At 32.2% G+C, this 70,971-nt stretch overlaps 4 protein-coding genes and 2 non-coding genes across 6 annotated transcripts in view; 3 read left to right on the top strand and 3 right to left on the bottom strand.

Moving 5' to 3' along the window:
* Positions 1-1,980, bottom strand: part of LOC116013063 (cycloartenol synthase 2-like) — a gene marked incomplete at its 5' end in the record, with an annotated part of 11,834 nt that extends 9,854 nt beyond the window's left edge. Inside the window, 2 exons of the mRNA XM_031252724.1 lie at positions 340-525; positions 1,753-1,980. Coding sequence (XP_031108584.1) covers positions 340-525; positions 1,753-1,980 — 414 coding nt within the window. The remainder of the gene's footprint in view (positions 1-339; positions 526-1,752) is intronic.
* Positions 1,981-10,549: 8,569 nt separating this feature from the next.
* LOC116013829 (cycloartenol synthase 2-like) lies at positions 10,550-24,985 on the bottom strand. Its single transcript, XM_031253774.1, has 19 exons — positions 24,928-24,985; positions 21,778-22,036; positions 20,753-20,938; positions 20,218-20,307; positions 19,872-20,066; positions 18,990-19,074; positions 18,578-18,744; positions 17,974-18,162; positions 17,280-17,393; positions 16,946-17,068; positions 16,160-16,282; positions 15,616-15,714; positions 15,456-15,512; positions 14,736-14,782; positions 13,906-14,049; positions 13,163-13,340; positions 12,146-12,226; positions 10,910-10,993; positions 10,550-10,803 (listed from the first exon to the last, which is right to left on the bottom strand). Exons 2-19 carry the CDS (start codon positions 21,976-21,978, stop codon positions 10,684-10,686), a joined length of 2,283 nt encoding a protein of 760 aa, XP_031109634.1. The 5' UTR covers positions 21,979-22,036; positions 24,928-24,985; the 3' UTR covers positions 10,550-10,683.
* Positions 24,986-28,131: 3,146 nt separating this feature from the next.
* LOC116012083 (prefoldin subunit 1) lies at positions 28,132-32,312 on the bottom strand. Its single transcript, XM_031251550.1, has 6 exons — positions 32,209-32,312; positions 32,042-32,095; positions 31,614-31,719; positions 30,984-30,990; positions 30,736-30,820; positions 28,132-28,437 (listed from the first exon to the last, which is right to left on the bottom strand). Exons 1-6 carry the CDS (start codon positions 32,230-32,232, stop codon positions 28,324-28,326), a joined length of 390 nt encoding a protein of 129 aa, XP_031107410.1. The 5' UTR covers positions 32,233-32,312; the 3' UTR covers positions 28,132-28,323.
* Positions 32,313-37,619: 5,307 nt separating this feature from the next.
* On the top strand, positions 37,620-40,233 carry LOC116011951 (ER membrane protein complex subunit 8/9 homolog). Its single transcript, XM_031251392.1, has 5 exons — positions 37,620-38,031; positions 38,138-38,284; positions 38,369-38,428; positions 39,619-39,785; positions 39,894-40,233. Exons 1-5 carry the CDS (start codon positions 37,825-37,827, stop codon positions 39,922-39,924), a joined length of 612 nt encoding a protein of 203 aa, XP_031107252.1. The 5' UTR covers positions 37,620-37,824; the 3' UTR covers positions 39,925-40,233.
* A 26,375-nt stretch (positions 40,234-66,608) lies between these two features.
* TRNAI-UAU lies at positions 66,609-66,682 on the top strand. The gene has a single exon. It is a non-coding gene; the product is annotated as a tRNA-Ile (tRNA).
* Positions 66,683-66,820: 138 nt separating this feature from the next.
* On the top strand, positions 66,821-66,898 carry TRNAI-UAU. Its single transcript has one exon. It is a non-coding gene; the product is annotated as a tRNA-Ile (tRNA).
* The last annotated feature ends 4,073 nt before the right edge of the window (positions 66,899-70,971 follow it).

The following is a 70,971-nucleotide window of genomic DNA, read 5'->3' as shown; positions in this document are numbered from 1 at the left end:
ATTTTTTTTTTTTTTTTTTTTTTTTTTGTCAAGGACCTTGTGGTCTAGTGGCAGCAAGTAGCTTCCTTATAGGAGAGGTTGTGGGTTCTGAGGCGATATTGATTCTTTGTGCTTCAATAGGTTGAGAAAAAATAGTTATGAACAAATAATGCATTGTAATAGAGTCAATATTGACTCTTTGTGCTTCAATAGATTGAAAAAGTAGTTATGAACCGATACTGCATTGTAATAGAGAGTAATATTCAAAAAAATATAACAGGTTTTTTTTTACATAAAAAAATTTATAAAATTCTTAATTTGTTAAAGAGAGATGAGGAGGAAGCTAATAAGGGGTGTTACCAAAAAAGGCAAAAGAAATAAAGGCCCAGAATAGTCAGCAGGCCAATGGCCATCATGAGCTTGGATGGTAGAGTAAAACCTCAATCCTCTCCTCAATGTCCTCACCACTGCTTCCTCACTTATTTCTTCCTCACTTCCAACTTTCACTTGTTGCAATCCCATTTCTTGTGCCTTCTCCTTCTCAAACTATATGCATATGGAAAAAGTCCCCAAAAAAATAAAATAAAATAAAATAAAGAACAATAACATTATATATACACACAAGCTTTAGGTGCGTGGTTTTACTTCTTAATGTGCATTGTTTTCCTTCCTAATGTGTGTGATTTGTATGCTTAAGGTGTGTCAGTTGTTGAAACTTAATGTGCGCCATTTTAAAACTTTAGGTGAGTGGTTTGTGTTCTTAAGGTGCTTTGTGTGTGTGCTTAAAGTGCGTGATTTGTATACTTAAGGTGCGTCATTTTAAAACTTTAGGTGAGTAGTTTGTATTCTTAAGGTGCTTTGTTTGTGTGCTTAAGGTGTATGCTTTGTATACTTAAGGTGCGTCATTTTAATGCTTAAGCTGCGTAACTGTACAACCGCATGAGAAGCTATACCCGCACCCAAACCCTTCCATATATATATATATATATATATCAAATAATAACGCGTTCCTAGAGATCAGAGAACTAAGAATCAATCAGAGTCGTTCATTTGGAAAGATTTAACAACGATGCTTTAAAACATGGAGATAGAGTAAAAACACATGGTGACACTATAGAATGCATATTCACTTAACAACATGCATCCCGTGATAAGTAAAGGTGTAGTGAAATTCACCACCTTTTACAATTTATGGTTTTTTTTTTTGGTTTATGGTTTTGCTTTTTAAATATTGTTTAGAAATAGTTCACGTTAGAGTTAGTCATTATTTGCCTTTAGGGTGAACCTAGTAACAATATAAAGTACATCGATCAATAATATTACGTGCACCACGTGACATTATCATTAATTGATGTGAAAGTTAATTGCACTTAGATTTAGTTAATTATACCGAATGTGAAAGTTATTATTTATGGTTTAGCTTTAGATTAGTTTTATTTGGATTTATCAACATATATATTTCTAGTTTTACTTGCAGTCTATAGTGCTGAATGTTGCACTTTATAGTATTGTTACTTGTACTTTAAAGTTTGAGTTATTTATAAAATATCACCGCATTTTTTCTATAATTACTTATAGATATTTCTAGATGTACGACTCTGATTGTTCATAGTTTTCACGAGTGCGCCCATAATGGGTGGTAAAGGGATCTAACCCTAGTGGTGGATGCATTGACTCTTTGAACTGAAAAAGTTTGAGAAAATATAAAACATATACTATTTAATTTGTAAAGAATCATAAGTGTTTCATATATATATAGAAAAAAAGTGTTACCTGCATTCTCATTAGGAGATCGGAACTAGGTTTGATCTCGAAACGATTTTTGTGAAAGTTTGTACGAAGTTTTTCGACTTGCTCTCGTTCTTCCGGTGTTCCGAGGTTTGGATCGAACTCCCAATACTGACGACCAATGTGATTGTTTACACTTCTAAGCCACGGATCATCTTTCCCCTCATAGAGTTTAAGCTTCCACAATTTCTTTTCTTTTAAAAACTTTCTCCTTTAGTAGTTTTTTGACGTATTATAATTTATAAAAGTTCTGTACACCAATAATTAATAAATTATTGTACAAAATAATGAAGAGTAAAAAAATATTAAATACACAATATATAATAAGAGGATGTAGTTAATTAGCAAGCATAGGCATAGGCATATATATATATATAATATTTGATGCACCACCGTTGTATAATATGCTATACAACGGCGGTGAACAACAAGATGACACCTCGTCAAAAAATAAATTAAAAATTGACTAGGCCCTTTAATTGCAAAATAGATTTCTTTCTAAATTATTATATTAATAATTACATAATTTAATTACAACTAAATTATTTGAAGTATTTAAAAAATTATTGTTTATTCATAATATCTTTCTAAACTCCTAAACTTAAAAATTTTAGAATACAATTATATATACAGCAAAACTTCAATGAAATTTGATTGTGTTTTTAGGACTGGTTTTTAAGAATGTTTTGCTAAATTTCTGGATATGGTGGCTTCCTTGAACAACTGGCTAGGATCCTCTTTTTCTCCCGACCATGACCCTCAGACGTCTCGGCCGCCGGAGACAATTGTCCAGTGCTGCTGATTATTGCTTTATGTAGTTCAGAGGAAAACGAGTTCAATAATAAATGGAACCTATTCTCATAAACTTCAATAGTAAGTTCACTCAACATACACAGCTGTATGTGTGCTCAGAAATTTGTATCAACTAAATCAATTATACATGTAACCTTCAAATCATTTTCCAGAATTTGGCTCAAAGAGATAATTTACACTACAGAAATTAGAACAAATCATAAAAACAAATACTCCCTAAAGAATGAAGAAGAAGATGGACGAATATCACCTGATCGTAAACAATGTTGGTTGGAATTTCCTTGTTTATAATCTTGTCAAATCTTTAAAAATATTTATTTATTTTTTTTTAAAACAATAATTAGAATAATTTTTTTTTATATAATTTGATGTTATGACATCATAATTAAGAGAAATTTGGAAGTAATCTATAAAAAATGCTATTTGCACAATTTTTAAGTTTTTACTTTTTAGTGGCTCAATTGCACACTTTTTTGTTTGATGGTTCAATTGCACAATGTGTAAAAGTTCAGTGACCTATTTGACACTTTTTCCATAAAAATTTTGTCAAATTTGTAAGATTTAAGACTCATAATTATGAGCCAAAGACCTTGTGGGTTAGTGGCACCCGATTTACACTTCCATGTGGAAGCTGAGGGAGTGAGTTCGAGTCTCAGTAGACCTTGTGGTTTAGTGGCACCCAATTTTATAAAAAAAAAAAAAAAAAAAAAAAAAAAAAAAAAAAAAAAAAAAAAAAAAAAAAAAAAGGACTCATGAACATAATATTGCTTGCAATATCGTGTTAATCAGTCTCAAATATATATATATATATACTCATTAATATTAATAGTACGTACTTGGTACAACTCGTCACACTTGTGTATTTGTACCATTTATAAACAAGACAAGACATACTTTCCAGCACCATAAAGTTTCTCCCTATACACATATGTGGTGAGCGCGACAGAAATAAATGAGGATAAATATTTTCTTCCATTGTTATACCATAGAACAAGGTTCATATTATACTGTGAATTCTGGTCTAAAAATTATGTGTTTGTCGTTATCACATTATGTACTTACAGTTAACACTTTCTGTATATGCAAACAAATTGAAGGCACATATACCATAGAACAAGGTTCATATTATACTGTGAATTCTGGTCTAAAAATTATGTGTTTGTCGTTATCACATTATGTACTTGCAGTTAACACTTTCTGTATATGCAAACAAATTGAAGGCACATAACATGAGTTGTTTGAAGGCACATAACATGGTAAAACAAATACATAACATATTAACTACAGACGCATAAATTGTTAACTACATGCACAAAATATGTTATGTTATGTGCATGCAGTTAACATATTTTGTGCATGTAGTTAACAATTTATGTGTTTATAGTTTATCATGTTATGTATTTGTTTTACCATGTTATGTGCATTCAATTTGTTTATAGATACCGAAAGTTAACTGCAGGTACATAATATGTCAATTGCAAGTACAAAATTTGAATGTTATTTTTAGATCATAATCCACAATGCAAGGTAGATCCTAGTCCATATATGGCATAATTTGCTAATTTTATTGGAATCTAATTGCCTAAACCTTAGCTTATTGCAAAAAGGAATGAAAAATTACCTTGTGTTGCTGTAAACTATTGTGCAAGCCAAGAAATTCTTCCGTTTAATTTCCTGCAAATATTTATTTAAACAAATTCATAGATGGTGAATCACAGATATTCATATCTATTCATTGTAACATAATTTTACGCACTATTTTTTTCAATGTACATGTAGATTTAGCAGGAAATTAAAAAAAATAGAATATATAGTCATGTATATATGCAACAATGAAATTAATAAAGAAAATTAAATAGAAAAGCAAAGTTTATATAATCTCAACTTCATTTTCTCTCTTAACAAGGATTAAAAAAAAAGGAAAAAAAAAAAAGAAGGAAAAGTAGTTTCTGATCTCCAAAAATAAAGTTAGAATTTCTTTAAAAAAATAATATAAACTTCTCTACTATTAACTATGTAAATATGACTAAAAAAAATTGAATTAAGTATGAATGGCTTGAGCTAAGTTCCAAGATTTATCCCTATGATCGAGGACCTTAATCCAAATTAGATATATTTAATAGTCACAAATATATATTATAATATACCTTCAATTAAAAAATTGAAATTCATCACTACAAAGTATATACGAACTAAACTAACAATCTACAATCGTTATACCCTGCACCACGGTGCACATAACGACGTCGTTTTGGTGTTAGTGGACGCGGATGCGAATGACTCCATGGAATTCATTATCTATAATACACATAATCATTATCTAGAATACAAAGAACGTTTGCCTAGAATACACAGAATGTTTGCCCAGAATACACATAATATTGACACACAATACACAGAACTCATCCTCCTAACATTCGAATGCATAAACACATCATAACCTGTGTTAATAACATGAATACACAGAATATTGACACAAAATACACAGAACTCATCCTCCTAAACATTTGAATGCACAAACACATCACAACATGTGTTACTAACATGAATACACATAACGGATGCCTAGAATACACAGAACGGTTGCCTAGAAGACACAGAATATTAACATAAATACAGAGACCGGCCGAAACGGGAAACGTGATTTCTAAAAAAAACGGACGATTAGTTTACAATGCTCAAAACGACGTCGTTTAGGTACGTGGTGCACATTGCTATGTGCACCGTGGTGCACGGTATAATTTGCCAACAATCTATGCTTAGACAGACATATGGACCCCGTGGAGATTATATTTATTTTGGTGCTTTGCTAGTCGAAACTAAGTACCATATCAATAGTATTTAGCTGACAGCGTGAGCAATTTCCTTGAAAGCTTTTGCCAAAGTTTTGCCTTTATATATACTTCTTAGGAATCTATTTTTATAACAAAAAAATATCTAAAAAAAAATAAGGGGCAAGTGCAGAATGCAAACAAGTTGCAATTGTAGTTCTAACTTGGCTTTCATTACAATTAATGAAACATTATTTCTTTATATATATGTGTAAATTTAATTGATTGGATGTGGAGTACAATTATTTGTATTATATTAGTAAGCCTTGAATCAACTTGGATTTGCAATATATCCTTTAAGCATATTTCATTTATTGTGATCGAGATAAGCAAGTGTTTTGTTTGGTTGGAAATTTTACAATTAATAAAACATTATTGCTTTAAATGTGTATATTTAACTTATTGGATGTTGGAATACAATTATTTATATTATATTAGTAAGCCTTGAATCAACTTGGATTTGCAATATATCCTTTAAGCATGTTTCATTTATTGTGATTGAGATAAGCAATTGCTTTGTTACGTTGGAAATTTTATAATTAATGAAACATTATTGCTTTATATGTGTATATTTAACTGATTGGATGTTGATGTACAATTATTTATATTATATTAGTAAGCCTTGAATCAACTTGGATTTGCTATATATCATTTAACCATGTTTCATTTATTGTGATCGAGATAAGCAATTCCATGCTTTGATTCGTTGAAAATTTTACAATTAATAAAAAATTATTGCTTTATATTTGTTTGCTTTGCCATTTTCGCTTCATACTGAAAGTATGTGTTGCTACCTTTATCCATCTGAGATTTACTGATTTTATCACAAGGAGAAGCTTCAGAGTTCAGAATTCTCATTGCCATTATTCAAAAAATGATTCAACAAACCGAGTCACATATCCTGCATTGAGCTTTAATTTTGATTGGATTACTATTCGCTATGTAGTAACTACTTTGATGTTGAAGGTAAATTATTGTGTGGGTTGAAAACGATGTCATTTTTATGTTTAAAAGAATTCATTGTTTCATACATGTGTTAGAATAATAAATATTCTGGAGGTAAGATAATATATCTTATGAGTAAGAATAATGTACTTTATATGTGTTAAATAATCAAATTTTTAGGGGAAGAAAAAATATTTTATGAGTTAGAATAATGTATTTTATGTGTTACAATAATGTATAATGTACTTTATGTGTTAGAATAATAAAAATTTTGAGATAAGATAATGTATTTTATGAGTTAGAATAATGTACTTTATGTGTTAGAATTATGCATGTATTTTATCAGTTAAAATAATGTACTTTATGTGTTTTGGACCGTAGACACAATAATAATTGGATGTTGAACATATAGATTAAGCGATGTTTTAAATTGAGTTAATTACCGATTTGGTGCCTTGACTATTGGGATCTCACCACTTTGGTCCTCGACAATTTTTCTTGCTCAATTAAGTCCTCGACTTTGAAAAAATTAACCAATTTGGTCCTCCGTTTATTTTACTGTTTGATATCCGTTAAATAGGGTCCAGATTAGTAATTTTATTATAGTCAAGGGACCATTTCAGTCAAAAATTAATTACCGAAATGGTCCCTTGACTATAGCAAAATTACCAATTTGGTCCGATTTAACGGTTGTTTAACACCAAAATAAACGGAGGACCAAATTGGTTAATTTTTTCAAAGTCGAGAACCAAAGTGGTAAAATTCCAATAGTCGAAGGACCAAATCGGTAATTAACTTTTTTAAATTCATTGACGACTTCAAAGGACATTGATCCATATAGAAAATAAACGCTCCACGGCCCCCACAATAATAATTGGATGTTGAACATGCAGATTAAGAGATGTTTTAAATTCATTGACGACTTCAAATTAAAGTTCAGCGGTCCGATCCATATCGAAGTCAATGCTTACAAAGTTAATTAGTTGCAGACTCAATTGGTAGTGCTTCATTGAATTATTGTCTTGGTAGGATGATTCAATTAATGAGTAGGACAAATATATAAGTTGCCTCTATTGACTATTGTTATAAAAACATATATAATAAAAAATTATTAACATAGATATGAATTAAGGGGGACTTTTATAGATTTTTAAAATTTTTTATCAATTTTAAAAGTTTAGCGGTATTCAATTTAAACTTTTAAAGACTCTTTAAAAGTCTACCGGTATTGGAAAAATTAGTCTGAAGAACTTGATTGGCAGGAACAAAAGAGATTCTTCTGCCCTTGTATATAGATGTTCCGTTAAAGATACGGGCAATGAAGAATGAAGATCGCAAAGAGCACACAGAAACATGCTCAGAAGTTTGGAAAAATTGATATTACATATAGAGTATGCTATTCTTGAAAAATACTTGCTACTTTTCAGTACAAATCAGGCATTTAGAATTCTAAAACATCCTGCTGGTCATCGTCTTTTATTGCAACTCTTCTGTGCACCAAATGTACTCTTCCCACCCCCATACCCAATGTTTTATAAATTTTGTTGACATCATTTAACAGCAAATGTTTTGCTTGCGATCGCAGCAAAAATCTGATGAATATTTTAATTCGCACTTTTTCATTTTAGACATTTTGATAATTATATTTAGTGAAAATTGATTATATTTTCTTTATGTATAATATACCATATTTTTTGTGACAATCAATATTTATTTTTTATTTATTTTTACAATACATTAATTTATTTATGATTTATAAAAATATATTTTTGTAAGAAAATTATAAATAATATATTAATAGAAGTTTTTTTTTTTTTTGGAAAAATATATTAATAGAAGTTATGGAATGTTTGTAAGGGTGTATTCAATTTAGAGTTGTAATGACTTTTGTAGACTTTTTAATATGAAAATGTTTTTAAAAGTCTATAAATGTTTGTCCTACGGATATTTATAGACTCTTACAAAGTTGATGAAAATTTAAAAGATTCTAGGAAAGTCTACAAGAACTACTCTACAAAAGTTAATTAAAATCCATTACTTTGAAAGTCTTTAAAAGTCTTGATTGAATACACCCCCCTAAAGTCTTTTTAATACGAATTAAAATCTTGTTGGGATTTTTAAACCGAATCAAAATCCAAACCGAACTACAATATCCAACTGAATGGTTTAATTTTTTCAAAGCTAAACAAGTCATAATAAAAAAAAATTGAAACGAAGACCGATATGCCCACCCTACCCCTCTCCCTAATAATTATAAAGCTATGATCTATCTAATATTATTCTCATTTTATATATATATATATATATATATATATATGGAAAATTATAATTTATGTCCCTCCATAATATGTCAATTATCAATGTCACCCCAGAATTATTAGTGGTATAAATGTTGCCCCTCAATTTTTAAAACGATACATATATTGACCTTCAACTCTTCAAGTGCACATTTTTGTGCCTTTAAATTGAGTGCACAATTTTGGACCAATGCACAATTTTGGCCTTTGATTGCATATCTTTGTGCCTTCAATTGCACAATTTTGGCATTCGAGTGCACATTTTTGTGCCTTCGAGTGCACAATTCTAGGCCAATGCACAATTTTGGCCTTCGAATCCACATCTTTGTGCCTTCGAGTGCACAATTTTGGTTTTTCAAGTGCACATTTTTGTATCTTCAAGTGCGATTAGAAGTGTAAATTTTTTTAAGGGGTGTTGATCTGCCCAGATTAACGACTTAGATTTATCCGCATTTTTTACCTAAGGCTCTATTCTCACTTGATCCTAGACCTGCTAAATGCCAATTTGGCAGAGACTGTCTACATGCGTTAATTGTCTGGCTATACTGATAAATAGTTTTCTAATCATGTTTCCCTCTTGCAACAATCTCTGTATGGCCTTAAGCATGCCCCTAGGGCTTAGTTCCATTGCTTGCATGCGTTTTTATTATCAGTTGGCTTCTAGGCTTCAATAACGGATGTGTCCCTTTTTATTTACTCATAGGATTCTTCTTATTTCTACTTTTTGGTGTATGTAGATGACATCCTTATCATGGGGGGTGACTCTGCATTGGTGGCTGCATTGTTAGTCAAGTTGTCTGCTATATTTAAGATTCGAGATCTAGGAGATCCTAGTTTCTTTCTTGGAATCGAGACTGTGTGTTTGTTTGATGGTATGTCTCTCTCATAGTGTCGCTACATGACTGATATATTGAAGTGTGCTAGCATGACAGACTGCAAGTCGCTACCTACTCCAATTCATGTCTCTCTTTCGGTGATTGACTCTGTAGAACTATTTGATGATCCCACTAAGTACTGAAGCTTGGTTGAGGCTCTGCAATATCTGACTGTCACGGTTCTGGACCTGTCTTATGCTGTCAATCAACTCTGTCAACACATGTACGCTCCAACGGTGTCTCATTGGGCTCAAATGAGATATGTTGGGCACTTTAGAATTTGGCTTGCATTTGCGTAAATCTGTAACCAATGATCTCCATGCCTTCTTAGACTCTGACTTGGTTGGCTGTCCAAAAGATTGCAAATCTACAAAGTGGGTTTGTTGTATTCCTGGGCTCCAATCTCATCTCTTGGGTTTGCAAGAAGCAAAGGACTATAACACCATCTTCTACGGAAGCTGAATATAAAGCATTGGCAGATGCGTGTGTTGAGGTAACATGGATTATCTCATTGCTTCGTGAGCATGGCGTTGGCCGGGTTTCTGTGCCAAATTAAAGTTGTGGTGTGAAAATCTTGGGGCTACTTACATGTGTGATAATCTAGTCTTTCAGGCTCGCACCAAACATGTGGAGATCGACTATCACTTTGTTCGTGACAAGGTGGCGGCAGGAGAGATACAAGTGGATATTATTTCTACTAAGGACCAACTTGTAGATATCTTCATGAAAACTCTTCTGGGACCACGGTTTTCATTCTTTCGTGAAAAGCTTCAGGTTGCTTGCTCACCCTGCGCTTGAGGGAGAGTATTAATTAGGACTCTATCAGTCCAAGTTCTATTGTAACTCTTCCCTATGTATATAACATTTATATCCTGTGACTTTTGTGATTATTCCAGAAAATACAGTTCTCATCCTCTTATAAGTCTATTCATCCTTCTAGAGTTATTCTAAATGGACACCATCATATGAGTTCCATACTACTAATATTAGTAAAGAATAACGTTACACAATCCCAGCAAAATACAAAGTCAAATTTCACATTATTTTATCTATTTACATTATGTGGATAAGGCATCCAAAGCACAAACATTATAGTTATTACACATTGCACACAAATTTTAGACATTTAATGGGTACTAAATAATAAATACATAATTATGTTTTTGGTGGCAATAATACTTGATTTAGATATGCTCCAAGGGCCCATATGGGGAAAATGTTTCTGTAGGCAGAATAGCTTATCATGCAGTTCTTGTTAAATACTCCCATAATACCCTGTCATATACAAGCTCCATCATAATATACGCATCATACTCAACTCCAAGAAAGATCAAGAATTATTAAGAAAGATACAGAAAATATATGCAAAAAAAAAAATCACCTGTTGTGGAAAATCTCCATTTTCCATTTGGGAATTGGTTAACACTTTAGCTGCTTGGTGGAGTGGGGTGGGATCTCTCTTTGCCTTACATCAATAAACAAAAGTGGTAAAAAAAAAAATATGCACATTGTATACCAATCACAATTGATTTTTTTTGGGTGCTTTAATTAATCTCATACATGGATTTTGTGTCAATTATTTTAATGTTTTGTCCCACAATTATTACATCTTTATAGCATGTGATCCCTAAGTATTATTTTTAGCACATTTAATGCACAATTTTTAAATTCTTGCCACATTTAATCCTTCAATTTTAACCAAACTTATGGTAGAAAATAGTTAGAATGCATTATATTTCCATTTAAGCCAATTTGAAAACCTTGACACTTTTGGAGAGAAACATTATGATTGCAAATGGTAAATGTTATGAATTTTAATTATTTTTGGGAAAATGACACTTTTTCTTCCGGAATTATAATACTATAGTTTATTTCTCCCCTCAATTATAGCCGCATCCACTTTTCCCCCTTAGTTATCCTCAAAGTGAATTTTTTACCGAAATTCAATAGCTATTTACGGTTGGCATCCAAAACTCTAAAAAATGATAGGTTATTTTTTTAAATAGAAATATTAGCTAAATCATTCAATTTCATTGTTTGTATTTAACCCAAACATACAAAATAAATAAGATAAGTTATCATAATTCCCGTTTTCAAATCCTGATTACATTTCCAAAAACTAGAATTGAAAAAAAATTATCTTGTCTATTTTGTATACTGAAGTTAAAAGAATGATGACATTATGAGATTTAACTGATATTTAAAAAAAAAACAAACAAACAAATTAAACAAACCCTCATTTTTAAAGATTTTGAATGTCTACCATGAATAGTTAATGAGTTTAAATAAAAATATCCACTTAGGGATAATTGATGGAGAAAAGTGTCATGTGTAGGGGTTTAGTTACAATTAAAGAACCAAATCCAACAAACAATATACCAAATGTGGAAAGAAAATCTTGGGATCAATGAAAAAATGACCTAATAGTTGTGGGACAAAATATGAAAATAATTTATTCTGTAATCAGTATATTTTTATAAAAAATTTTGTAACAACTAAAAGATATCATGTCTAATAATCTACTATTATAAATAGAAAGAGACATTGACATATTTGTAAATAAAACATAGTGATTATTTATAAAAATCTTATCTCCCACTTTTATTTACAAAATTACCTGACCAGCTTCAATAAGAGCCAGCATAGCCCATGCAGTGTTCACAATGTGCCATTTGTTTCCTTCAATATTTGTATATACCTATTCTCCAATGGCATATTTATTTAAAATAATTAAGAAAGAAACAAATTAAATAAGACTCTTGTAAAAATTTATATTATAAGAATAATAAAGGAAAAAAAAAAGAGATGTATTAACAATACAAAAGAAAAAAAATCAGAATATAAAATCAGTAGGTTGTAGAATCAATTTTATATAAAGAGATCAAAATACTCGTGTAAAATTACTTCAAAAGGCCCCCAAACCCCTATCAAAGTTACCTTAACTCTACTAATTATTAGATCAATGGTTATTTGAGGTGAAATTGTTAATTATTGTAATGTGTTGGCTGAGTGATTAATATTATAATTGAATTTTATATGTTATACTTATGCTTAGAACATTACAAATATCCCAGGTTTTTGTCAGTTTTTTTTTTCTTTTTTTGCCACATAGGAAGGGGATGGGGAGAGAAAAAGAGGGGAAGGGGGAGGAAGCAAAGGCAAACAAAAAAAAAGTATTAAAAAAAGAGTATTAACTCTCCCAGAGGGTTGAAAAAAGCCTGGTCTGCAAAACGCGTTTCAGGAAAAGTTATGTTTTTAATTTCTTTTTTTAATTATGGGACTCACAGAAAAATTGTAGGAAAAAAACTTGTATATTCATGCAATTTTTTTTCTTTCCTCTATTCTCTCCTCTCCAACTTAGCCTCCTTCTCTCCCAAATGTGTAAAAACTCTACAAATTAAAAAACCTCTAATGAGGTTGTTATCAATCGTTTAAAGAAATAACTATAGTGAGAAAACTTTTTAAATATCTTATTCTTGTGCCTTCTAAAAATAAAATGGAAAAAAAAATCTTTTAAAATTGTTCTTCCTATTTTTTTTTTGACTATGATGGAACCGAAATGGAAGGCACCAAATCCTTTTTAATCATAAAATAGTAGTATAAATAAATATTTAAAGAAAAAAAAAGGCATTACCTTGTCTTGGCATGAAAGATAGCTTTCTCCCCATCCACCAGAAGGGAGTTGCTTAGAAAGTAGGAAATCACAAGCTTTCCTAATGCCATGGCAAGTCTCATATGTGTTTCCCCCAACAACCAAACCTCTTATGCCAAACCATGTCCCGTAAGTGTAGCACACTCCCCAAGATCCATACCTTCCATTAAAATAAGTTATTACAAATTTCACTTTTATTTTTATGGAAAAGTGAGTTATAATAATAATAATAATAATAATAATAATCACTAAGTAATACATTTTACACAGCATTTGGTTGGAAGGAAAGAATTAGGGGGGGAGGAATTATAATTCCGAGAATTGAAAGAATTGGATGAGAATAAAGTAGGAATGCAAGTTATATTCTTTGGTAGACAGGAATAAAATTTTTAGGAATTGAAATGAAAATACTAAAATGCTATTCGTAATAATAATAATAATAATCATGACCAAGAGTAATATTGTAATTTCATCTTTTCTTTTTCGCCTTTCCATCCACCACCGAATTCATAGGGGAGCCCTATGAATTTCAATTCCACAAATAGAGGGAATTACAATTTCCTCCAACCAAACAATATAATTGTGCTCCACTAAAAATTAAAATGTAGGTGTACAATTACAGCCTACCAAACAGCTCGTTAATCCTTTTATAAGTATGTAATAACTAATCATTTATTTAGAAATTCAAAATTTTATCAGATATATATTTGTATACAATTACAAACCAGGAGCCATCAGGGAGTTGGTTGGTTTGTATGAAAGTGAGAGCCTTGTTAATGCATGCTTCTATTTCTTTCCTTCGGTAGTCAGGATGCAATTTTGTGAAATATTTTAGACCTAAGATTGCTGCAGAGGTGCACTCCACATACCTGCACATATATATTTGTTTTCAATGTGTATAACTAAGAAACCATAACATCCCTATTGTGTAATATAATTTTCTTTTGCTCCAAAAATTAAATTAAATAGTTAAATGGATTTTGTTCAAGTTGTTCAATTAATTAATTTTCTAATTTTCCAACATAAACATGCAAGACACCAACGGTACATTAAAAAAAAAAAAAAAAAAAAAAAAAAGAGTCCAATGACAATACAATTAGCGGTGGCCAGAGGTGGGGCTAGACTTGACCAATGTTAATTAAGTCTTGAACTAGATTAGTTCTATGCTAATTAAGTCGAGTTTGAACTGACTAAGTAACCACGTTTAAATATTATTGACACAACTTTTTATGTATGATTGACTTGAATTCTTTACTTGAAAGTTGATTTTAAAATCCAAGAACATCGATCACATATTAATGAATTGAATTAGATGAAACAAGAGGTGGTTATTAGAGTTCAATAATTTATATCCTTAATATTCCATTTGCAACAGTTGAATGCTAAACTGTGTAGTTGAGGCAACTGAAATAATGTATTATGTATGTTCACAAAAATTCAATGAAGTCATTTTTGGACTTGCATCTTTAATTATATTAATTAATATATGTGTGCAAACACACTATAGTTCGTCTATTCTACTGTAAATACTATACGGTGAATGATTTGATCTTACTGGTAATCAATGATGATTTCTCCAAAAGTTTCGGATGGATTAAGCATCTGCAATTAGGAGGAACATGCATGCATAAGCTAATTAAGAAATACTTACGTACGTTAACTTAATTGATAAAATAATTAAGGGAAAATAGTCAAATAAGCCCCGAAACAATACCTGAAAAGTCAATTAGGTCCCTAAACATTTAAAAAGTGCAATTAGGTCATTTAACACGTTAAATTAAGACAAAGAAGCCCAAAAATCGATAAATGACCTGCAATAGCAGCTCATTTACTATTCAGAGGAAAATTCGGTGTCGGTCACCAGACTCCGGTGAAAGGCAACCAAATGGTTTACTATTCAGAGGAAAATTCAGTGCCGGTCGCCGGACTCCACCAGAGGAAGGCGACTAGATTTGGTCGTCTTCCATGGAGAAGGCGAACAGTTTCGCCTTCTCCATTGAAGGCGACCAGTTTTGTGGCTTTTGCCAGAGTCCGGCGACCGGCGACGGTTCTGTCGTCGCCGGTCGCCGGATTTTCCTCTGAATAGTAAATGACCTGCAATAGCAGGTCATTTACCTGTTTTTTAGCTTCTTTGCCCCAATTTAATGTGTTAAAGGGTCTAATTGTACTTCTTAAATGTTTAGGGGCCTAATTGACTTTTCAGGTATTGTTTAGGAGCTTATTTGACCATTTTTTCAATAATTAAATGCATTTAAGATTCTGTTGTCTTATTTACTTCTAGCCATGGATAAGATCTCGTGAGCTCATATGTTGCAAAACCTCCACTGTTATTCTGCACGATAAAAAAGAAAAGAAAAAAAAAACAAACCATATATATAATGAGGTATTAATCAATCCATTAATTTTAGATCAATATAGTTAAACTCAATGTATACCTGTAGGGAGAGAATCAAATCGACAGCAGCATATAACCTACTAGGTTCTATTGCTTCTCCAACAACATCATTTGGCATTCTTGACAACATTAATGCTGCCTGAACTCAATCCAAGTTAATTAATCACTCTCAATAAATCATTGCTACAAGATGAATGGTATGCATTATTGTATGTAAAAATATCATACTTTTAAAGTAAAAAAGCAATGGATCATCGGAGCTGAGATATATTTGTAATTTTTAATGAGTTGTGTAAGTGGTTGGATAATTTTGTGTACGGTATTGTAACATTTTCCAATTGATTGAAGATTAAACAAAAGTAAGGTTACAATAATCAAGGTAATGTGTTTAAAATTTGCATGCAAATTTCAAAAATAAGGCAGAAACCTCTCTTATTAAACAAAGGTAAGATTACAAACAAGTTGGTATAAATTACAAAAATTAAAAATTTGACTAAATTTGCAATGGTTGGGGTGGTTTTACTCTTTTTTTTCTTTTTTCTTTTTTTCAAGTTCTGAGGGGAATTTAGAAACTGATGACCTACCTTTAAGGCTTCTGCAGTGCAATCGGAAACAGGCCAGCCATTGTCTGGTGTGGAGAAGGGCCATCCACCTTTAGTACTATGCCTATACCAGGACCTCAGCTTCATACCACTATCTTCCTTAATCTACAAATCAAAATTTGAATAGCCATTATGTTTAGTGAGTCCTATAAATTATTTATAGAGAAAAGAAGAAAACATTTCTTACTCAAGACTGTACTTTTAAATTGTAGTAAATTTTTGTCTAAATTAAAACATATTTATAGAGAATAGTTAAAATTAGATTTATTTTGAGTACTGCTGATTCTTACAATGTAATATCTGACCATACATACTTTTTCAATCTATTGAAGCATAAAGCTAAGAGTCAATGCCCCCATTTTAATTAGGTATCTTTTGGTGGTCAGACGAATTACAAAAATTAATTAATTAATTAATTAACTTCCCTTTTAATCCATTTAATATAAGAAAAATTTTACTTTTTTGTTATGCAAATAAAGAAATAACATACAACTAGAGATAGTAATTGTGCAAATAAAATTAGGGAAAAAATGACCAATTAGTCTCTCTAATTCGATCAAATAGTGTAATCGAACATCTTAACATTTTTTTTTAAAATCTCATCTAAGACCCCTTAAATCAGTTAAAAAGTGCAATTGAATCATATAATGACATATTCAACTAGTTATCATTGATTTGATGCTAATTAGGTTTTCACGTAAATATTTTTCAATGTGGATATGATGGATATATATGATGAAACAAATGGAAAAAAATGAAATATAGAACCTGTGAAGCATTGATGAAGAAGTGTGCTTTTCTAAGCATTGAGGCATATTCATCACAAAGATTGGTTGCTACAATTGCTTGAACGGCGAAACCAACATCCCACAATTGCGATCCGTTATATCCCTATTTTTATATCATTGTTTTTTTCAATAACAATAAGTACCACTAATTCAAATTAATAACAAATGTTGTACTTAAATCTAACACACACACACAAAAAACAAATAGAAAAAAAAAAAAAAAAAACAGCGTGACCTAATAGATTGTATTGAGTACTGTCAACACTGATGTCAATATCACCAAATAAAATGTGCTACATATATATAATAATTACCGTCATTTTCATCCCATCTTCAGCTAGCCAAAGATAATCCTTAATTCTTGAGAGGTGATGTTTGATTGCAAATGAGTCTGGCTCCTCTATCCAACGACAAATCATGTTTAAGACCTGCATTTTTAGTTAATGTGAGATGAACACATGTTTAAAAACTTATTATAATAACATATATATAATTATAAGCTTTATGCAATGGGACAAAACTATATTATGATTCTGATAATTCAATTACTAATTCTTTTTTTTTTTTTGAAACATTTTTTTTTTACTAATTCTAAGTTAGTTAATTATTAATTATTATTGAGTTAAAGAAAGGAAAATAGATACAAGCCATGTTTGGTAAATGGTTGTTAGCTGATTGGGTTAGAAGGTATGATTAGCTGATAACATTAGCTGATTGTAGAAATATGTTTGGTAAGTTAGCTGTTAGTTGATATCTGTTTGATATAACTTCTTTTCTCAAAAAGCTAATTGAAAATGTTGTTTTACATAATCTTTTTAATTTTAGTATTTTGGAGTTACAAAAAACTTATTAACAAAACATTTATATTAATTTTTTAACCAAGTCAGACAATTAATAGTGGTCAAATAAGTCAAAATTGACTGATAGGCTAATTATTTACCAAAGAGGACCACAATCTATAATTTACTTTGCAATGTTTAATAAGAAGCAATATATATAATGGATTACCTTGTTGACAGGCCCAATGCAAATATAGTTAGTGGTTTCATCTTCTTGCTGAATGTGGTCCATTGCAAGGGTGAGTGCCTTTTTCCTTAGCTTATTGAATGGCCATTTATTTAGAAGAGGCTCAACTATGTTGTGCAGACCATCCCACAAAATGTCTTGTATTGCTGGGTGAGGATAGTATAAATCTTCCTGCAAAACATTGCAGATATATATGTCATTTAATTTGTAACTCTCAATTGCTTTATGTGGTGTGGTATGGTGGATTGATTTCGTCAAGACGGTCACTCTTATTAGTAGTCACAGAGTAAGAATAGTTTATGATGGCCTTATTGGTGAAAAATGATTCATATATTCTCCATAATAATAGTTATTCTACCTAACACAATGTATTATGATTAAATGACAATTAAATTATAAAACGATCTCACTTAATTACACAATGCGCTCCATCGAGGATTTTTATTACTCAATTAAATCTGTACATTTTTCTTGCATATTTGTGCGAAAAAATAAAAACAATCAAATCCAATACCATCCTATCAAAGATGAAATTCAAGTAAGTTTATGCTACAAAACAATCAAGGATTTAAACAATAAAACAAACCTTAGCACATTGGTTTCTTGCCAAGTCCCAATCAATTTGGTGGTAATCATGATTGTAAAGCTCCCTCCTCAGTGATGAAATGGTGGAATTAATTGGGCCCACATATCTCTTTCCATATAAATATGACATTGGTAAATATACCATCCGACAGTGACACCACATGCGACCTGCATCTTCTGTTCTTTAGTACGTATATATGCATGGATTACATATTAATTATTGTTTTTTCAAATCCTAAAGACCAAAATTACGTATGCAATTTGTCTAATTCCTAATTAATTTTTGACAGAGTGTTAGGTAATAATGTCAAATGTAGTACATTATTTAATTAATATTTTGTGAATTTTGATTTTAGAGTTTTGCACTAGCCTGAGATAAAAAAAAAAAAAAAATGTGTGAGGGTATATAGAACCTGGATGTATGGGAACAATGTATGGAAGAAGCCATAGTTCTGGTGGAAGAGGATTGTTGCCTTTCCAATCATATACGCCAAGTACCTAACAATTGCATTATTGCTCATTATATATATAAACTCATTATATATTTAAAAATTAAAGAATAGATATTCCATAATTCTCCATTAACATATAAAAATAACTATTTAATAGTAAATGATTAAATAATAGAATTACTAACTTATTTAACTATTCAATTTTCAAAACATGACATATATTGTCCATCCCCTAATATGAATTGAAGGAGAAACATTATTGACAGTGGAAGGAGAACAAATGAAGAAAGAAAAATGGAGGAAAAAAGCGTGGTCTTCAAATAGGGAAAACGGCGGGTAACCACATTTACACCACTAAAACTTCAGGGGAGGGACAATGGTAATTGACATATTTATGAGATGCATAAATTACTATTTTCCCTTAATATAGATATCAATTTATTTAGGAAAAAGCATACATTTGGTTTCTAAACTATTTTCCTTTTTGAAATTTTAGTCCTTATTTGTCAATTTAAACAAATGCAGTCTTTGAATTGTTCACCATATTGTACATTCAGTACTTTAACATTGTATAATGGACAACTAAAGGGGTGGATTTGCTCAAATTGAGAAATATGTACTAAATTTTTTAAAGTGAAACAATTCAGGGGCTAAAGTGCGATTGTCCTAATTAATTATTGATATAAAAATCTTTATTTTTCAACCATTTTTTTCTTTAAGAGTTGGATGAGGTTAAAAATCGGAATTAAAATCTTAGCTAAACTTGGTTTTGTAAGGTGAAGTCAAATTTAAAAAATGTTTACGTATCAATAATGATAAAGATAAAAGTTAAAGAAGAGGTACCGAGAGCCATAGTTTTCCCCATGAGGGAATAAAAGTAGCACCACCATGATCAAGTATCCATTTTCTTGCTTCCTTTATGGCACCATTTCCACCATCACTTTCTTCTCCAAGAATTCTCAAGCTCACATAATTAAGGGCAGTACAGAACATGGTGCTGTGTCCTTCTATATGTAATCCCCACCCTCCATCTACATTCTGCATGTAATTATTAAATTTTACTGAATTAATTATAACCCAAAATCAATATACTTATTTCCTAATTAATTATTGGTAATTTTATCCCAAAAATGTATGTTTTTTTCTTATAAAAGAAAATACTGAGATATTAATTAGTTTTATTATTTACCTGATGATTATATATGTAGCGGAGGATCTCCTTTTGGTGCTCCTCATGCAAAATTGCATTTATCGCCCCCATCACTGATAAGCCTATAACCTACAAATTAAATGTTAGGAATATGATCTTTTTGGTTCTCCTCTTATTATATATAAACTTTTTTTAAAAAAAAATTGTGTTTATTATATTATATTTTTTTATAACTTGAGTATAGTGACATGTTTACTTTTTGTTTTGTTCTCTATTTTGATTTATTTCAATTTTACTTGTGAATTATTTATACTTTATTACTAATTAAAAATTAAAAGTTTTTCATAATTCAAGTAAGTGTATGCATAATTGAAGAATATAATTTTATCTAAAATTAGGATTTGTAGATAAATAAATTCATGTAAAATTAGGAATTATGGATAGAATATTGATGTGGATCCATATAACAGGTGTGTGTGTGTGTTTTCTTTTTTAAATAAAATTACTGATGTATTTTTAAATTACTGATTTATTAAAGAGAGGTGATGAAGAGGAAGCTATTAAGGGGTGTTACCAAAAAAGGCAAAAGAAATAAAGGACCAGCATAGTCAGCAGGCCAATGGCCATCATCAGCTTGGATGGTAGAGTAAAACCTCAATCCTCTCCTCAACGTCCTCACCACTGCTTCCTCACTTATTTCTTCCTCACTTCCAACTTTCACTTGTTGCAATCCCATTTCTTGTGCCTTCTCCTTCTCAAACTATATGTATATGGAAAAAGTCCCAAAAAAATAAAAATAAAAAAGAACAATAACATTATTTATATATAAATGATTAGTTTCAAATTTGAATCAATGCGTGCCCAAGAAAGAACTCATAATCAATTAGAGTCGTTCATATGGAAAGATTTAACGACTTTAAAACATGGAGGGAGGGTAAAAATATAGTGACATTTTCGTCAATAGTTTGAACTTTAAGTGCAAGTATGAACACTATGGAGTACACTTAGCAACATCATAGAGTGTATCCCGTGATAAGTAAGTGCAATGAAATTCTCCACCTTTTACAATTTATGGTTTTTTTTTATTTGGGTTTATGGTTTTGCTTTTTAAATTTTGTTTAGGAGTAGTTCACTTTAGAGTTAGTTATTATTTGCCTTTAGAGGGCACCTAGCAACAATATAAAGTACATTATTGAACAATAATATTAATAAGTACACCTAACATTATCATTAATTATACCAATGTAAAAGTTAATTGCACTTAGATTTAGATAATTATACTGAATGTGAAAGTTATTATTATATTTATGGTTTAGCTTTAGATTTAGTTTTTTTTTTATCAATAAATATATATTTGTAGTTTTACTTATTTGCACTCTATAGTGTTGAATTTTGCACTTTATAATATTGTTACTTGCACTTTAAAGTTAAGTTATTTATAAAATGTCACCGCATTTTTATTCTATAATTATTTCTGATCTGTTAGATATGTCTAGATGTACGACCCTGATTGTTCTTAGTTTTCATGAGTGTTTCAAATATATATATATATATATATATATATATATATATATATATAAAGAAAAAAAAAAGTGTTACCTGCATTCTCATTAGGAGATCTGAACTATGTTTGATCTCGAAACGATTTTTATGAAATTTTGCACGAAGTTTTTCGACTTGCTCTCGTTCTTCTGGTGTTCCGAGGTTTGGATCAAACTCCCAATACTGGCGACCAATGTGATTGTTTACACTTCTAAGCCACGGATCATCTTTTCCCTCGGAGAATTTAAGCTTCCACATTTTCTTTTCTTTTAAAAACTTTCTCCTTTATTAGTTTTCTTGACGTATAATAAAAGTTCTGTACACCAATATTTAATGCATTATGGTACAAAATAATGAAAAGTAAAAAAAAAAATAATAAAAATTGAAGACACAATATATAATAAGAGGATTCAGTTAATTAGAAAGCTAATGCATATATATAATAATTCTTCAAACTCCATTTATCGATATTATGGTGCACCAAATACATATTCTGATAACCAGCTTGGTTGGTGTGAGTGGTTGTGCACTTTTATTTCTTAAGAGAGATCGGGAGTTTGAACTTCCTCTCATATTTTAAAACTAATATGAACAACACTTTGCCACTGTGTTATTTTTGGACCATAATCCACAATGCAAGGTATATCCTGGTCTATTGGGCCGACAGGTGTGAATGAGGATTAGTCTGAGTATGGTCAGTCGTTATACTGTGGACCATGGTCCACAATGCATTGTGGACCATGGGTCATGGTTGATACTGCAGTTGTGCTGAACTGAAACTGCAGTTGCGTTGAAAGGATACTGCAGTTGTGTTGAAAAGGAACTGCAGTTGCGCGAAACAGAGGCTGTGTCATTCATCTGGAACTGTAGTTGTGTTGGACGGATACTACAGTTGTGTTGAAAAGATATTGCAGTTGTTTTGAACGGATACCGCAGGTGTGTTGAACGGATGAATGGCCTCTGTTTCGTGCAACTGCAGTTTCCTTTCAACACAACTACAGTATCTTTTCAACACAACTGCAGTATCAACTATGATCATGGTCCACAATGCATTGTGGACCATGGTCCACCATATAATTTGCGGAGTATGGTACGGGACTTAAAGATGCATGTCTATCTGAATGTTATTTTTGGACCATAATCCACAATGCAAGGTAGACCCTGGTCCATGGCTTAATTTGTCAATTTTCTTGGAATCTAATTGCCTAAAGATGGCCAACGTTTTATTGCAATCTGCAAAAAGGAATGAAAAATTACCTTGTGTTGCTCTAAACTATTGTGTAGCCAAGAAATTCTTCCGTTTAATTTGCTACAAATATTTATTTAAACAAATTCGTAGATGGTGAATCACAGATATTCATATCTATTCATTGAAACATAATTTTACGCAGGAAATTTAAAAAAAAAAAAAAATTGGAATATATATTCATGTATGCAACAATGAAATTAATAAAGAAAATTGAATAGAAAAAACAAAGTTGATATAATCTCAACTTCATTTTATCTTAACAAGGATTTTTTTTAAAGAAGGTAAATTAGTTTCCGATCTCCAAACATCAAGTTAGAGTTTCTTAAAAAAAATATATATATCATGGTAAACATCTCTATTATGTGATTATGTAAATATGACTCAAAACAACGCTGAAAACAACACATGAATATGAGAAGGACTAAACTATTTTAAGCGATATTCACGGAATACTTTGGCACTTTTAAAAGTGAATCTTATTACTAATTCAGACGGTCGTCATATTTGCAATTCATTATTATTTTTTCTGCATCCTCACTTGTCATGATTAAAAAATTACAAATTCAAATGATTTAAGAAAAAAAAAAAACAAACAAAAATTGATTTCGCAAAAGCCAATTCAAGGGTGCAGCCTTATATCCTTGTTAAGAAATTTTGATAGACAAAAATACAAAACAAATTTCTAGTTTGATTTTTGTCATCACATTCTTGTGAACTTTCCGATTAGATGCTGTTTGCTTGAAAACTTCATGCAAGCTTTAAATCAGAGACATCAAATTATATAAAATTTCATGGAATAAAACAAAAGTTGTAAAAATCAATAATGATTACATATACATGAAAGCAACATATATATATATATATATTACATATTAATTCACTTCAATTATTGCTACATGATAAAGTTTACAAATATCAAATGAACTAATATTATATTGACCCATAACTCCTATGCGAATGGTTAATAAAATTGAAGGATGTGTACTATCTCAACTAAAACATTAATTTTTATAGTAACGTTGCATATTTATTATTTTTATATATTATGCTCAACAAGCCCCTCCAAGTGAGGTGGTTAAATACTTTTGATTGGCCGAGCAAGACGTGGGCATAGTCACTTTATTGGCCTGGGCGATAAATCTTTTCTTTGGATTAAGTTTGACTTTAATACCAAATTGAAAAATAGATTCTACTTCAATTAAAATTTTAATTGATAGTGAGACTACACATTTATATACATTTAAAACGACATTACAATTATTTTAAACATAAAAAGTCAAATTTTAGATTTATAAAAATTTGTTTAAAAAAAAAAAAAAAAAAAAAAACAGAATGAGTTTGACTGATAAAGATTACATAAGATGTATGTTGGAATAGAGAGAATATTATTTTGTAAATGTGAGGGTTGGAGGGATCAAATATGAGCCAAGCTAATAACAAATGTTTGAATAAGAATTTAATATATGGACAAAAACTATATATCAACTCCAAATTAGCATATAATAATAAGCTATATGTAATAAGAAACAATCATGCTCAACAACTTCAATGATACGGTATATATATAAGCATAATCAAATGAGAATAGGGTCATCATATAAAAAGTGATGACTGGTCTCAATCGTCTATGAGAGTTGAAACCCATATATATATAAATAATAGTAAAAAATATTATACCTTCAATAATTAAAAAATTGAAATTCATCACTACAAAATATATATAAACTAAACTAACAATCTACTATATTCTTACTTCTTAGACATCGTAGGGTTAAGAAATAGGACATATGGACTCCTACCGGCCGTAGGGTTCAGAAATTTCTATCTTAATTATTAAATTAAGAGAAAATTAAAGTGGATGCGGCATTTCGAAACAATAGGAAATGAGAAAAATATTAGATAAATCATAGCTTGATATATAATTATTAGGGAGATGGGGATGGACAGAAACTACGTACCATATCAATTGTGTGTAGCTGACAGCATGAGCAATTTCCTTGAAAGCTTTTGCCAAAGTTTTGCCTTTATATATACTTCTTAGGAATCTATTTTTCTAATAATAATAATAAGGGACAAGGGCAGAATGCAAACAAGTTGCAATTGTGGTTCTAACTTGGCTTCATTACAATTAATGCAGCAAAGTTGATTCTTTTCTCCATATAATAATATACTTTGAAACATTGCTTTATATGTGTTGCTACGCTCTTTCTTTTTTTCTTTTTGAAAATAGTGTGTTGCTACCTTTATGTGTTACTAAATGTTCACAATTTACATACCGAATATTTAGTATATAAATTATGAACATTCAGTACGTATATTGTGATGGGTCCACCTTACAAAGTGGACCCGAGTCCATGGTATAACTATTGTGCAATAATGATTGTTGTGGGGACGGACAAGCCAAAGATGCCATTCCAAAACTTTCAAGATAAAGACGAAAATGGAAACTCACAAGTTTACAAAAAAATTATTATTCTTATTTTGGGGTGGAGAGAAGTGGGGAAGGACAACTTGATCGCATGATACACGAGCGATATCTATGTTTTAGGTCAAGAATTTACTAAATATACCCTTATTTCCTAAATCATATTGGTTAAGAATTTACTTATTTTAGGTTCATTACTCTTATATAAATATATACCCTTATGGGGTCGCATTCTAAACATCATCTTTTTTCCTCTCAAGAGAGAATACTAGTTCATTATTCTTCAAGAGTTCAAATATTATTCTCTAAAAGTTCTACGGTAGTGTTGGCCAGCTGAAATGGTTGTCTCATACCCGTAAAACCAACAATATAGATTAATGTCTTTTCTATATGGTATTATGTTATTGCGTGAACACGTAAATATAAAAACAATATTACTCATTAATAGATATTAATTAATTTCCATTTTACATTTTCTTACCAAATAAGTTTTATTAATTATTTGACCAATAAAATATTTAATTAATTGACTACAAAAGTTTGGCTGAAAAAATTAAATTGGAGGATTTTACATTTATATATAATAATATAGATTAGTAAGCCTTGAATCAACTTGGATTTGCAATATGTCCTTTAAACATGTTACATTTATTGTGATCGAGATAAGCAACTACTTTGTTTGGTTGGAAATTTTACAATTAATGAAACATTATTGCCTATATGTGTATATTTAACTGATTGGATGCTAGTGTATAATTATTTATATTATATTAGCAAGCCTTGAATCAACTTGGATTTGCAATATATCTTTTAAGAATGTTTCATTTATTGTGATCGAGATAAGCAATTCTATGCTTTGATTCGTTGGAAATTTTACAATTAATGAAACATTATTACTTATGCTGATGTACAAAGTACAATTAATGAAACATTATATTAGTATGCTTTATATTTGTTTGCTTTGACATTTTAGCTTCATACTGAAAGTATGTGTTGCTACTTTTATCACAAGGAGAAGCTTCAGAGTTGAGAATGCTCATTGACATTATTCAAAAAATGATTCAACAAACCGAGTCACATATCCTGCACTCAATTTTAATTTTGATTGGACTACTATTCGCTATGTACTAACTACTTTGACGTTGAAGGCAAATTATTGTGATAAAGGTTTAAAACGACGTCATTTTATGTTTTAAAAAAATTCATTATTCCACGCATGTGTTAGAATAATGAATATTGTGGGGGTAAGATAATATATTTTATGAGTTAGAATAATGAAATTTCTAGCGTAAGAAAAAGTATTTTATGAGTTAGAATAATGTACTTTATGTGTTAGAATAATGGATAATGTACTTTATGTGTTTGAATAATAAAATTTCTAAGGTAAGATACTGTAGTTTATGAGTTAAGAATAATATATTTTATGTGTTAGAATAATGTATTTTATCAGTTAAAATAATGTACTTTATGTGTTTTTGAACCGTGAACGCAATAATGATTTGATGTTGAACATACAGATTAAGCGATGTTTTAAATTCATTGACGACTTCAAAGGACATCGATCCATATAGAAAATCAACGCTCCACGGTCCATACAATAATAATTGGAAGTTGAACATGCAGATTAAGAGATAGATGTTTTAAATTCTTTGACGACTTCAAAGGACATCGATCCATATAGAAAATCAACGCTCCACGGTCCATACAATAATAATTGGACGTTGAACATGCAGATTAAGATATAGATGTTTTAAATTCATCGACGACTTCAAATTAAAGTACAGCGGTCCTATCCATATCGAAAGTCAATGCTTACAAAGTTAATTAGTTGCAGACTCAATAGGTAGTGCTTCATTGAATTATTGTCCTGGTAGGATGATTCAATTAATGAGTAGGACAAATAAGCTGCGTCGATTGACTATTGTTATAAAAACATATATAATAAAAAATTATTGACTTTTTTTTAATACGAATTAAAATCTTGTTGGGATTTTTAAACCGAATCAAAATTCAAACCGAACTACAATATCCAACCGAATGATTTAATTTTTTCAAAGCTAAACAAGTCATAATAAAAAAAAATCAAAACGAATATCGAAATGCCCACCCTATCCCTCTCCCTAATAATTATAAAGCTATGATCTATCTAATATTTTTAGGTATAGTTTTTGTAGGATTGTGTACTTCTAATTCCATACATGTGCATCACTTCATATTCCGTCAGTGTGCGTTCTATTATTAATTCGTGTGCATCTGTAAATATCCGCATCTAGGGGCTAAGGTATGCAACATGTGTGCACTGCATTGTACTGTTCTGTGCATCCATGTGCATCCATGATTGTGTGTGTACTTCTATTTCTCTGTGCACATTTAATCCAAGTATGTTGGAATAAAGAGAAAAATGCAGGTCATGTGACAAAATAAAAAAATTGCACAACCCATGTCGCACAATTAGCAGAGCCGACGGGGTGATTTTGGACCGTGATCCACATAACTGTGAGGATCATAGTCCACGCAATAATGATTGTTGTGGGGACCCATAAGCCAAAGATGCCATTCCAAAACTTTCAAGATAAAGACGAGAATGGAAACTCACAAGTTTACCAAAAAATTCTTATTCTTATTTTGGGGTGGAGAGAACTGGGGAAGGACAACGTGATCGCATGATGCTCGAGCGATATCTATGTTTACCATACAATGGATTTAGACATATAGAATATGGTTATGCAACTTGTTGGAAGTACCATGAAAATCCACACACATTTCATAGTATAAAAATTGTTGAAATAACAGTTTGACACAGACATTATGAGTTTCTGAGCATAATTGACGAATCCATGATACAAACAAAAGAGGAAGGAGACCGGGAAATTAAACTTGCAATTTCATATGCCCCTGTGGTGACTGTTAGAATTTAAGTACAGGAAAACTACATTACCGACATGGACATTATCTGACGGGCAAGACCAGGATCTTGTTGTAATAGCTCTCTGAGGTTATTCTCCACCTCAGCCATCTGCTTTTCCAAGTACTCCTTTGAGGTCTGTCCATGTCCAAATAACAATAATTTCATAACTGTTACATAACTTTTACAATATTCAATCAGGTTGTTATTCGGAGAGGTAAAAATGCATATTTTATAAGATTGAAAAAATAGACATGGTTCTATAGCTTGATAAAAGACGGGGTCATCCTCTTGAGCCACATTACACAGAATAAGCAATGTGAAACTACTTCCTGCTTAGTTCAACTGGAGTTCGAAAGAGACAAGAATAGCCATGGTTACAATCTATTGCTTCATTTAGAACATAACCCAAAGTGGCATATAGACAATTTTAAAAATCCTTTGCCATAATTGTATAAAGCATGAGTCCAGTCATTTCCAGATCATGACAAAAAGTCCTGGATTTCTTTACTCTATAACATACAAAACACGTAAAAAGATGGATAAATTTCCATTTTCACTTGAGCTTATATCAGTCTCACATTTTCACTTACCTCATTTTTCTAGTTTTTCAATGGTGACTTATCCACCAATTATCTCAACTTGTAAGCTAGCTAAGAAGAATGTTTCTAGCATCAGCCCAAAAGCTTACATAAGAAAGTAGATTGGCTCATGAAATGAAGCCACAATCTCTAGAGTTAAATCAGTTGGGCATGGCCTATTTTATATGCCAAATGCCAGCATATTCATGAGGACAGCAGAAAAACCTGCAGTCATTCCTTTATTACCTTTGGCTCTTGGAAGTCCATTTGTAATTTCATATTATGAAATTGTTATATTTCAGATCTATGGGCTATAAATTAGTTATGGTCCATTCCAGAATTTAGTTAACATTTGGTTAGCGCTAACACAGTAATGTCTTGCCACCAATAAAATGTACATGATAGTGGAAGAATTTAGATGCACTGCTATAAATTACTTCTCCAATAATACAACACTTCATATCCATTGCTAAAACTTTTTGAAGAGAAAAAGATATCAAATTTTGTGATCAGCACAAGAGTTTGACATCAGATCTAATGGACAGTCTACTGAAATAGTTGGAAGAAGAGAGAGATGGTGTCAGCAGTACTCCTAACTGGAGAGGACCTTTTCCAAGTTTCATCACTCAAGTGAAAACTGATATACAACTAGGGTTGCTATGTCAAGGACTTTTGTACCCTACCATCGGATTTGATACCCATTACAATGTTTGTTTGCCTACTTTTGCTATCCTACTATTGGATTCAAATCCTTTAGTAATCATAAAACTCATTACCCTTCTTCTCCCCTACTTTTGAGCAATGGAATCAAAAATGAGGAAGAAAAAAAGAAAAAATAAATAAAAAGGCCATTGTTCATGCATTTAATATGAAACTTTAATATACATACTCATATATGTGTATATATATGTTTTATATATTTGTATATATCTATTTATTTTTATTTTAATTAATTAATTAGTTATTTATTTTGATTCCAATTCCTATTTACTACAAAACAAAGAGACGTCTCCTACTAAAACTCATTATCATTACCAAATATTTGATTCCGATTCCAATATTTGAACCAAACACACCCTAAGTTCCTTTTCAATTTCCAATATTATCATTTAGGTGAAAATATGTCTTGAATTTACTTAAAATGTCATTTAAGGAATTTCAATTGTTAATAGTTTCAAGTGGGAAATCCCCCAAATATGTACATACTTTTCCAAAATAATACATGAAACAAAAAATCATATACTAGTACTGAACACATTTGTTTCTACCTGTTTATGGCCAAAATCAACTACTGCAACTATTCATTGAAACTTTCTAATCATATAACACCATATCCAATGATTCCTTTGTGATTTGTTAAAATTCTCAACAATATGCCAATGTACGATACAAAAGCTCAAATCTGATTTATTTGGTATGACAAAAGAAAACATAAATCATAACTACCTAATTTTCATTTTCTTTTTGGACAAATCAGAAATATTACTATTCAGTTTGGGAATTTAACATTTATAACATGATTTGGTTCTCCAATTAGTTTAGTTTTATTATCAAATGTGTATGGAGTTTACTATGCTGGGGCATGTCCATCAATCTATTCCCAAATTATTTGTTATTGCTGGCATCTTCTTGAAACATTTATTTTATAAACCAAGCACAAGGTAAGGAAGCTCAAATCCTAATACTGTTTTTAAAGACCTTGCTATAGATCACAAAATACAACTGACATATTTGTCAAGCCATATTTATAACACAATAGCAAATAAAATATCAATAATTAAATTATGCATACGTCACAGAAGTAGATGGGAAACAAAACAAAAACAAAAACAAAAAATAAGAGAAGAAATTAGACCTGCAAAGCTGTAATTGCAGCTTCACTATCTTTTAACTTCTTCTCTTGCTCATCCATTAACACTGACACGGGCTCTAAGACAAACCTGAAGATCGCACCACAAGAGAAATAAGTAATAGGCCTTAGAGCAGGGGGAATAGCAAAAGCACTAGGATAGTAAGGCATATATAAATATCCTTAGAACTTCATGCCTAAAAGTTCTAAGGATTTAGATAATTGTAGGCAGGACTTCAGAGTTCAGAATTTACGTTCTTCCTGCAAACGAGAAACAAAAAGGAAAGAGAACAGTTAGACATTGATTAAATACTGAAAATAATTAGGTGTTACGTTATATGACAGAGTACTGAATATTACTCCATACCAAAACAGTCTATTGATTTCTACTATCAGAAGGACAAAAACTGAAAATGGAAATACTACAACTTGAAGTATACATTAATTACAAGACATGCTCTAAGAGTTGACTTAAAATGTCAATGGAAACACCAAGCCTACTCATTTAATTTTTAAAATAAGGTGTCTTTTAAAATGAAAAAAAAAAAATCATTCAATCATCCAATTTAAACCTAACAAGGTCAGAAACCCAGAAAGAGAGCTATATGTTAAATTCCAATCCCCTTTAGGCTTCATTCATAAGGGATCCATTTATCTACAACATTTGACATATTATTTTCCTCTTTTTTAACCATCTATGGAAACCGTTTGCTTTTGCTAGTAACAAGCTATGTATGAAACAAAAGATAATCAAAACAAGCAAACCTCCTCATTCCCGCTTTACAAAGAAACAAAATCTTTTCAGAACCAAAGTCTACCAACTTAATGAAAAATGGGATCATAGAGAATGAACTGCAAAGCTAATCCACATATAATTTCTCTACCTATAGATTTGTAGGTAACAGTATCATCAGATAGTTGTCTCAGTTCCTCCAACGTCAAATATGCCCGCTTCTTTTCTCCTTCCTTATTTCGCATTTGGGTCTGGACCTACAGCCCCAGCAATTCATTAGTAAAAACAATTCAGAGTTAATTATTAGTTTATGAATGCTTGGTACCCATTTGCCTAATGATTTCTTCAACCAAAATACCCTTCTTCACAGCAATAAAATAGCATACAGAAAAGAACTAAGCAAGATTTATGTTTTTTTATCACTTTGATCTCACTAAAGTTAGACTTTTTTTTTCAAACACAAATTAAATAGTACACTGTACACTAGAAGGACAACCATAGTCATGTTCAACCACAAACATTATACACACGCGAAAACATGTATACAGTGGATCCATACATTTTGTGCATAAGACTAACCTGCTTCACTTTTCCGGTGAGTTCGATCATGCGACCCTGTATTTCAATAAAAGCCTGTTTCGAAAAAAAATTAAAAAAAAATTAAAGGCGTTAATGAAAAATCGGTAGGAAATTACTGCTGAAAATGAAACAAAATTAAAATAGAAAGGGAAATTCCATGAACTTACTGCTCTGTTTGCTTCATCAGCCATTTTCAACTTCAAAGCCCTAGTTTGTCAGGAAGAACGAACGGGGACGAGGAGGAGTTAAGACTTATGAGTGATTATTAAACGGTTGGGTTGAAGTATTTAATTAAGCCCAATAAAACTAAGTTGGGCCTTTAGCGAAGAGAAAATGCTAAAACGAATTTAATTTTTAGCTTATAACATTTCAGCATTAAGCTAGGTTTGCTAAGAATAGTTGAAATCTGAAAAATTGTTAAGCTTGTTGATATGCTTAAAAGTGTTTGGTAAAATTAATTTTTTGATAAGTTGATAAATGTAAAAAGCCTAAAAAGGACACCAAATTAAATTTTAGATAATTTTAAATTTAAATAAATTTATTTACATATTAAAATATAAAATAATGAAACTAATATATTTTAATTAAATATACAGTAAGAACATATGTTTGAAAATATATAAAGTAAAACAAGTTGTTTATAGTTTATACAAAAATTAATGTTCAAACACACAAATGTCAAATTAAAATTAAAACTAAACATATTGAAGAGAAAATACTAAAAGGATTTTAATTTGGATAGATAAAGGTTGTTATTTATTTAAAATAATAAAAATAAAGATGGAAAACAATTAAAAAGTTGCTAGCTTATTTTTGAAACATTACCAAAAAGAGCTTATAATTTATTATTTGTTTAAAATAAGTTATAAACTCCTAAATAATCTCTGGCAAATAGACCCTGTAAAATATAATAAATAGACTAATATACCCTTAACAATAATAATAATAATAAATTATCTAATTAATTAAGAAACTTTAATGAGAAAAAAATAAAAATGCTATGTTATTTTTTCTTATTACCAAGTGCTGCAAAATATATTTTTTTCTTCCCAAACTAGTATTTTCACCCGTGCGTTGCACGGAATGAATTTGTTATAATATTTTAAGAAATATTTGAATCGATATACAATTATATAAATTATAACATCGAATATGAGTATGAATAAGTGTATAAATGCAATTATAGTATGAGTCTTCCTTGCATGCAACAAATATCACAAAAATTCAGTGTTCTAAAATAAGTGTATAAATGCAATAGGTAGATAATTTACATTATTGCATCATATTCATTAATTTAATTACTTGTCGGTTAGTTATTGCAAGATCTTGAGGTACACTTATATTTTGATATTCAGTAAGTATAACTATATTAGAGAAAAATTTACATGGGAGTAATGAGATAATCAGTTGAGTAATTGTTGGTTGACCGTAGAGCGTTGTGTTGGAGGAAGAAGATGATATATAGTGAAGATGATATTGCCCTTCACTATATATCATCTTCTTCCTTCAACACGTTGATATTCTCTAGACAAATAACTGTTGGAAAAAAATTAGCATAAAATGGCATTTTACTGGCAATATTGTGGTACAAATATATGTGGGGTCCACTTTCGATTTCGGTCGGGTCAAAGTGGATTCGTGTTCTTCGTAGTTAGACGAAAAGATTGATATATTGTATGCTCAAAACTGATAATGGGTGAATGAGAAATTGGTTCTCAAAGTTGACCCATTTGAGTTAGAAAAATATAGAGAAAAACCTTTCAAGTAACTTTTGTCCACATTGGTTTGAGAAGTGGTTTGCACCACTACTTATACAAGAGTTTTTCTAAGGCTTATTGAATTGTATAGCATAGAGGCTCTCTCTCGCGCGCAGGGGGGGTGCAAATGAAATCCCAAAATGAACTTAAAAGTCTTGACGCCTGCATGCACGAATGTCGTTCAGAAAATTGGTTAGCCTTGCGGGTTGAATTATGCCAAATTTTCATATTTTTTACAATATCACGCAAACCATACCATAATACTATCGGTCTGTTTTGGGCGGGAAGTTAAAACTGAGGATATTGTTTTTATTAATAGTATAGATTGCATTGCAGAGAAATATATATACTGAATTACTACCATTAGTAATTCTAGTCTATAATTGTATTACGAATATGAGCGTAGTGAAGAATATATATTTTATTAGGAATTCTATTTTAATTTACAATTGTATTAGGGATAGGAATTATATTACCATATTTTACAAAATTACGTAAACCATAATATTATAGGTCTATTTTGTGCGGAAAGTTAAAACTGAGGATATTGTTTTTATTAATAGTATAGATTAATAGTATAGATTGCGTTGCAGTGAAATATATATACTGAATTATTACCATTAGTAATTCTAGTCTAGAATTGTATTACAAATAGGAACGTATGGAAGAATATATATTTTATTAGGAATTCTATTTTAATTTACAACTGTATTATATATTTTATTAGGAATTCTATTTTAATTTACAACTGTATTAGGGATAGGATTAGGAATTCTATTTTAATTTACAACTGTATTAGGGATAGGAATTGGAATTCTATTTTAATTTACAACTGTATTAGGGATAGGAATTCTATTACCATATTTTACAATATTACGCAAACCATAATATTATAGGTCTGTTTTGGCGTAAAGTTAAAACTGAGGATATTGTTTTTATTAATAGTATAGATTGCATTGCAGAGAAATATATATACTGAATTATTACCATTAGTAATTCTAGTCTAGAATTGTATTACGAATAGGAACGTAGGAAAGAATATATTTTATTAGGAATTCTATTTTAATTTACAACTGTATTACAGGCCGTTTGGTTGGGAGTAGGGAATTAAGGGGGAAAAGAATTGTAATTCAATGAATAAGGTAGGAATTGAAATTACAGTGTTTGGTATGCAGGAATAGGAGTACAGGGAATTGAAAGGTAAGAAGCGACAGAATGACTAAAATGCCCTTATGTTGTAGTAGGAGTAGTAGTAGTAGTAGTAGTAATAATAATAATAATAATAATAATAATAATAAAATAATAATAATAATAATAATAATTCTTTCAATAATAATAATAATAATAATACTACGAATAAGAATAATAATTCTTTCAATAATAATAATAATAATAATAATAATAACAATACTTTAATAATAATAATAATAATAATTTCAAAAATTTAAAAAAAGAAAAAGACAAAGGATTGAGAGGAGTGGCAAAATGGTCTTTACACCAATATAAATGCCCCTCCTCTCCACCGAATTACAATTTATGGGGGTACCCCCATGAATTGTAATTCACCAATTGGAGGGAATTGCAATTCCCTCCAACCAAACACCGTAGTTGTCAAATTCATTGAATTGTAATTCAATGAATTACAACTTCCCCCAAATTACACCCAACCAAGCACCCCCTTATGGATAGGAATTGTATTACCATATTTTACAATATTACTCAAACCATAATATTATAGGTCTGTTTTGGGCGGGAAGTTAAAACTGAGGATATTGTTTTTATTAATAGTATAGATTGCATTGCAGAGAAATATATATACTGAATTATTACCATTAGTAATTCTTGTCTAGAGTTCTATTACGAATAGGAACGTAGAGAAGAATATATTTTGTTAGGAATTCTATTTTAATTTACAACTGTATTAGGGATAGGAATTCTATTACCATATTTTACAATATTACGCAAACCATAATATTATAGGTCTGTTTTGGGCGTGAAGTTAAAACTGGGGATATTGTTTTTATTAATAGTATAGATTGCATTGTAGTGAAATATATATACTGAATTATTACCATTAGTAATTCTAGTCTAGAATTGTATTACGAATAGGAACGTAGGAAATAATATATTTTATTAGGAATTCTATTTTAATTTACAACTGTATTAGGGATAGGAATTGTATTACCATATTTTACAATATTACTCAAACCATAATATTATAGGTCTGTTTTGGTGGAAGTTAAAACTGAGAATATTGTTTTTATTAATAGTATAGATTGCATTGCAGAGAAATATTTTATTAGGAATTCTATTTTAATTTACATTTGTATTAGGGATATGAATTGTATTACCATATTTTACAATATTACGCACACCAAAATATTATAAGTCTGTTTTGGGCGGGAAGTTAAAACTAAGGATATTGTTTTTATTAATAGTATAGAAGTATAGATTGCATTGCAGAGAAATATATATACTGAATTATTACCATTAGTAATTCTAGTCTAGAATTGTATTACGAATAGGAACGTAGGGAAGAATATATTTTATTAGAAATTCTATTTTAATTTACAATTGTATTAGGGATAGGAATTCTATTACCATATTTTACAATATTACGCAAACCATAATATTATAGGTCTGTTTTGGGCGTAAAGTTAAAACTGAGGATATTGTTTTTATTAATAGTATAGATTGCATTGCAGAGAAATATATATACTGAATTATTACCATTAGTAATTCTAGTCTAGAATTGTATTACGAATAGGAACGTAGGGAATAATATATTTTATTAGGAATTCTATTTTAATTTACAATTATATTAGGGATATGAATTGTATTACCATATTTTACAATATTACGCACACCAAAATATTATAGGTCTTTTTTGGGCGGAAAGTTAAAACTGAGGATATTGTTTTTATTAATTTTGGGCGGAAAGTTAAAACTGAGGATATTGTTTTTATTAATTTTGGGCGGAAAGTTAAAACTGAGGATATTGTTTTTATTAATAGTATAGATTGCATTGCAGAGAAATATATATACTGAATTATTACCATTAGTAATTATTGTCTAGAATTGTATTACGAATAGGAACGTAGGAAAGAATATATTTTATTAGGAATTCTATTTTAATTTACAACTGTTTTAGGGATAGGAATTCTATTACCTTATTTTACAATATTACGCAAACCATAATATTATAGGTCTATTTTGGGCGTGAAGTTAAAACTGAGGATATTGTTTTTATTAATAGTATAGATGCGTCAGAAAATAAAATATCACCTCTTTATTCAATTTATTTTCCCAAACAACATTTTTCACAATTTTAAGAAAATATTTTCCTTTCATCCAACCAACGCAGATTATACTGTGGACCATGGCTCAAAACAACACCGTATTAAAAGAAACAACATTCTTCAGCGTTGTCCGCACAGTTAGGAGTAAAGTGATTCTATATTAGTGTAACATATTCAATTTCATTTTATATACACCGTAATTTCCTTTCAACACAATTACAGTTTCTTTTCGATATAACTACAATTTCATTCGACATTATACACTCAAATATGTGAAACAATTATTCAATTTCTTTTTATATACATTGCAGTTTCCTTTCGACACAACTACGATTTCATTTCGATATAACTTCAGTTTCATTTGATAATATAAAAACAAATGTTAGACAATATTATCTGAAATAAACTGTATTTTTATTTATGGAGCTCCGTTAAATTTTGACGACAACCATTATTAAGAAACGATGCCATTTTCAGACTAGGATCCACGATATAACTAGTGTACAACCAAACACCCCTAAGGTTGGGCTGGTTGTGGTGGAGGATTAGGCATTGAAGGCTTCGGCCCCAACACTTTTAAATCCATAGCTAACTCAACTGGTTGAGAATTACAGAGATCGAGGTCAAAGATTCTCCCTCCTCTCTCCCTCTCTCTCTCTCTCTCACTTCGAACGGCTTCTCTGTTTGCCGGCTTTCCATCACTAAACGCACTTCGACTCAGTGAGTGATGGGGTGCGATACGCGCTACGAGATCCACCAAAACGCCTACATCAAGCTCGTCCTCCATGCCCTCAAGCACAAATCTTCTGCCGTCAACGGCGTTCTCCTCGGCCGTCCCTCACCCACCGGCGACGCCGTAGAAGTCACGGATTCAGTCCCTCTCTTCCACTCCCAACTTGGAGTCCTTCCTCCTCTTGAGATCTCCCTCATTATGGTCAGTCGCATATACCCTTCACTCTTGATTTTCATTTTTTAAAGGATATTTTAGGTTTAGGGTTCACTGCTCAGCTATTGATCAAAATTTAGTATTTCTTTTTTAGATAGAGGAGTACTATGGTGATAAGGGTTTGAGTATTGTTGGTTACTTTCACGGCAATGAGCGTTTCGATGATGCCGAGCTCGGAACTGTTTCAAAGAATATTGCTGATCACATCTACCGATATTTTCCTCAAGCTGCTTTGCTTCTGGTATACTATAACTATGACCTTTCTAGATTTTAGTTCGTTTAATTCCATAGATGATTGAATCTATCGTTTTTGTAATTTTGTCAGTTAGATAACAGGAAGCTTGAAGCTTTGCCCAAGAGTAAAGATAGGAGTCCTGTGATGCAGGTCAGTCACTGCAATCTTTTTATTGGAGTTTAGAGCATTTGTTAGAAACATAGAATGTAAATTTATGTAATTACTAATTAGTTCAGAAATTTAAAAGAGTTAGCATCTTTCTATTAATCAAGTTTCCATACACTTGATTTTGATCAGTGTAGATGCATCATTGTCTTCTGTTAGCATTTTTATTGCATTTCGTAGGGGGTGGGGAAGTTGGATTTGAGCTCATTCTTTTGCATTTAGCCATAATGGTGTTGCTAAATATAAATTGATAAATTGATAATTTCCAACTTGAAGTTGCTTGAGTTTTGGTAATGCCAAATCAATCGCTTCACTGAACTCCTCTTTCTTATACAGAGTGTCTTCTTCTTTTTATTTTATTTTTTAATTTTAATGGGGTCCTATGACACTATCACTGACTTCTGCTGTATCTTTGATGACCCCACAGATCTGATGCCTTATTGTATGTTTAGTGCACTTGATTTAATTGTGCAGTGTAAAAGCTCTCAACTATCTATACATTTGATTTTATCTCCTTTCTTGTGGGAGCCTTGTGCACTAAGTGGTGATGTTTAATTTTGAAATTATGTTGCATTTCTATGGGATTTCGTTAATAGGATGATGCATGACTACGTTAAGCTGGCGTGTCATAAGTGTTTGATTGATGAGGTTAGCTTTGCCTTTGATTATTGAACTGTCTGTGGTATTCTGCTTGATTGTTTACCTTTAGTGGATGTATGCTTCCATGCATAATTGCATGCATTAGTTGGTTAGATTGATGACAAGCATTTATTTGTTTTTGTTTTCACTTTTCATTGGCATTTGTTTGTGAGAACTGTGGCTTTTCAAATTTCAACATATATTGCAATTTGTTCTCAGAAGTTGACTAATTTGAGACTTGGAATATATAGGCTTCTTAGGTTATATTAGTCTGCTGAATACCATATGTTCATGTGGTGATTCAGATCTACAATCTGGTTGAGGTTTTCAGTTATATTATTAGTCTTTGTTGCATGCTTGTATATATGGTTACATGATCTTGTTTGTGTTTGCATCATTCATTCAATTTCTAGTGTTAAATAATTTTTTTTTTCACTTCTATGTTTGTATGTTACTATGCGTCTTAAGATATCTTCATCTGATAATAATAGGGGAAAAAAAAGTGACTGGGCACATGTTATTTTTCTTGTTGTCAGCTGTATGCAAAGGACACTTCTAGGAGCTGGAAACTTGTAGGATCAGATGGAAACAATCAATTGACGATCAAGGAGCCATCAGCAAACGTAGTCCTTTTAGATTATATTTCGTCAGAGAAATGGAAAGACATCGTAGACTTTGATGACCACCTCGATGACATTAGCAAGTAAGAATAGTAGAGTACTGTACCTATACTTTCCACCGGTTTCTCCACCAAATGAAACTGCTGCTAAAACCTAACTGATGTTTATTTGTGACAATGATTTCTTGACAGGGATTGGCTGAACGAGGGACTCTTCAAGTGAAATTTCCATTGGGGAAGGCAATTTTCTGTTGTTAAATTGGGGTTGCTTTGCTTGCCTCTGTTTTCTTAGAAGGAATGTATTCTTTAAAAATTGGCAATTATGATGAAAGATCAAGGATATTGTAGAAGAAAAAGGAAACTGGAGAGGGGCTTGGTTTAAGAACAATGATCTTTTTTCTTTTCAGTTTGATATTGTTATTATTGTTTTAAAAAAAAGTTAATCAGTTTGATGTTTGCAATTGAAGAGGAAAAAACAATTTATTGTTTCTCATGCACTGAATTGGAAATGAATTGATAAATTAAAGTTAAATATTTCTATAATGTATAGAGTTATTACCAAATCAAGATAAACATTATTATGTTTTTCTTCGGGCTAAGCTTATAGCTTATTTTAAGCTACTAATAAGTTTTGTTTGATAATATTTCAAAAATAGCTATAAGTTATTAATAAATTATAAGCTTTGTTTGATAATATTTCAAAGATAAACTAGTAGTATAAAATAATACTACCTTCGTCCCATTTTGTTTGTTTGATTCAGTTAACGATACTTGACTGAAATTATTTTTAATTCAACTAGTATTTTCGCCCATGCGTTGTACGGAATGGATTTGTTATAATACGTTAAAAATATTTAGATTGATATACAATTATGTAAATTATAAAATCGAATATTATATAGTGCAATTGAATAATTGAGTTTGATCGATTGTGTTTTCTGATGTTATCATTGCTTGAATCTGAGCAAATAATTGCCCAACTAATAGTCAATGTGTAATTATATGCATCCGGTGCTGAAACTTTAGACATTTTATATATCAATATTTATGATTTGTATTAATTAGGCTAATTATCTCATTGCCCAGCAACTCAGTTATAGAAATTATTTATGCGGATGATATATTTTCTATGTAAAAATATAGCAATTTTGTCATCTTTGTATAAAAAGAAAACATAATAGTATATCAATGTAACTATTTTGAATTTATTGAAAACCTTTTTGTATACGACATTGGTAGTATATTATATATTGTTATTATAAATTTTTATACTTATTTTACATCACTAATAAAGTAAATTACCTAGAATTATAGTTTTTTAGTACTTTATTTCAGAATTACTGGAGTAAAATATCCAGAACCTTTTTTTTTTTTTGGAAAATATCCAGAACCTTAGTACTTCATGGATTATAAGATATTTCTAAAGCAGGTATGTATAGATTAGCTCTGTTTTTTTAAGTGTATATATAGATTAACCTTATTTCATGAATGTTTGATTTGTGGGCATGTTTGATTTGTTGTGTATTTTTGCCTAACAGTTGGGCTGTATAATGTGTTAAGAGTTATAATTCTACCTAAACATGTCAAATTTTGGCTCTTTAGGTCATACTTTATTTATCCTTAGGGTTTTATCTGTGTAATTAATTTGGTTTATTTTTTTAATGTGTTATAGTTAGACTGAGTAAAATAATGATGTTTGCAAATAATATGGTAATCAGATGAAAACTGTATAGCTTGGAATAAAAAAAATCTGCATTGGATAAGCTAATTCATTTATTAACATTTTAAAAAATACATTTAATTTTTTTAAAAATTGTAAACATAGAGTTCTAAAATTATGAACATCGACCCGGGTACATATATAGCATAATTTACATACCTCTACCACGACCGTTCCCCTTCTAACTCAATATGAAAAATCAATTTCGCTCCTCTCAATTTACCAGTGCGATGCACGAATAAAATTTTTTTATTATATAATTAGATAATAAAATAAAAAATGAAATTATAAACAATTTTAATATTTGAAAGTGTACATTTATCTAATTATAAGATTAATGCAAAGGTATCATTCAATTAATTGAACAATATATGACTCGTTTGTCTGGAATTATCTTGAAAAAATCTATGTGTAATTATATTATTACTAAAATAAATATGGTTAAAAATAGAAATAATTTAATTGTAATTATTATAAAACTAAATAAAACAACCCATGTTCAGCTTAATTACTATGATAATTATTAAGCAATTATTATTAGGTAATTATACTTTTATACCGTAAGTATATTTCTTTTCACCATATCGCCTTTACTTTTTTACCCATCCTCCATGTCTAAATGAATTAATTTTAATTATTATAAAAATAAATTCAACGATCCATGTTAAATTATAATTATACTAACATTCATGCATTTATTAACTTAATTAGCATAATAATTATTAGTCAATTATACTAACACATATGCAATTAATTCCTTAATTACCATAATAATTATCAAATAATTAAATTAATATTGTACAATTATACTTTTATACCTTAAGTATAAAAATATATATAGAAAGATTACCATAGTAATTACACAGAATATTGAATGATTGTTTATTTTATTCTCTCTCTCTCTCTCTCTCTCTCTCTATATATATATATATATATATATATATATATATATATATATATATATATATATATTGTGTAATTATGTTAGTAAAAAATATTGTGTAATTATACTTTTATTCTTTAATATAAAAATAAGAAAGTGGGAGTAGCATAAAATTACCATAGTAATTACACAAAAAAATAGAAATAATAATTTATTTTGTACGTTCTTATAGTATTATAACATAAGTATAAATAAATAAATAAATAAATAAATAAATAAATAAATAAATATATATATATATATATATATATATATATATATATATATATATATATATATATATATCATAAAAATTAATTTCTAATAATTGCTGAAATTAATGTACCTAAATATTAATTATCTATTAACAAAACTGCCTAATATACTTATTTTATATTTAAGGTACAATATTATTAGTACAAAATAAATTATATTCTCATTCTTCCATTTAATTATTATGATACTTTTATGGTTATATATATATACACACACACACACACACACACACACACACACACACTTTTAACTCTATATTTATTAGTATAATTTGTGTATATGCTTTAGGAAAATATTTATAATTAAAAAGATGATATAATTTAAAAAGAAAATTATTAATTAGATTGCCTAATATAATTGTCTTACTAATTGATTACCGTGCTACTATAATTCATATATTTTAAGTTTTTTTTTATTACTAAGCTAAATAAATATCCTTAATGATTAAGATAATCCTTAGTCGCATCCGTAGTACTAAAAGTATTACTTTAAATTTTTATAAATAAGAAATAATATTATTAAACCGGAATAATTAAAAATAATGTGTCTATTGTACAAAACATTTTATAATTGACTTAATAATTAAGAATTAGTTTTTATTGCCTAATACAATTTGACAATTATTAAACATTATTTATGATGGTATTTATTGTGTCCATTAAAGCATGTGCTCCATCTCAACTAAAAGCCTAAGCTAATAGTTGGACTGTACATACTATATTTATGCTCACACCTTGTAATATTAAAATTATTAGGTAGAATTTTTATAATTAAGATATAATTAAGATAGTACACATAAATTATATTTTATTTAATAATTAATAATAATTAATATAATTATCTAATATAAATTTACATTTATTAATAAGTATTTATGGTAATTATTATTAGGTATTAATAAAAGGGATAAAAAAGTTAAGAAGAAGAAGAAAATGTGGAGGAAAGTATGTATGTATGTACATACAATATCGTAAGGTAAATTGATATAAAATTTAATAATTACCTCAAAATCAAATACATAAATGTTCTAAGTAAACATTGGATTTTACAGTTAAAAAGTGTGATATTCTTTTATTGATTTCAATAAAACATCACCAGTCAAACCCCATATTTCTTCTAAAAGTCATCGACTCCTTTGCCTATCTTCTTCTCCGGATCTAGATGGCCCTTGTTTAGCAACTCCAACAACACCATGTGTTCATACTGCGAAAAATATTTCATACACATACATAAACCGAAGTATAAACATTGAGACTAACGTCAAAGTATTAAAAACAAAAACAATCTTGTGCTACAACAAATAATATTTATCATAAAATCGATATTATAATGGATGCAACACCAATCCATTATATTTACAGGGAGGTGGAAGAATAAAATAAGAGAGCCTCCAAGATATGATTTCACAGAGAATGGGAAGAAGAGACAAACAGTGCAAATTGAAGAATTATGATTTTCAAAATATTTATAGGTAAAAATGGTGAGAATTATAAATTTGTTAATTTTTCAAAAGGAAAGTATAATTAATTACTTAACATTTTTAATAATTTATTCTAAATGAGATTTTTAATCCTCCGTGCATTCTAAATTATTAATCTCCATACTACTCCATATTATTTTGTAACCTCCATATACGTATACATTAGAATATTTTTTTTCTTAATTTTTAAATGATAAATAGTATGAGATAATATGTTGGAAGCTTACAACTTTAGTTGTAGCAAAATTCTCTATTTAAATAACAAAATGTTATGCTATTACATTTCAATTCTCTATTTAAATAACAAAATGTTATGCTATTACATTTCAAAATAATATTTAAATAACAAAATGTTATGCTATTACATTTCAAAATAATATTATTCTACCATAATAATACAAAATTACCATTTCAAAATATATTCTAATCTATACTCATAAAATATATGAAAATATATTAGAATATTATAATATTATGGATGTTACAAAATATTCTCTATTTAAATAACAAAATGTTATGCTATTACATTTCAAAATAATATTATTCTACCATAATAATACAAAATTACCATTTCAAAATATATTCTAATCTATACTTATAAAATATATGAAAATATATTAGAATATTATAATATTATGGAGGTTACAAAATAATAGTATGGATGTTACAAAATAATATTATAATATTATAATTATAATTATAATATAGTAATATAAAATAATATATTTTATACATATATATATTAGAATATATTTTTCCTAATTTTTAAATGATAATCAATACGTATGAATGGTAGATAATATAATAATATTAACAATATTACCATATTACCATAAATAAATATATATATGGATAATTAACTATCACGGGCCTAATTTCTGACTGCTGAAACCCCTAGTATGACTCCAACATTAGTACCCCAACAACAGAAACAGCAACAAAAACTTCATCCAAACAAATCAAAACTTGGAAACAGTGAAGGGTTTCATCAGAATTTCCAAAAAGATCACACCTTTAGCACCAGATAACTAATTGAACACATACAGAAGCTTCCAATATACAATCCAGACATGACCCAAATCCAAGAAATGGAAATTAAGACAAGGGTGTTTCTTGTCCTCCTAATACATAACAAATGACAACCAAAATGAAGGGAACAAATGCACAAACCATATGATTAACACAAGCACAAGATGTATGAGGAATGATTAAAGAGTGTGTACCGTGGCATAGAGATTGGAGAAGCCATTGACAAGGGTAGGAGCTTTGGTGAAGCGTTGTTGGAAGGCATCGCTGAGATTGTGGGCAGGATAAGTGGAGATGATAAGGACAGATGGTCGAACCTGAGAGAATAGGACGCCGAGAATGGAGCTGCATGTGGTCTTCCCAACGCCGCCCTTCCCTCCTACGAACACCCACTTCAACGTTTTTTGGTCTAAAACGTTCTGCACTGATCCTTCTGGCGAATCCTTGGAAGCCATGGAATTAGCTCCCGTACTTTAATGTCTCCTCTTCAACGTGGACACTTTCTCTTTTATAGAAGAAGCCGAAACCCATATAGAGAATTTCAATTCCCAATCATCCTAGGACATTGCTTCTGAGTTGGCAGCAGAGATCCGATGATGCCTCCTTCTACACTTTCGCTTTGGCAGGTACTCTATTTTTGTCACTTTTTTTAAAAACAATTTTAATTTTTTTTTTCCACTCCACTTATGAAAATTACTCTATTGGTGTTTTCTTGAATCCAGTCTGCACTTTGTTTTTGCATACATCCTTAGTCTTTTTTGGAAGGAGGGGGGCTATTGCATACAGGGGTTCTTTTTGCATACATCCTTAGTCTCCCTAACCCATTTATTGATCTTATGAGTGTCTCACATGTTTTGGTATAGCATACACATTGAGGTGGGAGTACTCTTGAGTAGATGATAATGAAATATGCTGAATTGATGTTGTGAGGCTGGATGGTGGATGAAAAGTTGAAAATGAAGAAAAATTGAAAAGAAAAAAGGGATTGGAATGGGACTTGTTTGGTGTATGGAGAGCCATTGCTTAGCATTTGAGTTGCAAGGCCTACCCCGGTAAAAACACAGAGATCTGTGCGGGGATGGTTGACTTGAGTGTTAAGGGTGGTTGGGAGGGAGCCATTGCTTGGTCTCACTGGTCTTAAGCCTCCGGTGGCAAAATGCGGAGCTCCGTACACTTGGAGGTGATTGGTGGGATCAAGGGTGGGGTTGGTGAGATCTATTGCTTGGCATGAGTTTCATAAAGGTTCTTGGGGGGAAAATACAGAGCTCTGTACCCCGGGGATTGAGACTTGTGTCAAGGGTAGAGGATTGTTGGTTATAGCTATTTGGGTATCGGTCCCACCCTCTTGTGTGGGACTGAAAACATGATGATTGATAGTTTTGAGTTTGATAGATGATTAGGGAGAATAGGATTTATGCATTTAGAACTCTTTGAGTACTTTAGGGTGTTTTAGTGCTTTGCACCTTTAGTATAGTATGATTTGATGAGTTAGTATTTGTACCCTTTGATTATATGGTCACTTTTGGGCCATTTGTACAAAACTATGTTTTGGTGTATATACATGCGCAGTTTTTTTTTGTTATGATAAAATAGAAGAGGAGAGGAGAAGACATTTAGGCTGGCAGTGTGGACTCCAGGGAGGTCAGATTGTGACTGAGGAGGATACACAACAGCAGGAGACAAGAAGGAGACAAGTGAACAATATATCTATCACAAACCATAATTAAGCATAAAGGTTAACTAGAATCCTACCAAATCAAGATGGTAAGCAGCTCTGCAGATAGTACTGTTTTCAGCAATGGAAGAATCACTGTTTCAATGGAAAATTACTTGGCTAAACTGCAAAAATGAACCACATCTGCCATGCAAGTCTATACTACTTCTCCTATTCTTGATTTGTTAATTTTACTTGGCTAAGATATTTTTACTTCCATGTGTCTTTATAGGCTCGAAAGGAGAAGATTTGCAACGACAACGAGCTAACGACGGCTTCAGATCTGTGGCGACAATGAGCTACTGATGGCTTCAGATCTGTGACGACGAGGGCTACCGAGGGCTTCAGATCTGGACATTGTGCTTGTTTATATGTTTGCATCTTAATATTTTTCCAACTTTTTGTTATAATAAGCTTTCTCATGAATCTGTGATGTAGTTTTTACAGTGGTCTTCCTTTGCTGTTTTTAGATGAATACAAGTCTGCTCAAGCAAAAGGCTAAAATGCTTGAGGAGTATTTTAACATCTATATTGGTTCAAATGGTAACCTGTCCAGACTTCCTGTCTTACTGGATCAGTACACGCCTGACATGGACCATGTCCTAGAGTTTGTGCTTTGTCTGGGCAATGATGTAGGTTCCTTGCTTCCTTCTTCCTTTGGAAATTCTTTTGTACCATAGACCCGATACCCTAGACCTTAGACCCGAGACCCTAAGCCCGAGACTTGAAACCCGAGACCCGGGACCCTAAACCCTGAACCCCGAACTTGAGCCCCGATCCTCGAGACCCTAGACCCAAAGACCCTAGACCATAAACTTGAGATCCAAGACCCAGGACCCCGAACCCGGCCCTGAGCACCGAGACCAGAAACCCGAGGAGCGAGACCGGAAGCCCGAGAGCTGAGATCCGAGACCCAAGCCCCGCTCCCCGACCCCGACCCTCGAGACCCAATGCCCTAAATCGAGACCCTAGCCTTGACCCGAAGCCCGAGACCTAAAACCTGAGACCCGAGACTCTACGCCCGAGACCTGAAATCCAAGACACTAGACCTTAGACTGGAGACGCGAGACCTGATGCCCAAACCCCAAGATCTAAGCCCTGAGCCCCGAGACCCTAGACTCTAGGCCCTAGCCCCGATCCCGATCCCAGAGACGTTTGACCCTAGACCTGAAGAACGAAGCCTGAGATCCGAAACCCTGAGGCCCAAGACCCGAGCCCTGAGCCCCAAGACCCAAGACTCTAGCCCCAACACCCGAAACCTGAGACCCTAGACCCTAGACCTGAGACCCCGAGACAAGAGACACGGGACCCAGAACCTAGACCCGAGACCCGAGACTAGGGATGTCAATCTGGCCCGAACCCGATGGGCTAGCCCGAAACCGACAGGGCTGTAGCCCGAACGGGTTAGTCCGATAAAAAAATTAGTCCGATGAGCCCGAAATCGATTAGCCCGATGGCCCGATAGGGCTAGCCCGAAATTAAATGGGCTAGCCCGATAGCCCGAACAATTAAAAAATTAAAAAATATTTTTTATTATAAAAGTGATGTGAAACATAACATACTTGGAATTTATAGGTGAGTTCATCTTTAGTATTATTTTTTTTTATCACTAGGTACATTTTTTAATGAATATATAAATATAAATATATATTACATATAATTAATAAATATAAATAAATAAATAAATAAATAAATATATATATATATACAAACTGGAAATTCATTCCAGTGAACTCACTGGAATGAATTTCCAAGCTTGGATTTATACGAGCCCTAAACCCTAAACACGAGCCACGATCCCGGAGAGCCGAGACTAGAGACTTGAGACCCAAACATCGAGTCCCGATCCCCGAGCCCCGAGACGAGAAACTCGAGAAGCGAGACCGGAAACCCGAATCCTAAGACCCGACACTCGAGAACCGAGACCCGAGCCCCGAGCCCCGACCTTCGAGACCCAATGCCCTTAACCCGAGATTGGAGACCCGAACCTCGAGCCCAAAAACTCTAGACCCGATCCCCAAGAATTGAAACCCGAGAGCCCGAGCCCTGAGCCTTGAGCCCCGATGCCCGAGACCTGAAACTCGAGCCCTGAGCCTCGAGACCCGAGACTCTAGACCCAAGCCCGATCCCTGATCCCCGAGCCCCAAGACCCTAGACCTGAGCACTGAGCCCCGAGACCCAAGACTTTAGGCCCGAGACCCGAAACCTAAGACCCTAGACCCTACCCCGACCCTCGAGACCCAATGCCCTAAACTCGAGGCCCTAGTCTTGCCCGAAGCCTGGGACCTGAAACCTGAGACCCAAGACTCTAAGCCCGAGACCCGAAATTCGAGACCCTAGACCTTAGACCAGAGACGCGAGACCCGATGCCCAAACCCCAAGATCTGAGCCCTGAGCCCCGAGACCCTAGACACTAGGCCATAACCCCGAACTTGAGACCCGAGACCCAAGCCCGATCCTCGATCCCAGAGACGTTAGACCCTAGACCCGAGGCCCGAGGCCCGAGCCCTGAGCCTCGAGACCCAAGACTCTAGGCCTGAGACCCGAAACCCGAGACAAGAGACACGGGACCAGAACCTTGACTCGAGACTTGAGACCCTAGACCCTAGCTGTTGGGCATATTCGGGAGGTAAAATATCCTAAATGGCTGGCCAACGTGGTGTTGGTTCCGAAGCCGCATACTTGGAGAATGTGCGTCGACTACACCGACTTAAACAAAGCTTGCCCCAAAGACTCATTCCTGTTGTCGAGGATTGACCAGATGGTGAATGAGACATCAGGGTGTGTTGTATTAGGTTTCATGGACGCCTTCCGAGGTTACCACCAAATTTTCATACACGCGCCCGATGAAGAGAAAACTGCTTTCGTAACTCCGGACAGAGTGTACTGTTACCGAGTGATGCCCTTCAGCTCGAAAAATTTCTGGGGCGACTTATTCCAGAATGGTGTCTCAACTATTCAAAGACCTGTTGGGCAAGTCTATGGCTGCCTACGTTGATGAGATGTTCGTGAAAAGTGTCAAGGAGGAAAATCACGCGGACGACCTTTCTACCAGCTTCCAAGTTATGGAGAAACATAATTTAAGGTTAAATGTTAAGAAGTGTGCTTACGCGGTACAAGGGGTAAGTTCTTAGGCTATTTGGTAACTCGGCGAGGGATCGAGTCAAACCCTGAAAAGGTTAAGGCTGTCCTAGACATGCAGCCGCCTAGGACTATCAAGGAGTTGCAGTGCTTGACAGGTCAGTTGGCGACATTGATTCGATTTTTGTCTAAATCGACCGATCGGTCCTACCCTTCTTCGACGCCTTGAAGACTAGGGATGTGTCTGTTTGGTCGGGGGAGTGTCAGACAGCTTTCGAAGGCCTCAAGAAGTACCTGTTTTCTCCTCTATCGTTGTCCAAACCAGTGGAGGGCGAGATGCTTTTTCTTTATCTAGCCGCCTCTCATCAGGCTGTCAGCTTGGTCCTCGTCCGGGAAGAGGACAAAGTTTAACATCCGATATATTATGTGAGTAGGGCTTTAAAGGCTGCCAAAGTTCGTTACTCGCCACTCGAGAAGATGGTCTACGCATTGGTAGTTACGGCTCGGAAGTTAGTCCCCTACTTTCAAGCCCACCTCATTGGCGGGAGTTCTCAAGAATCCGACCTCGTTGGGTCGATTAGTAAAGTGGCCTGTCGAGCTGACCCAGTATGGAATTGAGTACCAACCACGACCCGCCATCAAATCCCAAGTATTGGTTGACTTCATAGTCGAATGCACAACTCAGGATTCAAAGGATGACTCTATAACCATTCCCGACTTCGAGGAATGGTGGGAAATGCATGTTGATGGTGCCTCGAGTCAAAAGCACCATGGAGGGGAGTAATGTTAACCACCGAGAAAGATTCCGACTATACTACACCCTAGAATACCAGTTCAAAACTTCCAACAATGAAGCTGAGTATGAAGCTGTCCTCGGGGGGTTGCGGGTAGCCAAAGCTTTGGGAGATAAGAGACTTCGCATCCGAACCAACTCACGGTTAGTGGTCGGGCAGGTGAAGGGAACTTATGAAACCAAAGGAGGAAGAATGAGACAATATAAAGAAGTGACTGGCACGGAAGTTAGTACTATAGGGGTACTATTGGCCGACCATGGTCAGAAATTGTATTCGAAAAGTAGCTAAGTGTCCCGTTTGTCAGGCCTTTGCTCGAAAAGAAACAAGGCTGGTTTCCTTCTATATGCCCGGTCACCACCGCCATTCCCTTCGCAAGATGGGGTGTTGATTTACTGGGTCCGTTACCGATGGCGTTGGGCTAACATAAGTTTTGCATAATAGATGTTGATTATTTCACTAAGTGGGTAGAGGTTGAGCCATTGGTTACCATAACCGAGTATCAGTGTAATAAATTCCTTTGGAAGAACATAATCTGTTGGTTTGGCATCCTCGAGCATTTGGTAAGCGACAATGATCGCCAGTTTGATTGTCGGCCCTTTGCCGAGCTCTGTGAGCAATTCGGGATTCGGTATAATAAGGTGTCCGTAGCCTATCCTCAGGCGAATGGACAAGTGGAAAATGTTAATCGGACCATCGTGGATGGAATACGGAAAAGGTTGAGTGAGCTGCAAGGAAGCTAGGTGAGAGAGTTGGAATGAGTATTGTGGGCCTATCGCGCGAGCCCGATGAGGGCGACTAGAGAAACACCATTTTCCCTAACATACAGATTTGAGGCTAAGGTGTTGATCGAAGTGCTCGAGCCTAGTGACCGAGTCATGAGGTATACCGATGAGGCGAAAGAACAAAGCCGGATGATAGAAAAGAATTTCCTAGAAGAGAGGAGAGAGGTTGCTCGGCGCCGGATGGCTGAGTATCAAAGACCAGTCAAAAGATATCAGGACAAGCGTGCCAAGCCCCGGTACTTACTCGAAGCGGACCTGGTACTCAAAAGTCGGACCGCTAGTAAGCTCAATGAAGGGGGAAAATTCGCAAAGAAGTTGGAAGGGCCATATCGCATAGCTGCAGTAGTCCAACCTGGAACGTACCGATTGGAGGCAATGAATGGTCGACCAGTAGAAAGGATCTGGAACTCGCATCACCTCAAGAAGTTCTTAAAGGTCTGAGCTATTGTAAAGGCTGAAAAGTCTAGAGCTTAGGGTAGGCTGAAAAGTCCGCCTCTTAGGTCGAAAGACCCTACCTAGTTAGTGGTCGAAAGGTCTATTATACTTAGCAGTTGAAAAGCTTATTCCGTGTAAAAGGCCGAAAAGCCTATAATTCGATTATTATTAGAAATCAAAAGGCGGTGCAGGATAGGCGGTCACGAAAGGTTTTCTAAAGAGATTCGGCGGCGGAATGCGAGAAATATGGAAGGAAGGCCGGATAGATTAGGAAAGTGCCTAAAATTTAATAAGGAAAGAGTTCCTAGGTAGTTTAGTAGTTTCTTAAGGGAGAAATCCCTCTTAGCTTGTATAAATAGGTGTTCTAGGTCTCGAGAGAGACAACAAGCAATTTTCCACAGTACACTTATAAGCTATTCGTTGTACTCAAAGGCAATTCGTAATACAAAGAGGACTGAAAAGTTACTCTAGTTTTTCAATAGTGTTAGTTGATTTTCCGGTGGTGTTGGCCTACCGTTCGACCATTCCTTGGGAGATAAAACCAACAGCGGCGGTAGGTGGAGCGATGACGGTAGGTGGAGCAGGCAATGCGCACGACGGAGGAGGCATTTACATAGATAGAAATTTTAATATAAGAGGCAATAATAAATGATGTAGTAAATAATGAATAAATTAAAAATTATTGGCATAAACATTTCAAAGAAGAGCTAAAATTAAAAAAAAATAAAAGAAGAAGCAGGGAAACGGAGTCGTACTAGCCAGCAGTAGGAGTTCGGTGGAGCGATTGCTGTTGGCATTTGGCGGACCGGCGGTGGTAGGCGTTCAGGGACCTTCAGCGGCGGTAGGCGTTCGACGAAGCAGCGGCGGAGCATGAGAGGTCACGGCAGAGAAGGAAGACGATGGTCACGGCAGAGCAGATCCCAGGCGCGGCGGAGCAGACCAACAGTCGGCGATGGCATGCTGTCGTCGGCGTTGGGCAAGGAAGGAAAACAGCGTCGGCGGCGACTGGGTGTGGGTGTGTGAACAATGTTTAGGGCTGGATAGAATGTCTACATTTCACAAAGTAGATCTCATTCTATATTCAGATTTAGCGACATAATTTAAATTCCGTAGCTATATTGCTTTTTTTTTTTTTAAACATTAATCTAGCGACAGAATTGAAATCTGTCGCTAGATCTAGCAACAAATTTCATTTTCGTCGTTAAATCCTACCAAAAAAATTCAGATATATTATTCTAGCGACGGAAATAAATTTCGTCGCTATGTTCTAAAAAAAAAATTGGCCATACTAATCCGTTGCTAGTTTAAATTTGAATCCAAGCAACGAATTTAAATTTCCGTCGCTATATGTTATTAAAAATAAAAATGCCGCATTTTCCGTCTTTATTCCATCACTAAGTTATAAAAAAAATAAATAGATGCTTTAAACCTAGCTACGGATAATTTTTTCCGTCGCTAATCTGTAGCAATTAAAATTAATTAATCGGCCCGCCAAAAATCCGTCGCTAATTTGTCCCAATTTTATGCGCGGTAAGTTACCGCTAAAATTAGCTACGGAGTTAACGTCAAACTTTTTCCGTTGCTATCCCGTCGCTAACCTTCAATTTTTTGAAAATAAATAAATCCGTCGCTATTCCGTCGTTATTTCCGTGTTCTTTTGTAGTGTTATTTAGTTATTTACCTATACAATCCAAATAATATGAATTCATGTACTTAATATCACGTCACAATCAAACAAATTTCATATAGAATACAACATTCACGAAGATCATGAATCACATAGCAATTATTCAAAAATAACGAAATAGATTTTTGAGAGCAAAAGATTTTCACATAAGCACTTAGGAAACAAGTTTTTATTTACTTATGAGGTTAAAAGAATTTTTAGTGAACATAAATCTTACTTGAATTCCAATGACACTGAAGGGAAGAAACAAAAAGTGATGTGGCGCATTATTATTTTTTTCTCTTTGTTGTCGTTCATGAGAGTCGATGATGATGAAGGTGAGGGTATAGGGTGTCGTAAATGCTAGGTTTTATACTTAGGGTTTCCCTTTCTCTTATAAGTATATAAGTACTGTGTGCAGATTAAGAACTAATATATATGTATATATTATACTAGTTTTATACGCGCATTGCGCGAAATGAGGGAACCTGTCTTAAAGGGATGCCAAACCCATTCATGAGTAGCCCATCGATGAAAATATCGACCATTCTCCGTTCCCGGACGATTAAGGCCCGTAGGCTAGGTAGGCGATACTGGACCGAATAACAACACCTTGGTGGGCTTGCAAACCGTTCGGGGGGGTAAGAAAAATATTTCTATGTGGAAAAAAATTATTAGTGTACATTTTTTGTTGGGGTTGCAAGCTAAGAAAGTTACCAAAAATGGGGCGGTAGTGGACCTACATACACTATAAGTCGTCTTGGAGCGAGTTGGGAGCTCTATAGTCTATAAAGGATACGCGACAGTAAACAATAACATTGAAATGGACTCGCAAACTGGATAGGTAGCCTGTGGAGGTAATAAAGCAAATTTTAGCTTCATTTTATACCGATCTCCAATTGGGCATGTAGGGAAAGGTATGCAATCCAGCGTGCAATAAAAAGAGAGGAAAAAAAAAAAGAAAAAAAAGAGATATAAACAAGGGTGCGTGGAGCTAGCATGAGGTAGCAGGCAGCCCACAGCCCTAGAAAGGGGTGTTTTTAAGTCACTGTTGTTGGTCCCAAGGGGATGGGGTACAAGTCTAGAGGGGGGGGGGGTGAATAGACTTGTATAAGATTTTGCAAATCTTTTTCGACCTCTCGTGTGTATTGGACTTAGGATGTTTAGGTCCGATACCTCACAAGATGAAGACAAAGTTTTATGCGCAGCGGAATAGTTATCCCCTTATTATTAGCACGAGTTTGAGTTAGTTCGAGAGGTGTAGTTATATGTAGTGCAATTCGAGAGTTAGATAGCGAGAGATAAAAACAGAAAGTAAATGCGAGAGAGATTTTTAAGTGGTTCGGCCAACCCGCCTACATCCACTCTTCTTCCAGAAACTCCCTGGAAGGATTGCACTAAAAACTTCCCTTTCTAGTACAATATCGAGCGCTTGAGCTTTGATCACGAAGCCCGCCTCAAGCCTCAGGTTTTTTGCCCCGCTTCTTGTTACTCCACCTATCGAGCACTTGAGCTTTGATCACCAAGCCCGCCTCAAGCCTCAGGATCTTCACAAGACAGCTCCCAGGTTACTCCGCCTCTCCTCAGGTTTTTCTCCCCGCTTCCAGTTACTCCACCTCTCGAGCACTTGAGCTTTGATCACCAAGCCCGCCTCAAGCCTCAGGATCTTCACTAGACAGCAGCCAGGTTACTCCGCCTCTTCTTNGGGGGGGGGGGTGAATAGACTTGTATAAGATTTTGCAAATCTTTTTCGACCTCTCGTGTGTATTGGACTTAGGATGTTTAGGTCCGATACCTCACAAGATGAAGACAAAGTTTTATGCGCAGCGGAATAGTTATCCCCTTATTATTAGCACGAGTTTGAGTTAGTTCGAGAGGTGTAGTTATATGTAGTGCAATTCGAGAGTTAGATAGCGAGAGATAAAAACAGAAAGTAAATGCGAGAGAGATTTTTAAGTGGTTCGGCCAACCCGCCTACATCCACTCTTCTTCCAGAAACTCCCTGGAAGGATTGCACTAAAAACTTCCCTTTCTAGTACAATATCGAGCGCTTGAGCTTTGATCACGAAGCCCGCCTCAAGCCTCAGGTTTTTTGCCCCGCTTCTTGTTACTCCACCTATCGAGCACTTGAGCTTTGATCACCAAGCCCGCCTCAAGCCTCAGGATCTTCACAAGACAGCTCCCAGGTTACTCCGCCTCTCCTCAGGTTTTTCTCCCCGCTTCCAGTTACTCCACCTCTCGAGCACTTGAGCTTTGATCACCAAGCCCGCCTCAAGCCTCAGGATCTTCACTAGACAGCAGCCAGGTTACTCCGCCTCTTCTTGCTTAATCCAAAGCAAGGACCTTTGGTTGTCACAGTTGAGTGTAACAAGCTCCAATCTGACCAAAAGCTATCGTTGAATCAGCTTCGATGTAGAGAAGCTTCGGTCACCTTCTAGATGTTTAGCAGTTTGAGCTTTGTAACTCTCACAAACACTAAGATGTGTTTTCTCGCTGGTTTAAATATCAGGATGATATTCCGGATTGAGCACTTGCACTTAAACGTTTGAATTGGACACCTCTTTAGATTTTTCAATAAACCAACTTACTCCCTTCACTTCTTTGAGCTTGTGTCTTCACGTCCTTTTTAAATGAGAGTTGAGGAATAATTCCGTTGGAGGGAAAATTATCCCGTTTGAAATCTGTCTCCCATGCTGGGACTTGCATCTTTTCAGCATTTTTCATGGAGTGGTGGTCTTGTAACTTGAACCTTTTGTTTGGTAGTGGATATTCCATAATCCACTTTCTTGAGTCCATGCTCCACTTGCTACTTTTGGTAAAAGTTACTCTTTTTAAATTCCCATTGATCCTCGTTTTAGGGAATAAGACCGACTTTGGATTGGTGCACCTTCTATCCGTTTGTTGTGGAATTCTGATGTGGCATCCACTTCTGGCACCTCCTAAATATTTTATCTCCATGATATTCTTCTTCTCCGATCTTTATTCATGCTTCCTGCCCGTCATTCAGCCTTTTAGAGAAGTGTTAGTTTATCGAGACCAAGGTTGATGTCTCGATTGTTTGATATCTCGACCCCATGTATCGAGAGATCCATCTCTCGAACTTTGCTTATGTCTCGAACTGGATTGTTGTATCGAGAGATCTCTCGAACTCTGCTTATGTATTGAACTGGATTGTTGTATCGAGAGATCCTATCTCTCGTACTCTGCTTATGTCTTGAACTGAATTGCTGTATCGAGAGATCCTATCTCTCGAACTCTGCTTATGTCTCGAGACTTAGTTGATGTCTCGCAGACCCTTATTCCTCCAATGTTGTCCCGTGCCTTCTTTTGATTTATCCATGAGATTACAACACGAGACTTCTAAGATGTTCACAAGTTTCACCTTAAGCTTAAATATTTTCCGAGTTGAGCTCAAGTTACTCGGTTGTATTTTCGCTCTTAGTTTACTTGTCGAACTTACATATAGTTCCTATCTTTCGAGACTTAGGGGATTCTGAAATACATTTTGGTATCATCAAAACCTATTACATTATGTTCCTAACAACTGTGACGCGATCCCTAATAACTCGGCGAATACCCCTATCCACCTATGCATGCAGGGAAAGGTAAACAACCCAGCGTGCAATAAAAAAAAGAGATAAAGAAAGGTGCGTGGAGCTAGCATAAGGCAGCAGGCAACCCACAACCCTAGAAGGCCATGTTTCCGAGTCAACGGGACGTGATCCCTAAGAACTCGACAAATACCCCTATCCACCTAGGCATGCAGTGAAAGGTACCCAACCCAGCTTGCAATAAAAAAATGGATATAAAAGGTCTGTTGGCCTTGAAAGAGGTACGTGGTGCTAGCATGATGCAGCAGGCAGCCCACAACCTTATCATCTATCCCGCTTCTCAGCGGTCGACTTATTATCTATCCCGCTTCTCAGCGGTCGACTTATTATCTATCCCGCTTTTTAGCAGACAACTTATCATCTATCCCGCTTCTCAACGATCTACTTATTATCTATTCTGCTTCTCAGCAGACGGCATATACCTGTCCCGCTTCACAGCGGTCTACTTATTATTTATCCCCCTTTGCGGCAGTCGATGAATTTAAATTTTGTGGCTGAGCGATCGCCACATCTCGTTTCTCGGTGGACCACTAAGTTACCCCTCCGTACGTGCGAGATCTGAGTCATCCTAACAGGCATCATGTGGTTCTACACCACCAAGCCACTCAAGATCTTGTATATTAAAGGGCAGGAAGCTCCACTTATGCATGAGAGTGCGCTGGAAGCAAAGTAGTAGGGGGACACGTGTGTGGCCAAGAATGAAAGGTGTCTGATGTAGTCCATTTGTCAACAATCCGTGAGTCCTTCAACAGTATAAATAGGGTGCTTTCCCCCTCTTAAAAATCATCCTTTGGTTCACAATCTCCCTTCTGGCTGAGTGGTATGAGCCTTTTCTCTCCTGTCGGCACGCCATGATTCGATTCCTACTGGTAACATATTTAGTTATATTTTATTTATTAGTTCCCTAGCTTCTTTATTTATTTGTTGAGTTAATTTCATTTTTTGTCCTAGATTTATAAGTGACAGTCCACTTTTAATCTTTTTTTTATTTATTAGAACATCCTCATTTGGTCCTAGTATTATATTGACATGACCATTTTTAATCCTCCATCAACAAAATCGTTGAAATATCGTTAAATACAAAGACGTTTCAATCTTTTTTATAAAAAGTATGTTGAACTGCTATATTTTTTTATGTTTTTTTTTGAAAACATCAATAATTGAAGACCGAAGTGTTCTTCTATTTAATGATATTTAAACTACTTTGTTGATAAATGACGAAAAATGGTCATGTCACAATAATACTACTAGGACCAGAAGTGGATGTTCTAATAAAAAATGACTAAAAGTGGATTGCGGCCTATAAATCTAGGACCAAAAATGGAATTAACTCTTTATTTGTTTATTATTCAGGCCGTCATTTTGGGCCCTATTCGATTCCTTAGGGCTATAGTATTTATTATTTATGTATTCTTTGGGCCGTCATTTTGGGCCTTATTCGATTCCTTAGGGCTATAGTATTTATTATTTCTGTATTTTTTGGGCCGTCATTTTGGGCCAATATCTTGGGCTTTGTAAGTGTTATTTTGAACTTAGCGCCATGGTTAATAAAGCCGCTTTCTTCCTACTCCATCCTGTATCACTATACTCGGTTTATGATGGACCCAGTCCCAACCATATGAGGATCTAGATGTAAACTTTTCTACAATGCATGTCTTTTGACAATGCAGAAGATTGAACTCTTTTAAATAAACAACCAAATTAGATAACCAACTTTCTTGATTACTGAAAGTAAAACAGTAAAAAAATAAAATAAAATCCTGCTAAGTTAAAATAATATTTCAAACTCTTCGACATCAAAACATACTTTGAGTTCATATAATCATGTTTGAAACTTTATTTACTATACTCCATAGATCTCCAATAAGGAGATCGGAGGGAAAAGTTGTGTGTTCTTTATTGCTTCGATTGTTCCCCTAATTCCTATTGTAGTAGGTAATTATAGTACGTGGTGTATGCTTTGCGCATAAATAGTTGTAGTGTTCTACTAAAACCTTTAATTTTTAAAAAAAGATATGTGTTAGTGTCTCTAAGCAATAAAATATGGCATTTATCTATACTATATATAAAAACATTATCCTCCTCCAAAATTTCCCGCCCAAACGTAGGGGCATTTTAGTAATATATTAATTATTATTCTAATTATAATTAATTAATATTATTCTATCATAATATTAGTAATTATGGTAATTCGTTATTAGTAATTATGTTAATTATTATGATAGTATATTTGTATTTTATAGATTAATACATATACGTGCATTAATGTAATACCACTGAAAAATGTTTATGGTAATTAATTATTATGATAGTATATTTATATTTGATAGATTAATACATATACGTGCATTAATGTAATACCACTGAAAAATGTTTATGGTAATTAATTATTATGATAGTATATTTATATTTTATAGATTAATACATATACGTGCATTAATGTAATACCACTTAAAATTGTTTATGGTAATTAATTCTTATGATAATATATTTGTATTTCATATAGATTAATACATATATACATGCATTAATGTAATACCACTGAAAAATGTTTATGGTAATTAATTATTATGATAGTATATTTATATTTTATAGATTAATACATATACGTGCATTAATGTAATACCACTTAAAATTGTTTATGGTAATTAATTCTTATGATAATATATTTGTATTTCATATAGATTAATACATATATACATGCATTAATGTAATACCACTGGCAAATGTTTATGGTATAGATTTATTTATTTATTTATTATGGTAGAATAATAATCTATATCTATATCTATATCTATATAATAATATATAAAAATATATTAGTTATAATTGTATGGAATTCTATTAATTATAATTGAATTCCATATATATTATATTCCAATACCTATTTGTTTACAATTCCATTTATTTATTACCAAATTAGCAATTATTACCAAAAGATATGTTATTATTATCTTAATGGTGAAAACATATGAATGGTAATCAAATGAATTACCAATTACCAATTATTACCAATTAACAATAATAGCTATGCATCTCTCTCTTTATGTCTATAAATACAAGAAGAAACTCAGTCTACCACCAACACCAATTTTAATCTCTCTTAGTTCTGTTGTTTTTTCGTTTGTGAAAACATCAATGTACATAGGAAGAACCACCCTTCTCCATAAAAGTGTGACATATTTATTGCTTTTTTTGTTACTGTTCTTATCTTTTCTTCTTCTTCTTCTTCTTCTTCTTCTTCTTTTTTTTTGATTTTTTTGGTTACATTCATTGCAGGTTCTTATATTTTGCAATCACAAGCACTATGGTTAATTGTTGGTAGCTTCAATTGTCGAAAGGTAAGCTAATTTGTCAAATAACTACAACTTTTATTCTAAGTATTAACTATTCTTTTTTAATTGATTTTTTAACTATTCTTTTATATTTGAAATCTTATATTTCCAGCTCTCTTGATTCTTTAATTATAAATGCAGATATTTGGAGCCTAATAAGCAATGTGATGAAAAGGATAATGGATCTGTTAAGAGATGGATGTGAAAGTTGAGAAGTAATTCATAAAATATTTTCCTATTGAAATCATAGGCATTTTATGCTTTTGGGCATTAAAGATTTCAAATTTTAAATTTGTGTAATTTTTTTAAATATTAACATTTCATGGTTTTACATTACTTTGAATATGTAGTTGTTTTATTCGTTTATTCATACCATGTTCAGAGGTGAAATTATAGTTCAAAAAAAAGAATATTAAAAAATTAATTAATTGGAAATTAAACGGCATGGAATTTAGGCCATTTGAAAAAGTAAATTAATATTAATATTTGATTGAAAATTGAACAAAAAAGGAATTTAATTTATTTTGACAATTAAATTATTATAATTATTATAATTATATTAATATTTATGAAGGAAAAAGAAAATGAATATATTAATATTTCATTGGAAATATAATTGGCAATTATATTTTTATAATTATATTACTTATTAATTATATGGAAATGAATATTAAAATCTTTTTATGAATGAAAAAGGAAATAAATATTAGACACGGGAATATGTTATTAATATTATGTTACTAATGTTACTAATTGGCACAGGAATTATGCCAAATGAAAAAGGAGATTAATAACAAAATTTCACTATAAATATAACATAGCTTTCCCTATTCAAAAATTAGTAACCACCAAATAAAATATTAGCAAAAAATTATAACAAAAAGAAATGAAAATGAATATATGAAGGAAAAAGGAAATGAATATATTCATATTTCACTAGAAATATAATCGAAAATTATATTATAATTATAATTATATTAATTATTTAGAATGAAAACAAAATGAATTTATTAATATTTCACTGAAAATATATTCAACAATTATATTTTTATAATTATATTACTTTTTAATCATATGGAAATTAATAATAAAATTTTATGAATGAAAAGAAAATAAATATTACACGGGAATCTGTTATTAATATTTTCTTACTAATTGGCAAAGAATCAGGCCAATTAATTGGCAATTATTATCAGGAAAAAGGAATGGATGGAAAGCAATATTAATTCTTTTGATGAAGGAAAAATAAACGAATATACTAAAAAGAAAATGGAATATTATGAAAAACTGAAATGAATGTATTAATATTTCACTGGAAATATAACACAACTTTTCACTACGTATTAATATTTCACTGGAAATATAACACAACTTTTCACTACGAAAAAAATAGTAACCACAAAATGAATGCAACTTTTCACTACGAAAAAAATAGTAACCACAAAATGAATGACTAGGAAAAAATTATAAAGGAAAAAAACCACAAAATGAATGACTAGGAAAAAATTATAAAGGAAAAAGGAATGTAAAATAATATTAATTCTTTTTATGAAGGAAAAAGGAAATAAATATATTAAAAAGGAAATATTTATGAAGGAAAAAGGAAATAAATATATTAAAAAGGAAATAAAATATTAGGAAAAACGAAATGAACATATTAATATTTCACTGGAAATATAACACAATTTTCTCTATAAACAAATTAGTAACCACCAAATGATATATTAGGAAAAAATTATGAAGGAAAAAAAATGGGAATGAATAATAATTTTTTTATGAAAGAAAATGGAAATGAATATATTTAAAAGGAAATGAAATATTAGGAAAAACGAAAGAAATATATTAATATTTCACAGGAAATATATTAATATTTCACAGGAAATATGACACAACTTTCCATATGAAAAAATTAGTAACCAACAAATGAAATATATTAGGAAAAAAATTATGAAGGAAAAAGGAATGGAGATCAATATTAATTCTTTTTATGAAGGAAAAATGAAATGAATATATTTAAAAGGAAATGAGATATTAGGAAAAACGAAATGAATATATTAATATTTCACTGGAAATATAACATAGATTTCCCTACAAAAAATTAGTAGCCAACAAATGAAATATTAGGAAAAAATTATGAAGGAAAAATGAATGACAATAAATAATTCTAATTATAAAGAAAAAAGGAAATGAATATATTCAAAAGGAAATTAAAATATTAGAAAAAATAAAATGAATATATTAATATTTCATTGGAAATATAATCGGCAATTATATTATTATAATTATATAAATTAAATATTAATTAATTAATTATATTAATTATTAATTATATTAATAAATAGTACTCCATAATAATTAATATTTATTAACTAGAAGGTTGAGAAATCCCCTCACCAACTTTAGATGTCGTTGATCAAATTAATTTGTACACGTGTGACATGAACACTGCAGAAGGTCGAACATATTTAATATATAATAATAATAACTTTTGTATATACGAATTGATATTTCTATTAACGAAAAATAATTAATTTAGTGTAATTGACTAATAATAATTGCCTACTAATTATTATCGTAATTAAGCTAAATATTGGTCGTTGAATTTATTTTTATACTCCGTAATAATTAAAGTTAAATTATTTCTCATTTTTCCATATTTATTTTTGTAATAATATAATTACTTAAGTTATATTAAATATAGATCTTTTTAAGATAATGGTAAACAAACAAGTCATATATTATTCAAGTAATTGAGTGATACTTTTGCACTAATCTTATAATCAAATAAATGTACATGTTCAATATTATATTTTTATAAAAAATAATTTTATCTTTAATTTTATTATCTAAATAAATAATACAAAAATTTATCCGTGAATCGCACGGGTAATTGGATAATTATTTGCTCTAATTGAAGCAAAGAAAACATCAGAAAACATAATCAATCCAACTAATTTCATCAATTGCGCTATATAATATTCGATGTTATAATTTATATAATTGTATATCGATCCAAATATTCTTAAAATATTATAACAAATTAATTCCGTGCAACGCACGGGCGAAAATACTAGTTAATTCTAAAGCAATTACAATAACAACTATTTGTACTGTGGGCATTGTTGATATCATGGATTTTGCACCGCTGATTAGATGAACTGTCGTTAAAATAACTGATATGATTTATCACTTCAATTATAAAAACTTTAAAGCTGAAAATTTAGAATTTAATAAAAACGGTATGATTAGAACACCAATTCATTTAAAATGTGTAATATTTTTGAGTAAAAAATTTAACACTTTCACATTTTTATTTTAAAATTTACATCTTGACCTGACCTATTTCACGGATAATGATCAATGAGATGGTATCACAGAAGAGTTACTCATTAGATATTAGTATATGAGTTTGGATATCCATATATATATATATATATATATATATGTATATGTATATATATGTATATGTATATATATATATATTAGATTAAAATTGTAATTTGATTGTATTTTAAAATTAGTTCTATTTTTTCAAATTTGTCTTCCATGAATGTATTTAAATGATAATGTGGTATGTGCTAATGTATTCTCTTTTAAAATTTATTATTACTTTTTGAAATGTTTTTAGTATTTTACAATAATTTTATAAAAATCCCTTTTTTTTTAAACTATAATTTTACGTCAAATATGTAAACCGAATGGGTGGGGGTAGGGGTGGGGTGGGCGTGGGGAAATGGGGAATCAAGGGCTTAGAGCTCAATTAGTTAGAGGATCAGTAATACTAAACCAAATAATACAAAAGTTGTCTACTACCATGTAGTGTGATGGATCTCGGTTACCATTCTAAATGGTGGCCATAAGTTCGAATCTAGTGGTGGGAGTTTAGATTTTTTGGACTGAAAATGTTTGATAAATAAAGTATAGAACAGATACTATCATGTAAAGAATAATGATTATTTCATAAAAAATAATAATAATTACTGTCAAAGCGGGCTGGGTCGTCCCACTGCGGGCCTAATTTCTGACACGTTTTTGTAAGCCGGCCCCTGGGCTTTTTTACCCTAATAAAAACTGACGCCAATTATAGGTGAATGAAATTGGTAGGAAATTGGTATGAAATTGGTATGTTCTTAGTATTTGACTAATTTTATGAATAATAAATATATATGGATAATTAATAAAATAATAAATGAATAAAATAAATGATTTTACTAAAATACCACTAAGTTTGGGCGGGAAAATTTGGGAGGAGGATATTGTTTTTATATATAGTATAGATTTTTCATAATATTAAGTTTAATATTAGTATATATAAAAGTTACTCCCTCCGTCCCATTTTATCTGTCTTACTTTCTTTTTTAGTTTGTCCCAAAATAGTGTCCTCTTTCTAAAATTGATCATAATTATCATTCTACATTTTCCAATTTACCCTCTTGACTTTTCAACTTTTTAGACTATTAATGAGGCAAGTACAATTGTATTTTGTACAAATAACACCTACTTTTGAAAGGCAAAATTGAAAAGTTAGTATCATTTGGTATGTTGTATTAAAAACCGTGTAAAAAGTAAATGAGACAAACAATTAGGGACGAAGGGAGTATATATTTAAAAACTACATTAAAAGTAAACATGACAGTAAAATGGGACAGAAGGAGTAGTTTACTTTGAAACGTTATCTTTAGTAGCGTTTCAAAAATAAGTGAGTAACTTCTAAACTTTTTTTTTTTATTTCTATCTTTATCGTTATTATTTTAAATAAATTACATACTTTATTGCCCAGCATTCTTCTTCATTTCCATTCGAACAACTCTTCAGTAACCGTGTAATTATTCTTGGTATGATTTTTCTTTATATGTTTTTTGGGTGCGTTTGTATGTAGTGAAAATATATTTTAGGCAATTGTTGGTTTCTTGTTGGGCTCTTATTTTAGGTAATTGTTGGTTGCTTGTTGGGCTCTTATTTTAGGTAATTGTTGGTTGCTTGTTGGGCTCTTATTTTAGGTCATTGCGGGTTGCTTGTTGGGCGGAGGTTTTTATTTAAAAATGTTTTTTTTTTACTTGAATTGGTTGTTAATTGATTCCTATATCATATGTTTGCGAAACTTCAAAATAGAACTTGAAGAAGAAGACTAGAATTTTAGAAGAGATTCAGACTTCAAAGACAAACTCGAAGAAGACTAGAAGTCTAGAAGAGATTCAGACTTCAAACACAAAGAACAGAGGAGAAGCCGAGAAGGTCTAAGGGTGAGAACGGAGAGAAGGAGCCAAAGACTGAGGGCGACTGCGCATCCATCTCTCTCTCTCTCTGTCTCTCACACACACACACACACGCACACATATATATACGAACCCTGAAACCTAACCCTAATATTAATATGGTTTTCGGACGGGCCGGTTTAACAAAACACGCACCCTACCCGAATTAAACAAATCGGAAAATCAGTGCTTAATGGGTCGGTTTAGATGAATTCGGTTTCGGTCGTGTCGGTTTGTCTTTATTCGGTCAGCGGGTCGGGCGGGTTATGCTCTCCCCTAACCACCACTACAACCCCACCACCCACCACCACCACCCTACCAGCACCATCATTGTATATTTTAAAAATTTAAAAATATTTATATTAAATATTTAGAAAATGACTTCGTTCTTCTTCTTCTTTCTATAAAAAACTTCGTTCTTCTTCTCCTTTCTAGAAAATGAACCAAACACACCAAAACAGTTTTCCAAATACAACTAAATACTGGAAAGGAAAATGTTTTCTGAAAAATGACTCAATTTTCAGAAAACATTTTTTAGAAGTCATTTTCCCGCTTTCCAAACAGACCCTAAGTAAGAAGTTATTTTGGGTCATTTGGTTAGTGTGTTGGTTATTTATTATCAACATGATAATAAATATATGATCTTGTAGCTCAGTTGGTTAGAGTGTTGGTCTTATGAGCTGAAAGTTGTGGGTTTGAGCCCCAACAAGACTAATTAATTTTAATATGAAGTATTAAAAATAACATAATTCAAAATAACAGTTATTTTAGGTTAGTTGGTTATTTTTATCAACATTATAATAAATGTGCGGTCGTGTAGCTCAGTTGGTTAGAGTGTTGGTTTTATGAGCCGAAAGTCGTGGGTTCAAGCCCCACCAAAACCAATTAATTTCAATCTAAAATAAAATATTACGAAATACTTAAGCCAAAATTAAAGTTTTTTATAATGAAAATTAGCATTAACATGTAAGTGGTTATTTTATGTTAGTTGGTTATTTTTATCAACATTATTGTAAATGTTAGGTCGTGTAGCTCAGTTGGTTAGAGCGTTGGTCTTATGAGCCGAAAATCGTGGGTTCGAGCCGAACCCACCAAGACCAATTAAATAAGCTAATATAGCTTAATTTAAAGAGATATTAGAGATGATCCAAGAAAAAAGGCAACTCGGGCCAAGGGGGGGGGGGTTTGTACGAAGAAAGACAATATGGACTAATCATAGCCCGTCTCGGGTGGCAAGAACGGTGGGATTGGTCCGTGGGCTTTGACCTATCCTTGTGGCCCACCATGATTTTAGTTAAGTTTGTAGGACTTTCCTTGTATAAATAACTTTTATATTCAATATTACTACAATTATTAACTTTTACTATTTTACCCTTTATATTTTACACGAACTTAGTTGACCCATATATAGTCCAAGTCAATTAGTTTGATCATTGGTGCTTTTAATGTGAGTTCGATGTACAAGTTCGAGCATGTTTTTTTACTATTCAGTTTATAATCATCTCAATCAACAACGACAAGGTCTCAGTCTCGTAAGTCCCACGATTCCCACAACACTAACGTCACCCTGGTCAAGAATACCCCAAATAGAGCCGCAATCTGATAACCATTTTGATAGGTCCGAGGGTACTTGAGGGATCGCTTGACCAATCATCGATTATAACAATTATTTTCAGCGAGCAACAATGAACTGACAGTAGTTTTAACCGACGAACTGACCAAAGGCCTCCGGCGAAGTAGCATGGATGGCGGTGCGACTGGATTTCTTTTGGCGACCTCTATTCCTCCCCCAGTGAGCTCGTCAGCGGCGACCTTGATTCCTCCCTCCGACGTTGTTCTTGTCCGACGAACTTGCGTGGAAATGGTTCCTTTCAAAGTGGCTAGGATGTTATTAGGTATTTACGAGAACCCTGACTTTGAAGGTAAGATTAATATTCACCAAAATTATTTTAACCGAAAATAATAACTTTCATAAGTATTTATGTTCGAAATATTGTTAATATCTCGAAAGTATATTTTCAGTAATTGTGAATGATTGATTTAAGTGATTTGTGAATTTGTAATAGTAGAAATAATTGAAGTCGAACCTATTGAATCATCCAAGTACACAATACATTCTTCCATGTACACAATATATTCATCCAAGTATTGAGAATTATGATATCAATGTACTAGCTCACACGTAAGTGTACTCATTTCCACACTCTAAAATGAGCACCGTCCCGATGTTCAAAGAAAATAAATGTACAATGGGGAAACAAGGGGGTAACAAGGGTGGGAAGGGAAAAATAGAAAAAAAATTGAGAACTAATTAAAACCGTCCATCTAGAAAGATCTAACGACTCTAAAGTAAGAAAGTAGAAAAATGCGATGGCATTTTGGCAAATAACTAGAACTTTAAAGTGTACTTAGCAAGATTACAGAGTACAATTTGCAATTCTATATAGTGCATCAGTGTGGTTTAGTTTTAGAGTGCATCAGTGTGGTTTAGTTTTAGAGTGCACCTAACAATAATATAAAGTGCGTCCAGTGTGAACGTGTATTATTTATGGTTTATTATTTATGGTTTAACGCTAAGTTGTCTATCAAAAAAGATTAACGGATCAAATGTAATTTAAAAAAAAAATGCAGTGGCAGTTTCGTAAATAACTGGAACTCTGTGTGCAAGTAACATGTGTTAAAAGTGCAAGTAATAGCTGCAAGTGTGCATGTACAATATGCATGTAAAATCACTTAAAACTGAAACCATTTACACTTAATAGTGCAAGTAATTCACCTTTTTCATATTGGTGCCCTTAATGCTAACGTCTTTCACATTGATGTACTTAATGATAACGTTTGGTGCACTTAATATTGTTGCTCGGTGTACATTATTTGTTGCACTTTTAATACATTTTACTTGCACTTAGGTGCACTCTATGAAACTGTTACTTGCATTTTTAACACAATTACTTGCATTTCAAAGTTTAATTATTTACAAAAATATCGTTATATTTATCTAGATGGACGGCTGCGATGTGTTCATATTTATCTCCTAGGTGTGCGTTCTCATTTGATTTGTTTCCTGTATATATGTATATAGGATTATGATCCCATGAGAACACATCTCTAGGAGAAAATTAAGAACCAATCTCAAGCTTACACATGTAAAAATCAGACAGATAAGATTTAATTTTTTAAAAAATATGGTGGTATTTTCGTAATTATTGTCAAATTTACTTCACAAACTTGAACATTTTTTTTTCTTCAAAAAAAAAAAACATGAACATTTTAATATGCATTATGTAGAAACTAAATATGCATTCTTGGATAAATGTTAAAAAAATCAATATTCTAAATCTAAATTGTAAATGCTAAAGCCTAAGCAGTAAAAAGTGAACCCCTAAACCAAATAAAACAAAAAACTCAACTATAAAATCTAAACCCTATTAAGTGCAATGCGTTTTTTCAAGTGCAATATTTTTATACTAACTATGCATTCTGTAACAACTAATTGTCTATTCTTGAAAAATGCAAAAAACAAAGAGCTAACGCCCCACTGGGATCAAACCTGTGACCTCTCACTTTGGAGGGCCACAGCTATGCGACTTGACCACAAGATCTTTGGTATATATTTATACTATACTAATAAGAGCCAAAGAGAGTTAGGCCTAAAATGGGTAGAAAAAATGGCGGTCAAATTATTTAATCAAATGGATGGTTCAGATGAATTATTTAATCAAATAGATGGTTAAGATAATTCAGATTAATATTATTAATAGAGATTATCTAATTTAACCCACTTTTATGATTATCCGTTAAGTTTTCCGTTAAATATTCTCTTCTCTGTTAATATTCCGTTAACTTTTAACTTACCCATTAATTTATATAAAAAAAGTCTTAGGTTCGAACCCCATCTCAATCAAATTTGACATAATTAAGTTTCTCACTCTATTTTAAGTTTCTCACTCTATTTTACTCTTATTAAATTAAATAAATTAGTAGCTACAACAAAAAATGATACATATGTATTTCTTTTTTTTTTTTGAAAGGTAAACGTAGCTATTCCATTAATTCATAACATAAAACGTTTACATCAACGATCAATGAAATGGTAAACCATTCCTTACAGTCAAACATAGAAACAACTTTTCTAACTATGCTATAGAAAACTTGAATTGCCGACTGTTTCATAACTAAGAAGCTATGTTCCTTCAGGGAGCTTAAAGCTTCATCAAAGATCTGGGTCTTCGTCATCATTCTTTTTTGCTCGTTGCCCAGGATAAAATCAACACTTGCCGAAACCAAACTAAACGATTTATGCTAATGAAAATGAAAAGCTCGTGAAAGCAACGAGATGAAAAATGTTCGTAAAAGTAACGAGAAGAAAACACAATAATAAAGAAAATAAAAAGTGGGTAAAATCAAAATAGGGTTGGGAGTTCAAGACTACCAACACAAACTCCAATACCTACCTACTATTATTTTATTCAAAGGGAGAGAAAACAGAAGAGGAAGATCTGTGGCGGTGATCGGAGGCGGACGGAGCTGCGACGGTGATCGGGGCGGAAGAAGAGCGAAAGCAAACGTAGAAGGTGACCAAAACTGCCGGCTCAAAGCTTCATTAGAGCTCCGAGCAGCAAGTAAGGCATTTGGTTTTAGAGAGAGAAGGGAGGCATTAGGGTTTCGTAGTTTATTACGATACATATGTATTTCTTTAATTTAGAATTATGTGTCTACAATACCTTTATTTGAAAAAATTATTCATTATCAAAAAATTAAATTAAATAAGAGAAAATAATTTCATTAGTTATATTGTCTTTATTTTCTCTCATGCAAAGATTCTTTACATTCGAATTTATCAATTGATATTCATTACATTGTCCATTATCTTATTTTTACAATATCTTGTAATTAAATATCAAAGTTATAGTACAAAATAATGTTATATATTTATTTACCAAGTATTTTATTAATACTATGAAACAAAATTTTTAAAATAATTTGAAGCTAATTATATTAACTACTTGGGGATTGATTGACAAAGAGAGTACTCAAATAATAACCCAACAAATTGAAGCGGAATCACTCTATTTTACTCTTATTGAATTAAATAAATTAGTAGTTACACCAAAAAATGATACATATGTATTTCTTTAATACCAAGAAAAAAAAAAGAATAGTTTGAAACCAA

The sequence above is a fragment of the Ipomoea triloba genome, chromosome 3, assembly GCF_003576645.1.
Source record: "Ipomoea triloba cultivar NCNSP0323 chromosome 3, ASM357664v1".
Taxonomy (NCBI): Eukaryota; Viridiplantae; Streptophyta; class Magnoliopsida; order Solanales; family Convolvulaceae; genus Ipomoea; species Ipomoea triloba.
Note: the sequence above shows the minus strand (reverse complement) of the source record. Positions and strands in the feature narration are given on the sequence as shown.

What these genes read in the sequence shown, in the direction of transcription:
- LOC116012083 (XM_031251550.1), bottom strand. Translation starts at nt 32,232, where the DNA reads ATGGCTGATGAAGCAAACAGAGCA. An exon ending in CTGATGAAGCAAACAGAGCA is followed by an intron (nt 32,096 to 32,208) that starts GTAAGTTCATGG and finishes TTTTCGAAACAG; the next exon opens with GCTTTTATTGAAATACAGGG. An exon ending in CTGCAATTACAGCTTTGCAG is followed by an intron (nt 28,438 to 30,735) that starts GTCTAATTTCTT and finishes GGACATGGACAG; the next exon opens with ACCTCAAAGGAGTACTTGGA.
- LOC116011951 (XM_031251392.1), top strand. Translation starts at nt 37,825, where the DNA reads ATGGGGTGCGATACGCGCTACGAGATCCACCAAAACGCCTACATCAAG. An exon ending in TTGAGATCTCCCTCATTATG is followed by an intron (nt 38,032 to 38,137) that starts GTCAGTCGCATA and finishes TTTCTTTTTTAG; the next exon opens with ATAGAGGAGTACTATGGTGA. An exon ending in CACCTCGATGACATTAGCAA is followed by an intron (nt 39,786 to 39,893) that starts GTAAGAATAGTA and finishes ATTTCTTGACAG; the next exon opens with GGATTGGCTGAACGAGGGAC.
- LOC116013829 (XM_031253774.1), bottom strand. Translation starts at nt 21,978, where the DNA reads ATGTGGAAGCTTAAATTCTCCGAGGGAAAAGATGATCCGTGGCTTAGA. An exon ending in CATTGTTCCCATACATCCAG is followed by an intron (nt 18,745 to 18,989) that starts GTTCTATATACC and finishes CAGAAGATGCAG; the next exon opens with GTCGCATGTGGTGTCACTGT. An exon ending in CAACTCCCTGATGGCTCCTG is followed by an intron (nt 13,341 to 13,905) that starts GTTTGTAATTGT and finishes TTTTAATGGAAG; the next exon opens with GTATGGATCTTGGGGAGTGT.